Source organism: Rhinoderma darwinii, chromosome 2 (genome assembly GCF_050947455.1).
Source record: "Rhinoderma darwinii isolate aRhiDar2 chromosome 2, aRhiDar2.hap1, whole genome shotgun sequence".
In the NCBI taxonomy this organism is placed as follows: Eukaryota; Metazoa; Chordata; class Amphibia; order Anura; family Rhinodermatidae; genus Rhinoderma; species Rhinoderma darwinii.
The window spans coordinates 67302038-67374126 of record NC_134688.1 but is presented as its reverse complement, the minus strand read 5'-3'; the positions used below and the strand labels follow the sequence as shown (position 1 = coordinate 67374126).

Below are 72089 nucleotides of genomic sequence, written 5' to 3'. Positions count from 1 at the left end.
CAGTTTATACTTTTTGTTCCAGAATTTCTTGAGATCGGCTGCCTGCTGCCAGGGGGACTCTCTGAAGTAATATTTCATCTATATGCGGTATGTCCATCATTAGTTACTATATACAGTATCCACCAGTAGCTCTGTACATTGAAAAAGTAATGAGCGGGCAAAATGCCAAGAAAGGCGTAGCAGTGGGGAACCTTGGATAGTTGGTAGGAATAGGCATAATGTAAGTTAGGGGTATCTTTGTCCAAAATGCTGGCCACATGGCTCGGTTTGGGACTGAACGTAGGTGTAAGGTAATTGGGTGAGGGAGTGTATGGAGATTTTAGACAGCTTTGGTCTACCAAGAACATTTGCGATGTGTCAAGGCCTGGATGCAATAGACAAGGACTTAAGTGAGTTTCATTACACAGTCATAATCTGCAGGCATAGGTGATAATGGACACTGGCAGAATGTTTTTATATTTACAGCACTCAAGCGGAAAGCAATGGAAGGTGCCAGGATATTGCCACGTATAGAGCCCCCACAAGTCATGCAGCACAAGGACCTGGACTTGCGGTGTACTGGATTGTTTGGAGCAAATGGCATCAAGGAAGCAAGGCAGGTATCCTCAATGGTATCATTCTAGCAAAAATTTGAAGGAACATGGCACGATGATGGGCCAAGTGCCAGGATCCTTGCGCAGGGATCCAGGGTCGATGAAGGCAGCAATATCCCAGTAGGGCCTCATAATCTCAACATGGGAGAGGGACACCTTGGGGTTGCCAAAATGTTTAGAACACGGGTTACTGGCACAATGTTTGGAATTACAGGAGCAGCGCATCTGGATGTAAAGAGAAGCAGAAGAAGGCAACAGTAGCTGGTTGAGTCTGATTCTGATCTGTCAGATGATAATAAGTGGTCTGATGTTGGGGATAGATGGGCTAATGGGCAAGACGTTTAAGATGCTGAAAAAAATGTTTATGCAGGATAAAGTAAAAAGGTAAAAGCGAGGAGGCGTGATACCGAAAGCCAATCCTTTACTGGAAAGAGGGGGTAAATATTGGGGCCAGGAAACATGTTTGTTGATTTCTACCTACACACACTTGTCCCAGGAAATGTTGGGAAACATAAGGGAGGAAAGGCTTGTCTAGTTTTTGTGATGTCTATGGAAGATTTTGTTTAGTATTGCAGTGTTATGGTGGTGGAGCAGGACCCCCTTATTGATCAGGTGCCAATAAAAAGGGATGGTGCCTGTGAAGCAGGCTGGTAAGTATAAAAAAAATACATCTGTCGCATCTAAAAGAGGCATCAGTAAACGATGAAATAGACAAGGAGTTGAGTGAGTTGCATCATTAAAGCAGAATCTGCAGGCACGGATGGCAATGGATACTTGCAGAATGTTTTTTGTGCCTACAGGACTCAAGTGAGAAGCAGTGGAAAGGACACGGATATCGCCACGGATAGGGCGTCCACGAGTCATGCAGCACAAGGAACTGGACTTCTGATGTAATTGACTGTTTGGAGGAGATGGCGTACATTTGCGAAGAATGTAGTTGGCTTTCGAAGCGCGTAAGCAGTCTTGTATCATCACTTCAACATGCCGTGTGGTTTATAAAATGTTTTTCTAATAAAGTCATCACATTGTCATGAGGATTGCTGGACCGTATTTTCTTCTGTTTACTGTATATTTATTGGACAGTGCTAACGCCATACAGCCCTCCATGTAGAGAATGCCATACAGCCCTCCTGTAGAGAACACCATACAGTCCCCCTGCAGAGAACGCCATACAGCCCCCCTGTAGAGAACGCCATACAGCCCCGCCTGTAGAGAACGCCATACAGCCCCCCCCTGTAGGGAACGCCATACATCCCCCCCCTGTAGAGAACGCCATAGAGCCCCCCCCTGTAGGGAACGCCATACAGCCCCCCCCTGTAGGGAACGCCATACAGCCCCCCCCCTGTAGGGAACGCCATACAGCGCTCCCCCCCCCTGTAGGGAACGCCATACAGCGTCCCCCCTCCCAAAAAAATGTGACCTACAGTGTGTCCTACAAAATACATGTATCTCCTATCCACAGGATAGGGGATACATGTGTGATCGCTGGCAGCGAAAGCTGCTTCTATCCTCTCCTCAGGGTCCCCGGCAGTCACTGACAGCCGGAGACCCGACATTCAGCAGCCCGAAGGCGCGGGCAGTAAGTTAAAACTGGAGTCGTAAAAAGTCTATGGCTCGGGTTTTAAGGACCCTGACCGCTGGCCGTAAAAATACAGCCAGCGGTCGGGAACCAGTTAATGGAAGAGCGGGGAGATACCTCCCTGCTCTGCGGTAGTGTTCAGTGGCGTCCCGCTGTAGCAGCCATAGCGGCTGCCAGCGGAGCCTCCGGCCATGGTGGGGGCCCTGCTACGGCTGCTACGGCGGTAGTTACGCCACTGCTCAGTACATATATACAACACCAAAAAAAAATCTCAGTGTTATGACTGCGGACCTCTGTCGCTCACCCTGTGATGAACGGCCGCGACCGCAACTTCCTGGCCACCTCCGCAGAGACCACGGGTGGCGCGGCCTTTCCTTCCTGGAGTGTGCGAGGATTGTCTTAAAGGGCCAGCGTGCGCACTTCCTAAAAGTTTTCTATCCTACTCCAGTGCACCCTGGATTATAAAAAGGTCTCTGCCCTTCCACTCCTTGCTTGAGCGTTGTTTGTACTTTTCCCATGTTTGTATTGCAAAGGGTCCCTTAGTATTTTCCTGTTTGATCCCAGAGTTCCCGTTCCCTGCATCCTATTTCCTGTATCCCTAGAAGAGGCTGGACGCAGCCCGCAGGGCTTCAGAGGGAAGCCTCCATGACTGGACCTAGGAGGGAAAAGGTTAACTAGAAGGGGATGTAGGGGGAGGTAGATGAGAGGTAGGGAGGAGTTAGGGGACGTTACTAGGCTTCCCGCTGTTTTCGGCATTGAGCCGGAAGCAGCGGGAGAAGAAGCAAGTGTTACTCATTAGCTCCCACTGTTGTCCCGCTCCGTGCTGACCTGCCATGTCGGAGGTCGGCATACTTCAGCAGCTGCGTGCGGCAGCTGCATTCCACGGTCCCGGCTGGTTAGAGGAGACCGTGGCTGCACTTACAAGAATCCCGGGGGCCGACTCATCGCCACGTCAGGCCCGGCGCCCGAAGTCTGTTGCGCAGGGGGACAGGCTCCCCTCCCCCTCCCTAGTAATAGTCATGTGGCGGCGGGGGGGAGTTGGCAACACCCGCTCCTGCTCGAATGAGGCAGAGAGCGTCGTCAGGGGCGACGGTGGCTCAGGCCGGGTCTCTTCGTCGCTCCCGGCGGTCCCGCCCTCCAGAACGCCTCAGCCCTGAGGTGGTCCCGTGGACACGGCGTCGCAGGGGGAGCCCTACAAAGGACGCTGCAGGCCAGGCAGCTGGGAGGGCCGCCTCTTCCCAGGCCCTGCGTCCTGGCAGGAATCCCCAGCCGCGACGAGGTCCGGCGGTAAACAGGGAGTCGCAGGCCGGGCTCCCTGTCACCCCTCCCCCATCAGATGCAAGAATTTGAGAACAATCTACGGCCGCCCCGCATGGTGATGTTCCGGCCAGGGGGCAGGCTTCATCGAGACCGTCAAGAAGGATGCCTAGAGCTGCAGCGGCGATGAGACAACAGGTCCGGTCAGAAGTCTGGGCCCCCGCGGTCGGGCGGCAGGTTGCCGGCCTATCTGTCAGCGCGTCGTTGTCCCCGTGTAGGAGATGTCGGTGGGATGGCCAGTCGTCTGCGAGAGAGGATCTGGAAGAAGGCGAGCTGGACGATTTTCGGCGAGGTCAGGATGGTCCGGCTGACGGGAACACAGCGCCTGTGCAGCCCGGTGAGTGCATAACTCTGTCTTTGGCATATCCAGGGATTTTCATGTCGGGTGTTGGTGGGGGGGGGGCAGCAAGCGAAGCATCGGCTGCCGGTAGCGGCGCGGTCGAGCGCGACGGCGCGGGTTTAGCGGATTTAGTGGGTTGCTTGCTGGAGCTGGTCGGGCGTCTTGATAGGGCGGCGGCGCCAGTAGTTACGGCGGTGTCCCCGGCGGTAGTTTGGGAAGGCCCCCGGGAGGTGGGATCGTTACAGTCACGTCCCGGGATGGTGGCGGCGGCCAAGGAGGCGGTCGCGGTATCAGTACAGACCGAGGCCCAAAAAGATGCCGATAGGGTGCGTATTGACGATCGTGCTCGCGGGGAGGTGTATGTTTGCTTCGAATGTCCGTTGGGGGCGCATTTAAAGCAGGAGGTTCGTGAGCGGAACTGGAAGGACGAATATGTCGAGATTTTTTCTCTCCTGCCACTTGCTAAATTCAACTTGGATAAGAGCAAGCGGGACGAGAGTAAGAAGGAGGAGGAGGAACGTCGGCGGTATAGGCTTATCCCGCAGACGTTCGTCAATTGGTCGCAGGCGTTTGCCATATTAGCCAGCGTGATCGGAGAGAAGGCGCCGGAAAATTGTTCGGCATTGTTTTGCTATTTTGATGCCATTGTGGAGGCTCACAGGGCATACGGGGGGCAGGCGTGGTTAAGATACGACGAGCAATTCCGTCAGCGGAAAGCGGTTCGGCCGGCGATTCGGTGGGACCAGAAGGATATTGCGCTCTGGTTAAGGGTTACGGCTCCGGTAAAGCAGTCCTTTCCCGGGAGAGTCGGCCAAGGAGGTCAGTCCAGCCAGGCCGGTCAAGGTTCAGGGGCAAAACTGGGATTCTGCTGGCAATTTAACCCCTTAAGGACGCAGCCTAGTTTTGGCCTTAAGGCTCAGAGCCCATTTTTCAAATCTGACATATTTCACTTTATGTGGTAATAACGTCGGAATGCTTAAACCTACCAAAGCGATTCTGAGATTGTTTTCTCGTGACACATTGGGCTTCATGTTCGTGGTAAAATGTGGTCGATATATTCAGTGTTTATTGGTGAAAAATTGCAAAATTTAGAGAAAATTTTGAAAAAATTGCATTTTTCAGAATTTAAATGCATCTGCTTGTAAAACAGACGGTTATACCACCCAAAATAGTTACTAATTCACATTTCCCATATGTCTACTTTAGATTGGCATCGTTTTTTGAACATTCTTTTATTTTTCTTGGACGTTACAAGGCTTAGAACATAAACAGCAATTTCTCATATTTTTAAGAAAATTTCAAAAGCCTTTTTTTTAAGGTACCTCTTGAGTTCTGAAGTGGCTTTGTGGGGCCTATGTATTAGAAACCCTGATAAAACACCCTATTTTAAAAACTAGACCCCTCAAAGTATTCAAAACAGCAGTTATAAAGTTTTTTAACCCTTCAGGCATTTCACAGGAATTAAAGCAAAGTGGAAGGTGAAATTTGCAAATTTCATTTTTCTTGCTGAATTTCAATTTTATTCATTTTTTTTCTGTAACACAGAAGGTTTTACCAGAGAAACACTACTAAATATGTATTGTCCAGATTCTGCCGTTTTTAGAAATGTCCCACATGTGGCCCTACTGCGCTCGTGGACTAAAACACAAGCCCTAGAAGCAAAGAAGCACCTAGTGCATTTTGAGTCCTCTTTTTTATTAGAATATATTTTAGGCAGCATGCCAGGTTTGAAGAGGTGTTGAGGTGCCAAAACAGTATGAATCCCCCAATAGTGAACCCATTTTGGAAACTACACCCCTCAAGGAATTCATTTAGGGTTGTTGTTACAATTTTGACCGCACAGTTTTTTCACAGCACGTATTTGAATTGGGCTCTGAAATGAAAAAAATGTCATTTTTTCCAATAAAATGTCATTTGTGATCAAAATTTCTTATTTTCACAGGGAACAAAATACCCCATTTTGTTGCCCAATTTGTCCTTAGTGTGGCAATACCCCATTTGTGGTGATAAACTGCCGTTTGGGCCCATGGGAGGGCTCAGAAGGAAAGGAGCGCTATATGTTTGTTGGAGTCCAGATTTTGTTGGATTGGTTTTCGGGTGCCATGTCGCATTTGCAGAGCCTCAGAGATATCAAAGCAATGGAAACCCACCAAAAGTGACCCCATTTTGGAAACTACACCCCTCAAGAAATTCATTTATGGTTGTTGTTAGCATTTTGACCACACAGTTTTTTCCCAGCACCTATTTCAATTGGGCTGTGACATTAAAAAAATGAAATTTTTCCAATAAGATGTAATTTTTTACCAAAATTTCTTATTTTCACAGGGAACAAAATACTCAATTTTGTTGCCCAATTTCTCCTGAGTGCATCAATACCCCATTTGTGGCAATAAACTGCCGTTTGGGCCCATGGGAAGCCTCAGAAGGGAAGGAGCGCTGTGTGTTCTTTGGAGTACAGATTTTGCTGGTTTGGTTTTCGTGTGCCATGTCGCATTTGCAGAGCCCCAGAGGTATCAAAGCAATGGAAACCCACCAGAAGTGACCCCATTTTGGAAACTACATCCCTCAAGGAATTCATTTATGGGTAATGTGACCATTTAGACCCCATAGTTTCTTCACAGAACTTATTTGAATTGGGCTGGGAATTAAAAATATATATATTTTTTCCAATAATATGTCGTTTTAGCTCAAAAATTCTTATTTTCACAAGAAATAAAATACTCCATTTTGTTGCCCAATTTGTCCTTAGTGCAGAAATACCCCATTTGTGGTGATAAACTGCTGTTTGGGCCCATGGGAGGGCTCAGAAGGAAAGGAGCGCTGTGTGTTCTTTGGAGTACAGATTTTCCTGGATTGGTTTTCGGGTGCCATGTCGCATTTGCAGAGCCCCAGAGGTATCAAAGCAATAGAAACCCACCACAAATGACCCCATTTTGGAAACTACACCCCTCAAGGAATTCATTTATGGGTGTTGTGACCATTTTGACCCCATAGTTTTTTCACAGAACTTATTTGAATTGGGCTGGGAATGAAAAAAAAAATATTTTTGTCAAATAATATGTAGTTTTGGCTGAAAATTTCTTATTTTCACAAGAAACAAAATACCCCATTCTGTTGCGCAATTTGTTCTGAGTGCCGCAATACCCCATTTGTTGTGATAAACTGCCGTTTGGGCCCATGGGAGGGCTCAGAAGGAAAGGACCACCATTTGGCCTACTCAGGATTTTCTAGTGCGAAGTCATGTATGCAGAAGCCCCTGAGGTACCAGTACAGTTGAAACCCGCAAGAAGTGACCCCGTTTTAAAAACTACACCCTTAAGGCATTCATCTAGAGGTGTAGTGAGCATTTTGACCGGAGACCTACACCCCATAAACTGTAATGTGGGTTCTCCCGGGTATGGCAATACCCTACATGTGGCTGTTATCAGCTGCCTGGACACACAGCAGGGCTCAGAGGGGAAAGACGAGGGGGGATAAGCTGTGCGGAGTGCATCAGGGTAAGTAAAATTGGGGTAAATTATAAACCAAGGGATGTATGATAAATTTTAAAACACTTTCATACAGAGCTCTGGTTATTCGGGACACGTGTCACATTGATATATTGTGTCCTCCCTTATCCCCCTCTTATAGCAGACTTTGCACCTCTTTTGACTTTTTCCCTTCTTGCCAGTTTGGGGAACTTCTCCTGGAAAGTGTTGCCCTGGTATGATGCGTGTGGGCTCGCTTCCAGAAGTACTGGGTGCCCCCCCTTCTTGGTCCCTAAAGATTAGGTTCTTGATAATCACCTCTTGAAATTCCAGGAAAGTTCCCGTCTGGCCTGCACATCGACGTAGCATGTACGCATTGTACAATGGCATCTGTATGATGTGCCCAGCCAGCTTCTTATACCACACCGCATGGCGCTGTAGGGCTTCAGGGCTTGATCTTACAAGTCCATCCCTCCCATGTACCTATTGTAGTCCAGGATGCAGTCTGGTTTGGGGGTGGCCTTTCCTTCATATATCCTAAACCTGTAGGTATACCCTGATGCACTCTCACAGCTTATACATCTTCACGCCATACCTTGCCCTCTTACCCGGCAGGTACTCGCGGAATTGAACCCTCCCTTTAAAATGTACCAGGGACTCATAAATAGAAATACACTTCTCGGGGGTGTATGCTTGGGAAAACCGGGCACTGGAACGGTCTAATAGGGGTCTCCGTTTAAACAAACGGTCAAAACTGGGGTCATCTTGGGGTGGGCACGGCTCATTATCAGTATAATGTAAGAAGCGAAGTATTGCCTCATTTATTTATTTTTTTAGGTTCCAGTTCAGTTCTGAAGTTGCTTTGAGGGGCCCATATATTAGAAACCCCTATCAAATACCCCATTTTAGAAACTAGACCCCTCAAAGTATTCACAACAGCATGTAGAAAGTTTATGAACCCTTTAGGTGTTTCACAAAAATTTAGAGCAAAGTAGAGGTGAAATTTACATTTTTTTTTGGTCAGAAAATCCTCTTTATACCATTATTTTTATAACACAAAAGGATTTATCAGAGAAACGCAACTTAATACGTATTGCCCAGATTCTGCAGTTTAGAGAAATATCCCACATGTGGCCCTAGTGTGGTAATGGACTGAAGCACCGGCCTCCGAAGCAAAGGAGCACCTAGTGGATTTTGAGGCCTCTTTTTTATTAGGCACCATGTCCAGTTTGAAGAGGTCTTGTGGTGCCAAAACATTGGGAACCCCCCAAAAGTGACCCCAATTTGGAAACTAGACCCCTTGAGGAATCCATTGTAGTTTTCTTGGGGTGCATGCAGCTTTTTGATCAGTTTTTATTCTATTTTTAAGTGGCGCGGTGACTAAAAAACAGCAATTGTACTATTGTTTTTTTTTTCGTTTTTTTTACAGCGTTCACCGTGCGCTATAAATGACATATTCACTTTATTCTGCGGGGCGATAAGATTACGGCGATACCGGATGTTTATAGTTTTTTTTTTATGTCTTATGGCGTTTGCACAATAAAATACGTTTTGTAAACAATCATTCACTTTTTGTGTTACCTTATTCTAATCGCCAGAACTTTTTTATTTTTCAATCAATAAAGCCGTGCGAGGACTTATTTTTTGCGTAACGAACTGTAGTTTCGATCATTACCATTTTTAGGTACATGCGACTTTTTGATCTCTTTTTATTCCATTTTTTGGGAGGTGAAGTGACCAAACAATTGTGATTGTGGTACGGTTTATTATTATTTTATTTTACGGCGTTCACCGTGCAGGATAAATAATGAAATAATTTTGTAGTTCAGGCCGTTACAGACGCGGCGATACCAATTATGTATAGTTTATTTGTTTGTTTATATATTTTTATTAATAATAAAGGACTGATAAGGGAAAAGGGGGGATTTTTACTTTTATTACTTTTAAATATTTTATTTTCTTATTTTTACACATCTTTTTTTAACTTTTTTTTTACTTTATTACTTTGTCCCACTAGGGGACTTGAGGGCAGGAGGCCCTGATCGCTATTCTAATTCACTGCACTACATGCGTAGTGCAGTGTATTAGAACTGTCAGCTACTCACTGACAGCAAGCATAGTGGGTCCTGACGTTGTCAGGACCAACTAGGCTTCCGTCTATGGCATAGCCGGACGCCATTGTTTGGTGTCCGGTTGCCATAGTCACCATCGCCAGCCGCTATCGCGTAGCAGGCCGGCGATGGCAGCTTAACCCCTAAAAAGCCGCGATCTCTATAGAACGCGGTTTTTAAGGGGTTAATCAGCGGGGACACAGCGATCGGTCCCCGCTGTAGGAGCTGTGACAGCTGCTGAACAAGACAGCAGCGTCACAGCTCCTGTATGTGTCGGGAGGACGGCCGAAACGGCCGTTACTCCCGAGACGTACTATTACGGCATGGAGCGCGAACGATACAGCTGCCATGACGTAATAGTACGTCAAGGAGCGGGAAGGGGTTAACGATGGCCAGTGTAAGTTTGGGGCCACGTGTAAGTTCAAGCACGTGTGTTCAGAATGTAATGGTGCATCCCACGGGGCTGCAAAATGTATGCGGAAGAAGCGGTCAGGGAACCAGTCCTCCTCGGCTAGTCAAGGGGGTATCGCCGGTGAGGGTGGAAAGGATTGCCCCGTATCTAAATGAGTATCCGGATAGGGCTGCGGCTAAGTTAATTTACGAAGGGTTTTGTGTTGGTTTCACTATTCCTCCGCCTCCTTATGAGGTCCCGGTTACGCGGCGGAATCTTAAGTCGGCTTACTTGCACGCCGAGGTCGTGTCGGAAAAACTGTTTAAAGAGGTTTCGTTGGGTCGCATGCCGGGGCCTTTTGTTGATCCGCCAATAAAAGATTTTGTGGTGTCCCCATTGTGCATTGTGCCAAAGCGCGAGCCCCGGAAATTTCGTTTAATTCACCATTTATCGTTTCCCAAGGGCTCGTCGGTAAATGATGGGATTGATCATGAGTTATGCTCCGTAGTGTATACATCATTCGACAAGGCGGTGGGGCTAGTTCGTGCTGCGGGTCCCGGTGCGCTGTTAGCGAAAACCGACATTGAGGCGGCTTTCCGGTTGTTGCCAGTTCATCCAGAAAGCCAACGGTTGTTGGGTTGTTTTTGGAATGGGGCTTTTTACGTGGATAGGTATCTTCCGATGGGGTGTTCCCTTTCTTGCGCGTATTTCGAGGCGTTTAGTAGCTTCGTGGAATGGGTGAGTAGCCGGAGTCGACTCTTTGATACATTACTTGGATGATTTCTTGTGCGTCGGCCCGGGGGGTTCGCCGATTTGCGGTAATTTGCTTCATTCATTGCAGAAGGTTGCAAGGGACTTTGGGATCCCCTTGGGATCCCCTTGGCGCCAGAGAAGACGGAGGGCCCGGTATCGACTATTTGTTTTTTGGGAATTGAAATTGATTCGGTGGCGATGGAGTGTCGTCTTCCTGCGGATAAGCTAGGGTCATTAAGTCAGGAGGTACATCGGGCTTGTAGGTTAAAAAAAATTACGTTGCGCGATCTCCAGTCGTTGCTGGGGAAGTTGAATTTCGCTTGCCGGATTATGCCAATGGGGAGGGTTTTTAGTAGACGTTTGGCGACATCATTTTGTGCGGCTCAAGGAGGAGCATCGGGCTGATCTACAGGTCTGGGATGAATTTTTGGGTCAGTATAACGGTCGCTCGCTATGAATGGCTCCAGCGCAGGATACGAGTGACTTAAAAATGTTTACAGATGCGGCTGGTGCAGGCGGGTTTGGAGCGTACGGGGGTGGTCCGTGGTGTGCAGGTCACTGGCCGGCTAGCTGGGTGTCCAGCGGACTCACGCGGAATCTGGCCCTGCTCGAGCTGTTCCCTATCGTGGTTGCGGCGACCATTTGGGGGGACAGGCTCAGGGATAAGAACGTTTGTTTTTACTGCGACAACATGGGGGTGGTGCTGGCCATTAATAACATCACTGCATCCTCTCCTCCGGTAGTTCAGTTGTTGCGACATTTAGTCTTGGTGTGCTTGTCTTTGAACGCGTGGGTGGTGGCAGTGCATGTGCCGGGGGTACGGAATTGTATCGCTGATGCTCTTTCTCGCTCGCAGTGGGACCGATTTCGGCAATTGGCACCGGGAGCGGACCGTCTCGGTTTGGCTTGTCCGGAACATCTCTGGGATCTGGTCTCGGTCCCGTAGAGCGACTGGTGGAAAGGTCATTGGCGCGCACGACGTGGAGTGCTTATTCTGCTTGTTGGAAGCAGTGGGAGGAGTGGGTAAGAGAGTTGGGTAACGTCAGCACGGATCGAGACAGGTTGGTGGCACTTTTGTACTGGTTGGGGGACGCCTGGGAGGCGGGGTTCTCGTTGGCAAAGGTAAATCATTTTGTTTCTTCGTTGGCTTTTGGTTTTAAGATACGGGGCTTTCGGGATGTATCTAAAGAATTTTTAGTGGGGCAGGCTTTAAAGGGTCTGCGCCGAGGTAGGGTTGAAGCGGAAAGTAGAAGGCCCGTGTCATTTTCTCTTCTCATCTCTTTGGGCGTATCACTAGTATCTGTCTGTCGGTCTTCGTCCGAGGTGGAGTTGTTTCGGTTAGCATTTTCCTTAGCGTTCTTTGGGGCTCTTAGAATTGGCGAGCTGGTTTCACCTAGTACCAAGCGGGCAGGGGGGTTGAGACTGGGGGAGGTGAGTCTATATGTGGATCGGCTCGAGGTATGGTTGCGGCGGTCAAAAACTGATCAACTGGGAAAAGGAAAGCGGATAGTTTTGTTCGCCCTTCCGGGATCGGAGATGTGCCCGGTCACTTGCATGCGTGCTTTTAAGCCACAGGTGGGGTCTCCCGAGTTGCCGTTGCTATGTCATGATGATGGGTCATTCTTGTCCAGATTTCAATTTGGCGCCGTATTTAAGAAATGCTTGGCGGCGGTCGGTGCCATGGCGGGCCCTTACTCATCTCATTCCTTCAGCATTGGCGCAGCAACTGAAGCGGGGCGCTGGGGGCTGGATGATGAGGGGGTGCGGCGCATCGGTCGTTGGGAGTCCAACAGGTTTAGGTCCTACGTGCGCCCCCATTTGTTATGAGTCATGTTGTTAGCGGTTAAAAAACGTTTGTGTGCTTGTATCTAACTTTCTTTTCCGTTTCAGATCAGCTTCCGTGTCTTGTGTGGTTGTTGGGCCACTCTTACGTGCATTGGGGGGCTTTGAGGGCGGACGTCCGCCCTGACGGTCGCCAGTTGCGCATTCCGCGGCAGGACGCGGTTTTGCATTGGCTGGGATTTAGAGGTATGTTGTGGAGCAGGGTGTTGGCGGAATTCCAGACATACTCTCGGCTGGATAGGGTTCCAGAAGTCTTGGTGTTGCACGTGGGTGGGAATGATTTGGGGGTCCGCCCCTTTCGGGAGTTGGTGCGGGATATCAAACACGATATGTTGTGTTTGTGGGTTTTGTATCCCGGCTTAGTAATAGTGTGGTCGGACATTGTTCCAAGGAAGCATTGGCGGCTGGCTAGGTCTGTGGAGAGGGTCAATAAGGCTTGCATCAAAGTTAATTTGGGCGGTGTCCCGTTTTGTGGCCAAGAATGGGGGCATTTGTGTGCGGCACAGGGATTTGGAGTCAGGAGTGGGGAACTACTGGAGGAGTGATGGGGTTAATTTGACCGAGGTTGGGATTTATCTGTGGAGTCTGGCAATAGCAGAGGGAATTGAAAGGGCGATGGTGGTGTGGCGGAACTCACAGGCTTAAGGTGGTCAAGGCCTGTTTCGCTGTGGCGGGGGGAGTCCTTGAGGTCGGTCAGTACGAAATGGTGGGGGGGTCGCATCGGGGGTATGCGTCCCCCAAAAAAGGTACATGGTTGAAGACTTCATAGGGTGTTATCCCTTTGAAGTGGTCTTCTGGTGGTTGGGGCCATCTGCAGAGGTGAGCGGTGCCTCCGAGCTGGTTTACGGCTGGAGGTAATGTCTTGGTGGTGTTGCAGATGGCTAACTCGAGGTATAAAAGGAATATCTAAAAATGGCTTCAAGGACTTCCCCTGCTTGTATTAATGTTAACGTTAATTGTTATTTATGATTATGACCCATGTTGGGTCATGTTAATTATTAGGAGGAATTCTCTGGTTGGATTCCTAATTAGTTATCCGAATGTTTCGGATTTAAATTGCATTTTTACAAAACTGTGAAAGTTAATAAACGGCTGCTGTGGCCATTTCACATCCAAGCTCGGTGTCGCGTGTCTTTTCTCAAAGGTAGGGGTGGAGGGAAAAGAAGGGATAAGTGAAGGCTCATTAACACACGACTCTACTTAGGCAAGTCATGCTGTTTCCTAACTGTGCCTGCCTTTTATCAGAGTCGTGTGGTACCGCCGGCTGGATATGCCACGTCTGTGTGTCATCTACCATTCCTGGTGCCATCCGCTTCGTCTGGCGCAACCTGCCACACCTAGCCCTATCTGAGCCGGAGCCCACGGCCTAGTTGGTCCACATACGGATGTAGCCATCTTTAACTTGACTGATAACTTGTTGCAGCGTGATATCACACAAAAATAACCATTGAGAAGTCATTGAAAAGGTCAAGATAAGGGATCTTTCCACTGTGTATTTAATGCGTTATTAGTCAAGCTAAAGTCAGCTACATATGTTCCCTAGATTGTGACAGTACGCTCAGGCCATGGAACCCGCTGGCCAGCCTAAGACCACAGTTCAGGTCATACAGACGGATATGCGTGACCTATATGCACGTCAGCAATTACTAAGGTGTGGACCCCAATAGTATATATTGTATCTATATGCACGTCAGGATCAACTCCTCGTGGCTGTAAACTCCATCATCGCCCGACTGGATCAACTCCCTGTTCCTTCCCCAGAGACTGCTGCCGTTCCACTGCCTAATACTCCTACTGTCTGTTTTCCGGATCCACAGTTGCACTGCCTCTTTTTCCTCGCTATGACTGCGTGCTCACCATTTCTCCTCTGATGAGGCCAAGGTAGCGTTCATTATTTCCCCCTCGCTGGCAAGTCCCTCGCATGGGCGAACCCCATCCTGGAATGACAGGGGCACAAATTTTCGGACTTAGCCCTGTTCTTACAGACTTTTTGTGACGTGTTCAAGAAGCCGGGTCGAACATCCTTAGCAGCAGCCACTCTGCTAACCCTCAAGCAAGGGGGTCCACAGCAGGAGAGTATGCCATCTCCTTCCGTACCCTGGCAGCAGAGTTGGCATGGAACAATGAAGCATTGGTGGCGACCTATGGCATGGACTGTCCTCACACACCATGGACGAGCTGGCAGCCCGCGACCTCCCACCTACCTTGGATGCCCATATCCTGTTGGCTACACGGGTCAACATGAGGATCCAGGAACGCGATGAGGAGGTTCGGTGGAGAGACGTTTTCACAGATTAGCACCTTCGTTCCAGAGACCACTACTGCCCCCTCTTGTTGCTCTACCTGAGGAACCAATGCAGGTAGACAGAGTCAAGTTGTCCGAGCAGGAGAAACAGCGCTGATGCTCTTCAGGTCTGTGTTTGTATTGCGGCCTTAAAGGCCCTTTCGTGTCCACAAAAGCCGGGAAACTCCAGCTCCTAGAGAGGCAACTCTAGGTGGGATGATGCCAAACATCAAAACCTCTTCCAAATTATCTATTCCTGTGACCATCATCTCGGGAGAGACATCACACTTCTCCTCTGTCTATTTTGACTCCAGGGCAGCTGCAGATTTCATCCAGCAGGATTTAGTAGACCGACTACATCTACCCACAGTTCTTCTAGGACTGTGCGCATGCCACCATCCTGCAAAGGCCAGGGGGGGGGGGGGTTTACCTATAACCCTTAAATAATTAGACCGACACCAATTTCCTTTTAACGTGGGTTGACTCGAGGGTCGGCCACAGCTTTATTTATTATTTATTTATTATCCAATTTCCACATAACTTATTAACCGTTTCATACCCGTATGCCAGCCTGCCTAGGGCACGGCATGTAGGTCACTTCTTTTATAACAATATACCGCCACGAGGAGGATGCGCATACTCAACTGCGCACCCCTCCTCCTTCACGACCCCCGGTCAACCTGAACAAAGCCTCCTCCATGCCATCCTGGAGACCGGACAAAAAGATGTCCAGCCCAATATCCGTGAGGTGCACCCCATCCCGCAACAGTAAACACCTATTATCCCCTTCCAACTGCCTCTGCCGAATAACCACCCTTTCAATAGCGTTAAGATCACGTGCTCCCGCCCATTCCGCCCGCGGAACCACCTCAGACCATACTAAAACCAACTGGGAGAAGAACGACGTAAACCTTTCCAAATCGGACTGAATCAACGCTATCAGCTCGCCCAACCACACCGAACACAGGTCGTTCCCTCCAACATGTATCACCAACACAGTAGGAGCCGCCCGCTGCCTACTAATCGCTACCACTTCAGGTAAGACATCCAACCATCTTAGTCCACGAACTCCTCTCCAGTGCACATCAGCTCCCAGGATCCCCAACGAAAGACCTCCTGGCCGTATAGAAGCCCGCCGTTCAGCCCAAAAAACATAGGAATGGCCGATAATCCAAATAACCGGACGAGGACCTGCAATAAACATAATATTAATGTAAAATCAAATCCGGGTGAATATAACCAGCAAAACACTCAGAACGCCAGCGCCCTATGCGCCGAACCTCCCCATCTGGCAAACCCAATTCGCTGGCCATAGTAGCAGCACCTATTCGGAATGAGTGAGTACCAAAAGTCCTTGGGGGGAAACCCAGCCCTGGATAAGGCGGACCTGAACACCGCCGTGAACTGGAACCTGGTAAGAGGTTTGCCATCTGCATGGGCTAGGAACTGGGCCCCGGGCAACCTGGCCCGCGCGTATTGTGTAATGGCTTGTACTGGGCAAGCCGGCCTAGGTACCGGCCGCAGAGAAATCCAACAACCCTTCCCAAACGTATCTGTCTTGGACCTCCGTATGTGGAAACGGACGCCGGCACTAGCCAACACCACGTCGTCAGCCAGCAGGCCCCCCGGGCGGGTGGCCGCCATGGCTACCAATTCGGAAATGCGTAGGGCACCGAAAAAGGCCAATGCAAACGCCGCAGTGAGCAACTTAACTTCAAAGGGAGAAGAACAGACGACAGGCAACTCCTGTAACAGTTTTATTAGAATTGGGTAAGAGACCGGGCGCCTGACCGCGGACTTCTTCCATCCCTTTAACGCCTGTGTTATGAAAAAGGACTTGGTAACATCCGGCCACGCGCGCAATTTAAAAAAGAAGGCCAAACCTGAGAGTCGCCGCTGCGCTATCGCACCCGAAACCCCTTGCTGTAATAATTTAGCCAAGTATGAGCTAAGATTAGCCGCGTCCGGCCCCAAGGGACGCTCACCCACCACCTCCAGCCACTTGTTCCACGCCTAACCATATGCCGCCCAAGTGGATGGTGCGAGCAATGCTCTCACAAGGGGGGTCAACTGAAGTCCATCATCTTCCACAACGAGTCCGGGCAGCTGGCCCCTGCCAAGTCCGCCTGTGGGCAAAGTGAACGGAACGCCTGCCAATTAAAACGCGACAAAGCATCAGCAACTTTATTATAAATACCAGGAATATGCCTGGACCTGAAATTGATGTTGTGTTGGAGGCATCATAAAACTAGACGCCTGAGCAACACAACCACCGGGGGGGAAGAAGAGGTTAAGTGATTCACAGCATGAACAACACTAGCATTATCTGACCAGAATACCACTGATGAATTAGCCATTCTCTCTCCCCACAGCTCAACCGCAACTATGATAGGAAATATTTCGAGGAGCGTCAAATTTCTGCACCAGCCCCGATCACGCCACCCTGGAGGCCAGGGAGAAGCACACCAAGATGAACCGAGAATGGCGCCAAAACCAGCACAACCAGCGGCGTCAGTGAACAACTGAATCTCGTGGCTGGATACCGGGGGGCTACGCCAGCACGTTCCCCCATTATAATCAGCTATGAAATTGACCCACACCTGTAAGTCACTCCTCAGCCCTGCAGTAATGCGCACATGGTGTGTAGGGGAACGAGCCCCAACCGTGGCTAACGACAAACGACGCGAGAAAATACGGCCCATGGGCATGATCCTACTTGCAAACACCAACAAACCCAATAATGACTGAACCTGCCGTAGCTGCAACTTTTTGGGCGCTATGGCTGCGGACAGGTGAGACCTCAATTTTGAGACCTTGTCCGCCGGCAAACGGAACACCATCTGCACCGAATAAATCTCGATTCCCAGGAAAGACAAAACCGTAGTAGGACCCTCAGTCTTTTCCTCCGAAAGGGGAACGCCGAATCGCCCCGATATACTGCGAAACGAATCAAGCAACGATTGGCAACGTGTCAAACTGGCGGGGCCTACGAAAAGAAATTCGTCTAAGTAGTGTGTAGTGTACTTACAACCCATAACGTCTCTCAAAACCCACTCTAGGAAAGAACTAAAAACCTCGAAATAATAACAGGAAATGGAGCATCCCATAGGTAGGCACATATCATAAAACACTTGCCCTTGCAACTGGCAGCCGAGTAAGTGATAACAATCAGGGTGGACAGGCAGCAATCTGAACGCGGATTCCACGTCGGATTTTGCCATGAGAGCACCCTGGCCCGCCTGGCATACTAATTCAACTGCCCTATCAAAAGATACATAGGAGACAGCCGCTAGGTCCTTATCTATACCGTCGTTAACCGAACGCCCCTTGGGGTATGACAAGTGGTGTATTAAACGGAATTTCCCAGGCTCCTTCTTGGGAACTACGCCTAAAGGGGAAACCCGTAAGTTAGGGAATGGTAAGACCGAGAAGGGGCCAGCCATCCGGCCCAACTCCACCTCTTTGTCCACCTTGGCCCTGACGACCTCCGGGAACTCGGACGCCGATTTTAAATTTCCCGAAAAAAGGGGCGCCGGGTTGAAAACGAAAGGGATAAAGAAACCGAATGAAAAACCCGTCCTAAGCAGGGCGGCTTCCCCCATCTTGGGGTACCGGTCTAGCCATGGCAACATCTCTAACACGCGGATTGGGGTCCTCGATCCTACCCGTACTATTGGGACGTGGGCCTTGAGCGCTCCGCCGATTGCACCGCACAGCTGGGTGGGCGGCGCCGCAGGATGAGCATTCGTGCTTAAATTTGCAGGAAGCGTAAAATTTACAGTGTCCCTCATTGAAAAGCCAGCAGGACCCGTTGCGCTTACTGTTGAGGGCCCCGGCCCCCGAGGCTGCAAAATCTGGTGGGGAAGGGGCCCCGGGCTGAAAGGGGCATTGTGACATCATAAGTCTGAGCCACACATCCGTTGTCTTAGTGTCCCAACCCACCTCCGGTTTTTGTGACATGCGCCTGCGAAACTCCTCATCATACCACCACCAGGCCGTAACCCCATGAGACTTATAAGCACTAAAAACCGTATCTAAATACACGAAAAGCTGGAATGATTTTTCCGGGTTATTCTGGGAAGCTACGCATCCTAACACCGCAAACGCCTGTACCCAATTGTTAAAAGTTCTCGCTACTTTGGGCTTGGTCGGGACCCCTCTTTCAAAACGACGTTCCCTGTCGACGGTAGCCGAGTCCACAGACACCAGGGACCAAATATCCACGTACTCATTACGAGCTATTTTTTCCCGGGTATCATCAGATAAATGAGCTCCAAGGCGGGGGAATCCCGCAAAAATACGTATCCCTGAAGGCGGGTAAGGAAGGGCCTGTCATAGACGTAGACGCTTCCACTAGCGTTTTTGGTACCTCCAGCGGTGCCGGGGTGGGGAGGGCATTCGCCCCACCCACCAACAGGGATCGTAACACATTCACAATTTCAACATCAGATGTGGCCCCCGAACCCCAAGCCCGAAGGCAATCATACTCACTGCGTCCAGAAGCTGGCGCTGGAACCAGAGCCGTTGAAGGCGGCGGTTGGTGAGGGGCAGGTGCAGAGGATGCTACTGGCACCTCTCCCATCCTTGTGCTCGCGGACCTTTGGCGACCGGACGCCCGTTTTCTATGGCGACGCCCGTCATGGCTGCGGCGCCTGCCTTGATGGGACGACCCAGTGCAAGAGCTCGATGATCCAGAACTTGAGGATGAAGGAGTCCGTCTACGTCGCGATCCCCGCCTGCTGCGCCTGGAGGAGCGGCGTCTGGAAGACCGCCGTGAGCGGGATCGCCGAGTCCTGTTGGTGCCCCTTGAGCTGACTGACGACGCCCGCTCAATAACGTCCGTAGCCGCAAGACTAGGACCCCCGGCAGTAGGAACGACCAGTGCATCCACAGCAGTCGTGGGAAGAGGCGGCGGTAGTGGTGCCGGTTGCGTCACTCCTGGCGGATCCTGCCCGCAGTGAAAGAAGTCCTCCTCACTGTCACCTACTGAATCGCTGTCCGCCACATCCAATGGAGGGGGTGACGTTTCATGCCACCCTCCCGTAGCAGCGCTAGGTGGGATGTGCTGCGGGACTGACCCTCTGGTGCTGCTTCTAGTTCCCATCCCACGACCTGTTGGAAGGAGAGTCGCTGCCGGATTAGCCTGTGTACACCCCAGTGGCGGCCGTGCTGCTGCCCTAGGCCCAGCCCTTCCCAGTCCAGTGGAAGTAGCCGGGCCTGGAGACGGGGGGATCACGTCCTCCTGCCGGTCTTGCGATAGCTGCTGCGCGGGACCTAACTGTGCCTGCGCCACCCGACTAGGGGCCTCTGCCCGAACTCGCTGGGTACCGGAGGGAGACAACCGCACCGGCGGCCTAGAGCGACGGCCAGAACGCCTCGCGGGGAGCTGACTGCTTCCAGGAAGTTCGGGTGCCACGGTCTCGTCTAACAGAGACCGCAGCCATACCGAACCCTCATTATGCAGGCGATAGCGGATAAGTTCCTCTAACTCTTGCCGGTTCATGTTCCCGAGGTAAGTTTACTCACCACCGTGGACAAGCAAACGGCCAGAAGAGGAAGATGGCTGCCCTCCGCTGACTTAAGAACCCTTGCCATGAAGGGAGCGTCCCCCGACCGCAGCCCGCCTCCGGAACGCCCATAGGGGCGGGTCCTTATGTCCCCATTACGACTCCTTACACACGCTGCTCCCTGCTCTACCCGCCCTGGCCTGCCTATTAACCCTTTAACCCCCGCTGTGCCGCACAGTCATGAGCCCAGCGGCTAATACGCCTGAGGGCTTCCAGAGAGATCCCTTGCTGTTGCTTCTGTAAATGGACTACCATTGCCCGATCCTGTTGTGGCTATCATGAAACCACTTACGTTACAAATCGGAGTCCTTCACTCAGAACAGATCAACTTCCTCGTCCTGCCTAAAGCCATCAACCCGGTTCTGCTGGGTCTGCCTTGGCTTCGTCTACACGCCCAGGTCCTTCACTGGAGTTCTAGAGAGGTCCCCCAATGGGGGCCAAGATGCCTTAGTCGCTGCCTGCAACAGGTCCGCCCTGTTTTGCCTCCACTGCCTCAGTCACTCTCCGATCTACCATCTCATTAAGCCAGTTTTGAGGACATCTTCAGTAAGAGCAGGTAGATAAAAACAGTGGGAACCAGGTGGGATCCACTGTAAAAAAGAGACACCATACAGGCGCAATACTTTTTTGAGAAAAAAAATATATATAATTAATTGTCTAAAACAATAGATCATAATAAAACATACATAAAAAAGAGAGATAGAGGGTCTCTTGAGGTACAACGCGTTTAGTGGAAACAGAACCACTTTATCAAGTAAATATGAGACCATAAAGTTTTTTTCCAGAGAACCCCTTTAATGACCACCGTGAAAAGGCGTATTGTCATTAAGGGGTTAAATTCGCAGTGTTGGACGGTCATCTCCAGTTTACTGTTGTATCATTATTATACCGAAATTTATATTATATTATATAATATAATAATAATATATATAATATATATATTATTATATTATACCTGTTAGGAGATGATGTCACCCCCAGATGAAGGCTGTGCCGAAACGTGCGTCGTGGTTGGCGCCATCCCGGTTGTGTCATATAGATGGGTATATATTGAGGCATGTTATTTCATATGCTGTACTCTTTTGAACATGTGTTGCACCTATCCTAGGACCATCATTACTTGTATTTAGCTTCTTGTCCATGTCCTTGTCCATCCTGCAGTATTGTAAAGACAATTTATATTATATATGGTATATATATATCCTTATTTCATATATATTGCTTAGCACTATACACTTTATAAATAAGATGTATCCGTATTGTTATGGGCATGTGTTCACCCTGTGTATTTCACTCTGGAGATGTTGCTATATCTATTGTGTGACACTTTTTATTCATTTGTCCTCTATATTTAATAAAGTTTTTTGATACTTTTCAAAAGCATCACTATTGGTGCTTGGTGCCATTATTGTTTAGGTCACGTTTGCCCCCTGCCGCAAGGGGCTGTGGGGTAACACAGCAGGAGGCGTGTGCAGATGCCTGAGGGACTCAGTGGTGTGCCTGCTGAACATGGTGGGCGGTTCCCTGGTGAAGGGTGCGGGTCCATCCCAGGTTTTCGCGTGGGCGGTCCTGTAAAACATTTTCCCTTGTTAACCCTCTTCCGGTGAGTTATGAGGCGGTTGCGGTCTCAGTCCAGACTGAGACACCTAATTAGGTAAACAGGGATAACTTGGCTGTGTATGTCTGCTTCGAGGGATCGGCGCCCATCTTAAGCAGGAGGTCAGGAAACAAATAGGGAAGGATGAGTATGTGGAGATGTTCTCCCTCCTCCCCTTGGAGAAGTTCTATCTGGATCAGGGGAAGAGGGGCTAGAGCATAAAAGAAGGAGGAGGAGAAAAGGCGTTATCTCCTGATTCCGCAAATGTTTACCAATTGGTTAATATGGTGAACGTTTTCATTTGCGATTCTAGCTAGAGTGATTTGCGAAAAGACCCCGGAGCACTGTTCGGCCCTTTTATGTTTTATGGATTCTATTGGGGAAGCATATAGGGTGTATAAGGGCCTGGTATGGCTCCGTTATGATAAAGAAGTCACAGTACAGCTGACACTAAGCTTTATGCAGAACATAGTGGAATGTCAAAAACAGCAAAAAAAATCAAGAGAATCAAAAGAAATGTAATAAAACAACACCAGTCCCAAGTGAATATAATTCGTAATGTTGTAGGGGGGTAAGGGAATGATAATGCTGGGAACTCTCTCTGTTATACTTTACCCTATACACACACCCTATACACACACCCTATACACACACAAGAAACAGAGTATAGAGCCAAGTATATATGAAAAGAATAACAAATTTTATTAAATACATATAAAAACATACATGTTAAAAAGGTACATGAGTGGAGAGACTCTATATGATATGAACACAGGTAAGTAGGATAACCAAGTGTATGGTGTGTTTAAAGTCCTTCTATTAAGGACTTATGAATAGGGCAGTGTGCTATCGTATATAACGTTAGTTGTTTGAGTGTGAGCTGTTTTGTTAAGGACAGAAGTGTCCAAAGGGTGTTTTCTAGAGTAAAATACTCCCAACATTAATAACTCAGATAGCCTTACCCATAATAGTAGTCCTGGTAGCCTGGATACCTGTGTGTAGAACAATAAGATGTCATTTTTTATAAAAATTTCTTATTTTCACAGGAAACAAAATATCCCATTTTGTTGCCCAATTTGTCCTTGGTGCGGCAATACCCCATTTGTGGTGATAAACTGCCGTTTGGGCCCATGGGAGGGCTCAGAAGGAAAGGACCACCATTTGGCCTACTGGAGTTTTTCTGGTGCTAAGTCATGTATGCAGAAGCCCCTGAGGTACCAGTACAGTTGAAACCCCTGAGAAGTGACCCCATTTTAAAAACTATACCCCTTAAGACATTCATCTAGAGGTGTAGTGAGCCTTTTGACCCCACAGGTACTGTGTAAAAGATAATGCGCAGCAGATGGGGCAGAGTGAGATTTGCAATTTTCTATATATATATGGCATGTCCGTGCCCGATATAGTGTGCCCAGCATGTGCCACTGGAGATATACACACCATAAGATGTAATGTGGGTTCTCCCGGGTACGGCAGTACCCTACATGTGGCTGTTATTAGCTGCCTGGGCACACGGCAGGGCTCAGAAGGGAAAGATGAGGGGCATAAGCTGTGCAGAGTGTATCAGGGTAAATTAAAAATTAAGGGATGTATGATAAATTCGAAAACAATCTTTCATACAGAGCCCTGGTTTTTCGGGACACGTGTCGCATTCGTATATTGTTTACCTCCTTATACCCCTCTTTGAGCAGACTCTGCACCTCTTTTGACTTTTTCCCTTCTTGCCAGTTTGGGGAACTTCTCCTGGAAAATATTGCCCTGGTACGATGCGTGTGGCCTCACTTCCGGAAGTACTGGATGCTCCCTATTCTTGGTCCTAAAGATTAGGTTCTTGATAATCACCTCTTGAAATTCCAGGAAAGTTCCCCTCTGGCCTGCACATCGACGTAGCACATACGCATTGTACAATGCCATCTGTATGATGTGCACGGCCAGCTTCTTATACCACACCCTCGATTTCCGCATGGCGCTGTAGGGCTTCAGGACTTGATCTGACAAGTCAACCCCTCCCATGTACCTATTGTAGTCCAGGATGCAGTCTGGTTTGGGGGTCTCTATACTGGTACCTCGTACAGGTACATGGGTACTGGTGTGGCCATGTATTGTTGTTAATACAAGGACATCTCTCTTGTACTTGTACTTGACACACAATATGTTGCTGCTAGATTGTGCCCTGCTCTCACCCCTTCTGAGTGTTTGCCCAAGCAGAATCTTAGGGAGGCCTCTCAGATTTTTTCTAGCAGTGCCGCATGCCGCAGGACTTCTGGAAGCGAGGCACTTGAAGAGTGGGACGCTGGTATAAAAATTATCCAAGTAGAGGTGGTAACCCTGGTCCAGCAGTGGGTGCACCAAATCCCACACAATTTTTGCATTAATTCCCAGTAAGGGGGGGCATTCTGGGGGCTGAATACTGCTGTCCTTCCCTTCATACATCCTAAATTTGTAGGTATACCCTGATGCACTCTCGCACAGCTTATACATCTTTACGCCATACCTTGCCCTCTTACTCGGCAGGTACTGGCGGAATTGAAGCCTCCCTTTAAAATGTACCAGGGACTCATCAATAGAAATACACTTCTCGGGGGTGTATGCTTGGGCAAACCGAGCACTGAAATGGTCTAATAGGGGTCTCAGTTTGTACAAACGGTCAAAACTGGGGTCATCTCGGGGTGGGCACTGCTCATTATCCTTATAATTTAAGAAGCAAAATATTGCCTCATAATGCATCCTGGACATGGCCATACGGTACATTGGGGGTATGGTATAAGATGTCCATGCTCCAGTAGGTCCTAATGGATGGCTTTTTCAGAAGCCCCATGTTCAAGTGAAGTTCCCAGAACTTGCCCAACTCTGTACATCTACAGGCGTCCACCTGTAGGATTGGGCATAAAATTATGTAGGGCATATTTGGGCATAAAATGATGTAGGGTTCTTAGTAATATACTGTTGGACATATAAATTTGTCTGGGAGACCATAAGATCTATAAAGTCATCAGTGAAGAAGAACTTGAAAAAGCCCATTTCACTGAGCCCTGCCGTATTAAATTTTAACTCTGGTATTTTGGGCTCATAAATGTCTGGTGTGGGGGTCCAAATGGGGGTTGAACTGCGGCGGGGTCATTTCGCTCGGGGGCTTCAACTGCACTGGTGGTCAAGGGGCATCTCCTAGGAGGTTCCTCTTCTTCATCACTGGATGAGGAGGTGGATAAATAAAACAGAGTCTCACCATCCGACGACTCTGTGTCAGAGGCAAGAAATGAATATGCCTCTTCGGCACTAAATGTCCGTTGGGACATGTGTGATTGCTTTCCTAACTAGGAGCAATAGGCTGCTACCTAAACTAGCTAAAAAAATTGGTGTTTTTATAGAACGAGTGGGCTTCCCTGAGACTAAACATAACAAGGGCGAGGGTTCCTAACACTAAACCTAACTAGATTTTATTTGAACTTCCCTAAGACTAAATCTAACTACGGCGACTATTCTCTGACACTAAACCTAACTAGATTATTCTGAGCTTCCCTAACACTAAACCTAACTACGGTGACGGGTGCCTGACACTAAACCTATCTAGATTATTCCGAGCTTCCCTGACGCTAAACCTAACTACTGTGATGGACCCCTAACGCTAGATCTAACTATGGTGATGGATTCCTGACGCTATACCTAACTATGCTTTTTGACGGTTCCCTGACACTAACTAACACTAATACTAAACTAACTAGATAAATTGTCTAAATTAACAGGTTTTTTTTTCTTTTTTTTTTTTTTTAATATATTTTTTTATTTTATATGTTTTATAAAGAAAAAAATAATCCCCAGGGACCAAGAAATTGGTCCTGAAGACTAAGAAGTGGTCAGTGATAGGAGATCACTGACCAAAAATGTGGGGGGAACACAAGGAGGAAGGGTAAAGGACTGGGTAGTGGATTGGGGAGGTGGGAAGCAGAAAAAAGTTGTCTTTTTTTCACTCTTTTTCTTCTCTCCCTCTACTCACAACCGCTCTGAACGCCTCGCTTTCTCCATCTCAGGGCGAGTGCGGCAGGATGTGATGTCAGGGAGTGGAAGTGAAGAGACCGATCGCCACTATTGGACAGTTACTCACTGACTGACCAATAGTGGCGATTGTGGAGGCGGGACCATCGCAATAGGTCCCGGCGTATTGAGCTGTGATAGCCTGCTGTCGGAAACAGCAGCTGTCACAGCTCGTGCACGCGCCGGTGGAAAATGGCGATGCATTTTCCCTGCGACATAATATTCCGTCGCTGAGCGCGAACGAGGCGGTCAGCGCGACGGAATATTACATTGCTGAGCTCAAATGGGTTAAATACATTGAATACACAGTGTCAAGAAACTTTAATTTCACTTTTTCAATGGTTTTCAGTGACTTAAGTGATAAATTATCACGCTGCAGCAAGTTATCAGAGTCAGGATAAGGATTGATATATCTGTACATGACTCCAAACAAAGAAACAAGAAGTTCATCTGCTCACCAGGCCGTCCATGTGTCCAATAAACTCTCGGTGGGCGGATTATTGTCCGGTAACTTTATCCATTAAAATGGAGACGATCCAGAACTTAGGCCTTATTCACACGACAGTGAAAAAAAATGTCCATTTAAAACTGATCAACTGTCAGTTTTTCATGGCCATTTTGCATCAGTTTGTCTCTAAATTTTCATCCATTTCAAGTCCATCTGTCCGTTTTTAATGGCCGTTTGACATCCATTTTGCATCAGTTTTTCATGGCCGTTAAAAAAACTGATGAATTTCATTGGTCAGGCTCTTTTTGTCCCAACCCCCTGAAAACAACCAAAGGAAGGTCACATGTTCACCTAGACACTATTTACAGCCTCCCTGTATATGATGCCACGCGCCTCCCTGTATATGATACCACGCGCCTCCCTGTATATGATGCCACACGCCTCCCTGTATATGATGCCACACGCCTCCCTGTATATGATGCCACACAGCCTCCCTGTATATGATGTCACGCACCTCCCTGTATATGATGCCACACGCCTCCCTGTATATGATGCCACACGCCTCCCTGTATGTGATGCGACACACCTCCCTGTATATGATGCCACACCAGCCTCCCTGTATATGATGCCACACACCTCCCCTGTATATGATGCCACATGCCTCCCTGTATATGATGCCACACGCCTCCCTGTATATGATGCCACACCAGCCTCCCTGTATATGATGCCACACACCTCCCTGTATATGATGCCACACACCTCCCTGTATATGATGCCACACCAGCCTCCCTGTATATGATGCCAGACGCCTCCCTGTATATGATGCCACACCAGCCTCCCTGTATATGATGCCACACACCTCCCCTGTATATGATGCCACACGCCTCCCTGTATATGATGCCACACGCCTCCCTGTATATGATGCCACACCAGCCTCCCTGTATATGATGCCACACACCTCCCTGTATATGATGCCACACACCTCCCTGTATATGATGCCACACCAGCCTCCCTGTATATGATGCCAGACGCCCTGTAGATGCCACACGCCCCTTGTAGATGATGCCACACCAGCCTCCCTGTATATGATGCCACACGCCTCCCTGTAGATGCCACACGCCCCCTGTAGATGATGCCACACGCCTCCCTGTAGATGATGCCACACGCCTCCCTGTAGATGCCACACACCCCCTGTAGATGATGCCACACGCCTCCCTGTAGATGCCACACGCCTCCCTGTAGATGATGCCACACGCCTCCCTGTAGATGATGCCACACGCCTCCCTGTAGATGATGCCACACGCCTCCATGTAGATGATGCCACACGCCTCCCTGTAGATGATGCCACACCAGCCTCCCTGTAGATCGTGCCACACCAGCCTCCCTGTAGATGCTACACCAGCCTCCTTGTAGATGCCACACCAGCCTCCCTGTAGATGCCACACCAGCCTCCTTGTAGATGCCACACCAGCCTCCCTGTAGATGCCACACCAGCCTCCCTGTAGATGCCACACCAGCCTCCCTGTGAATGCCACACCAGCCTCCCTGTACATGATGCCGCACCAGCCTCCCTGTAGATGCCACACCAGCCTGCCTGTAGATGCCACACCAGCCTCCCTGTAGATGCCACACCAGCCTGCCTATAGATCGTGCTACATGCTCACGAGAGCAGCGCCGTCTCTCCTCTTCTTCACTTGTGGTCACTCGTCTGCACGGGATCTGGCAAGGCAGTGCGACGGGGCGGTGACGTCATCGAGGCGCCTTCAAACCCGAGTGACCACAGACGAGTGACCACACCTGAAGAAGCGCCGCAAACGTGAGTATGCCAACGATAGCCAGCAAGGGAACTAGTAGTTCCCTTGCCAGTCCCCATGTAACAGATCCGTTTTTAACGGTTGTTACATGTATTGACAGCCGTTAAAAACGGATCCATTGACTTCTATGGGGGCCGTCAGGCCGTTAAAACGGCCAAAAATAGGACATGTCCTATTTTTTGACGGCCATTATTCACGGGCCGTTAAAAAAACGGCCGTGTGAATGCACCCATAGAACATCATTGTTCTGAAAACGGCCATGTGAAAGCCGTTAAAAGGACGGCCATCACATGGCCGTTTTTCACTGTCGTGTGAAAGAGGCCTTAGGCTACATTCACACGACAGTGAAAAAAAATGGCCATTAAAAACTGATCAACTGTCAGTTTTTCATGGCCGTTTTGCATCATTGTGTCTGCAAATTTTTATACACTTCCAGTCCGTCTGTCCGTTTTTAATGGCCGTTTGACATCCATTTTGCATCCGTTTTTCATGGCCGTTAAAAAAACTGATGAATTTCATTTGTCTGGCTTCTTTTGTCCCAACCCCCTGAAAACACCCAAACAAAGGTCATTGTCATGATTGTTTCACAGCCCCCCTGTAGATGATGCCACACAGCCCCCCTGTAGATGATGGCACACGGACCCCCTGTATATGATGCCACACAGACCCCCTGTAGATGATGAAACACAGACCCCCTGTAGATCATGGCACACAGACCCCCTGTACAGGGGCGTAGCTAAAGGCTCATGGGCCCCGATGCAAAAATTCTTACTGGGCCCCCCCCCCGCAAACTTCTAATGGCTGACGGTCCGCAGCTTTCAGCTGCATCGCTGGGTCTCCTAAGTGACCCAACAATGCAGCACTAGCAGCCGGGGGCGTCACTAAAGCTGGGTTCACACACCCTATTTACGGACGTAATTCGGGCGTTTTAGTATTCAATTACGTCCAAAAATGCGACTCAAAAGCGTTGGCAAACATCTGCCCATTCATTTGAATGGGTCTTACGATGTTCTGTGCCGACGGTCATTTTTTTTTACGCGCCGCTGTCAAAAGGCGGCACGTAAAAAAGATGCCCGCGTCAAAGAAGTGCCTGTCACTTCTTCAGACATAAATGGAGCCGTTTTCCATGGACTCCATGGAAAAACAGCTCCAAGTACGTCCGTAATGGACGCAGCGAAAGACGCCTGTACATGCCATTACGGCTGAAATTACGGTGCTGTTTTCTCCTGAAAACAGCACAGTAATTTCAGCCGTAACAGACGCTGCCGTGTGAACATACCCTCAGGTCTTAAAATGTCAGGGGAAATAGCCCCAATACATATGTGTCCGCCCAAAAAAAAGTGTGTATATGAGACAGCATAGCATATCTATAGCACTACGACCCTATAAACTATGGATAGGATTAGATACAGTGGCTCAGAAGGCAGTATCACACATGATAGGATTAGATACAGTGGCCCAGCAGACAGTATCACACATGATAGGATTAGATGCAGTGGCTCAGCAGACAGTTACACACATGATAGGATTAGATACAGTGGCTCAGAAGGCAGTATCACACATGATAGGATTAGATACAGTGGCTCAGCAGACAGTATCACACATGATCGGATTAGATATAGGGCCCAGCAGACAGTATCAGACATGATAGGATTAGATACAGGGCCCAGCAGACAATATCACACATGATAGGATCAGATACACAGCTCAGCAGACAGTATCACACATGATAGGATTAGATACACAGCTCAGCAGACAGGTTCACACATGATAGGATTAGATACACTGCTCAGCAGACAGTATCACACATGATAGGATTAGATACACAGCTCAGCAGACAGTATCACACATGATTGGATTAGATACACAGCTCAGCAGACAGTATCACACATGATTGGATTAGATACAGGGCCCATCTCGCTGACATTGCGGCTCCAGCGCTGGACCCAGGATAGGTAAGAATAATAATTTTGCTTCTTTATGTGTTACTGATTATTTTTGTGTGTTTGTGTTTTTTTTACAGGTTCGGTTGTTGGACTTCGGATACGAGGACTTCAATGACGGCGTTTTTTTTATTCTCAATAAAATGGTTAATGAGGGTTGTATTTTTCTATTTCAATAAAATATTTTTTCTATGTGCTTGTATCTTTTTAAAGTTTATTATCACCGCCTTAGTAATGGCCGCTGGCTGATTGACAACCTCCATTACTAAGGTGCGGCTTAAAGAGGCTCTGTCACCAGATTTTGCAACCCCTATCTCCTATTGCAGCAGATCGGCGCTGCATTGTAGATAAGAGTAACGGTTTTAAAAAAAAAAAAAAATAGCATTTTTGGCCAAGTTATGACCATTTTTATATTTATGCAAATGAGGCTTTCTAAAGTACAACTGGACGTGTTTTAAGTAAAAGTATAACTGGGCGTGTATTATGTGTGTACATCTGGGCGTGTATTATGTGTGTACATCTGGTTGTTTTTACTTCTTTTACTAGCTGGGCGTTGTGAATAGAAGTGTATGATGCTGACGAATCAGCATCATCCACTTCTCTTCGTTAACACCCAGTTTCTGGCAGTGCACAGACACAGCGTGTTCTCGAGAGATCACGCTGTGACGTCACTCACTTCCTGCCCCAGGTCCTGCATCGTGTCGGACGAGCGAGGACACATCGGCACCAGAGGCTACATTTGATTCTGCAGCAGCATCAGCGTTTGCAGGTAAGTAGCTACATCGACTTACCTGCAAACGCTGTTGCTGCTGCAGAATCAAATGTAGCCTCTGGTCCGATGTGTCCTCGCTGGTCCGACATGATGCAGGACCTGGGGCAGGAAGTGAGTGACGTCACAGCGTGATCTCTCGAGAACACGCTGTGTGTCTGTGCACTGCCAGAAGCTGGGCGTTAACGAAGAGAAGTGGATGATGCTGATTCGTCAGCATCATACACTCCCATTCACAACGCCCAGCTAGTAAAAGAAGTAAAAACGCCCAGATGTACACACACAATACACACCCAGTTGGACTTTTACTTTAAACACGCCCAGTTGTACTTTAGAAAGCCTCATTTGCATAAATATACAAATTGTCATAACTTGGCCAAAAATGTTTGTTTTTAAAAAAAAACGTTACTGTTATCTACATTGCAGCGCCGATCTGCTGCAATAGGAGATAGGGGTTGCAAAATCTGGTGACAGAGCCTCTTTAATGTTAGCCGGTGCAGAGGCTACACTAACCCACCATTATTACCCCGGTACCCACCGCCACCAGGAGTACTGGGAAGAGCCGGGTACGAACCAGTACCCGACCATCTGTAGTGACGGGCAGGCACCGGGGTGGCCACAGGCTGGCAGTATTAGGCTGGGGAAGGCCAAAACCAGTGGCCCTTCCCACCCTTGTAATGCTGCCTGCTGCTGCTGTGTTGCATCTGGCTGGTTATGAAAATTGGGGGGGACCCCACATCGTTCTTTCCAATTATTTTTTATTTTTTTTTAAATGACGCGGGGTCCCCCCCATTTTTCATAACCAGCCAGATACAATAAAGCAGCAGCAGCCTAGCATCACCAGGGTAGGAAGGGCCACTGTTTTTGGCCTTTCCCCTCCTGATAATACCAGCCTGCGGCCACCCCAGTGACCGACCATCACTACAGATGGTCAGGTACTGGATCGTACCCGGCTCTTCCCAGCACCCCTGGTGGCGGTGTATACCGGGGTAATAAAGGGGTTAGCATTCGCCTCTGCACCGGCTAACACTAAGCCCCGCCTTAGCAATGGACGCTGTCAATCAGCCGGCGGCCATTACTAAGGCGGTAGTAATATAGTTTAAAAAAAACACAAAGACATACAAAAAATATTTTATTGAAATAAAAAAAAAAACACACAGCCCTCGTTAACCATTTTATTGATAATAAAAAAAAAAGCTGTCATCGAAGTAGTCCTGGAATCCGCCGTAGTCCAACGACCGAACCTGTAAGAAAACACACAAAAAACGATTAATAACACATGTGTTAGGCTTAGATACAGGGCCCATGTGTGATACTGTCTGTGGGATCCTGTATCTAAGCCTACCACAACGTAGGCTTAGATACAGGGTCCAGCAGACAGTAATCTTATACAGTATAAGATTACTGTGTGCTGGGGCCCTGTATCTAAACCTACAGTGTGGTAGATACAGGGCCCAGCAGACAGGATCACGAATGGGCCATGTATCTAAGCCTACAGTGTGGTAGGCTTATATACAGGGCCCAGCAGACAGGATCACACATGGGCCATGTATCTAAGCCTACCATGTGATTGGCTTAGATACAGGGCCCAGCAGACAGCATCACACAATCTGTGATCCTGTCTCATGGGCCCCCTAAGCCTGATACATCGTAGGCTTAGGGGTTGAGCAGTCCCTAAACATTGATGGCCTATCCTCAGGATAGGCCATCAATAGCTGATGTGTCGCCCGGGACCCGCAAATCAGCTGTTTTGAAGGGGCCGCAGCACTCGTACGAGTGCTGCTTCCCCTTCATTTCACTACTCGCTCACACTGTGAATCGGCGACACCGATTCACAGTGTGACCGGAATGAAGTGACAGGAATAAATGGAAGCAGCTCTCGTACGAGTGCTGCGGCCCCTTCAAAACAGCTGATTGGCGGGTCCCAGGAGTCGGACCCCGCCAGTAAGGGCTAACCTTACCTTCCTCTTCGGCCGCGGCGGGAGCTCTGTCGTCTCGATGTTGTGCGCGGCGCATAGCGCTGTGACGTCATGCGCTGCGCATAGCGCTTGACGTCAGGACCTCCGCTGCGATCCGGAACCAGGAAGGTAAGTAAAGTATGTTACTATAGTAACAGGGGCCCGCGGCCCGAGTTACTATAGTAACTTTTTATTGATGTGATGCGGGGGGCCGTGGGCCCCCCTCGCTTCGGGGCCCGGTCGCAATTGCGACCGCTGCGACCCCTATAGCTACGCAAGTGCCCCTGTAGATGATGGCACACAGACCCCCTGTAGATGATGGCTCACAGCCTCCCTGTAGATGATGTCACACAGCCCCCCTGTAGATGATGGCACACAGCCCCCCTGTAGATGATGGCACACAGCCCCCCTGTAGATGATGGCACACCGCCCCATGTAGATGATGGCACACAGCCCCCTTGTAGACGATGGCACACAGCCCCCTGTAGACGATGGCACACAGCCTCCCTGTAGATGATGACACAGACACCTCTCCGGAGAAAGCACCACACCCCCCCTCCCTGTGGTAATCTTCCGAGACTCTCTCTGTAAATTCAGGACCGAGCCGAAAAATTTGCTACAGTAGACAACAATATCCCCTGTACTAGCGCCATGCTACCATAGTAGTGAGCGCAACAATATCCGTAATTTTTGTCCGCCTGAAAGCCCTACATACTCACCGATCACCGATGCATGACCGTCTACGTCACGAGTGATCTCTAGTCTCACTGGTTCTGCGAAGGCGACGCGAGGACGTCATCTCGTCACCTTCGCAGAACCCATGAGACTAGAAACCACACCTGTAGAGGACGGCGCTGCATCGGTGAGTATGTGTCATTGCGCCGCCGATTACCAGCAAGGGAGCCAATAGTTCCCTTGGCTCTTGAATCCCCAAATCACAGAACCGTTTTTAACGGCTGTTACATGTATTGACGGCCGTTAAAAATTGATCCATTGACTTCTATGGGGGCCGTCTGGCCGTGAAAGCGGCCAAAAATAGGACATGTTCTATTTTTTGACGGCCAATATTCACGGGTGGTTAAAAAAAGGCCCTGTGAATATACCCATAGAACATGATTGTTCTGAAAGCTGACGTTTTTTACTGTTGTGTGAATGTAGCCTAAAACAAAATTCAATAAAATGTATCCTTTATTAGTTCAGATGTTGCCGTCTTTACCTTGACTTTTAACGCAATAAATAAACAATCCCTTATCTTGACTTTTTCAATGGCTTTTGTTGTGTGATATCACGCTGCAACAAATTATATTTTATTTCACATATAGCGAAAAGTAGTAATCAAAAAATAGGTTTTTAACGTTTCGGTCTATACATTCAACCTTCTTTAGACACGGATATGCGGCGCTTGTGACCTCGGTCGCTGTTGGGTAATGGCGCCATTATTTTTGGATTACTACTTTTCGCTATATGTGAAATCAAATATCACTTATTGCATAATACCTTGGAGTGCTGAGTTCCCATTTTTTACACATTGGCGTGGAAGCCTACTCACGCACACTTGAAACACGGAGTGCTGCGGGATCAAGAAAGTATCACGCTGCAACAAGTTATCAGAGTCAAGTTAAAGATGGCTACATCTGTATTACAGTATAAAATCCATCTAGTAACAGATTACACGTTTCATACATTACATGTTCTTAGTCGTAGCCCCTATAACCACACATGTATCTTTCTTCCATGTTTATAAACAGCAGTCCCATGTAACGCCTATATCCAGTGTATGCACAGACAGTCTATCCAGGCAGTAGGAGATAATTAGATGATGTAACAGATACTGCAGCCGCTTATGATGTCACTGATGATGTCATAGAGAGTACTAGCCGTTAGGTTCTATGCGCAGCTGGATTACATATTTTTTACAATTTCTGCCAATGACGTCTGGACCGGGACTGTGATTGACTGTGTGATTGACAGGTAAGATGCAGCATTTTATCATTAATTCTACATGTTACTGGACACATGAAATATATACGCTCTAGAATTCTCATATAAGGCCAGATTCACACTGGACATTACTGCAGCAATTTCTAACCACACCAACACCTCACCACAACTATATGATTGTAGAAGGATTTTTTTCTGGTGATTGTCGGGGGTTGTTTTTTTTTTTTAGACAAACAGTTCAAGTTCCAGTAAAATGTTTCTATTAATGCAAGTAACAACTGAACATTTTACATTCAGATTTCAAGGTTTCATATTTTCTCATTAAAGTTACAACTCAGAGTATGTTCACATGGCCTATTTTCATGGCCATAAACGCCCCGAAAAACATCTAAAACTACAGAGGCTGAACGCCTCCAAACATCTGCGCTTTGATTTCAATGGGAAAAACGGGGATTTGTTCCGATAAGGCGTTTTTTACGTGGCCGTTTAAAAAAAACTGTAGAAGGATTTTTTTCTGGTGATTGTCAGGAGTTGGGGTTGTTTTTTTTTAGACAAACAGTTCAAGTTCCAGTAAAATGTTTCTATTAATGCAAATAACAACTGAACATTTTACATTCAGATTTCAAGGTTTCATATGTTCTCATTAAAGTTACAACTCAGTACAACAGAATATGTTCACACAGCCTATTTTCAGCCGTTTTCCTGGCCGTAAGCACCCCGAAAAACAGCCGAAAATACGGAGGCTGGACGCCTCCAAACATCTGCCCATTGATTTCAATGGGAAAAAAAGTTTTATTTTCCGATGGTGCATTTTACGTGGGCGTTTGATAAAGCGGTACATAAAAAACACCCTGTAAAAAGAAGTGCATTTCACTCCTTCGGCCATTTTTGGAGCCGTTTTTCATTGTCTCAATAGAAAAACAGCTCCAAGAACGTTGGTAAAAACGCCTCAAAAAATGTTTGTGGTTTCAAAAATGGCTGAAAATCAGAGGCTGTTTTCCCTTGAAAAGAGCTCTGTATTTTAGAGACATTTTTTAGTTAAGTGTGTGAACATACCCTTACCATTGTCTGAGAATTGCAGCTGTCAGTAATGTGGAATGTGACTTCTCAGTCGTTTTCAATATGATGTCTAATTTAATTTAATTAAATAGTCTTAAAAAGCTACCGTATATTATCCTAATAAGGCTCAGCAGTAGCCAGGGCCGGCCTTAGGGGTGTGCGACCTGTGCCATTACATAGGGCGCATCCCTCCAGCAGGTGGAACAGGGCGCTGCGCTGGCTCCCTTCCACTGCTTGTGTTTTAGAAGCGGCCGGGCAACTCAGCAGCTGCCTTTCCGCCTGGGTGCTTCTCTCACTGACATCGCGTTTCTAGCAGCGAAAATCGGGATTCCTCTAGGAGATGGGGGCATTGGGGATTGGCATTTGTAAATTGCCCACATTGTGACCCCCCCTAATGTCAGTCATGGACACCTGGGCCTGGGTGTGACTGCAATCTCTTCACCCCTATAGTTATGTTCCCTGGGTTTACACTAACATTACAAAATGTTTTCAATGTCTGACTCGTCCTGTGATAGAAAATGAAAGGTGTGAAAGTAAATATATTATTATTCATTCTAAATATGGGGTTATTTTATGTTTATTCCATTATGTATTTTACAGATATTTATGACATCTGAATATGTGGCACCAGTGACAGCCGACATGCTAGGACATACACTGTATATATGTAAGTATTATAGCAAATGACAACCTATAGAAATTCTATAATCTGATGTCATCCAGAATGTTCCTATAGAGCACATGACAAGACTGTGGGAACAAATTCCCCAATGTTGTTCATCCAGGGCCTGTCTTAGGGGTGTGAGACCTGTGTGGTTACACTGGGTGCATCACCTGTCACTAATAAATGGGGCGCCACTGGTCTTGATGTCTGGGGCACCCATTGCTTGAACAGTCAATCCCACTTTTCATGTAAAAAAAGTAAAGGGCACTGCTCAGGATGCAGATACAATTCCTTGATAATGGATTACATTACAGTGTGGCAGACAATACTTGTCTGGCGGTGTTATTTGGGCACTGCATGATTGCAGTATTTGAGTACTATATTCTACGCCATAAAGCTGAATTCAGACGCTGCAGATTTGCTGCGCGGCAAAATTCACAAGTGTTACAGGTGAATAGTTACAGTCTCAAAAACTCATCCACATGTGGCAAAAGTAAACGCTGGGAATTTTGCTGCAGCTTTATATTATTATTATTATCATAGAAATGCTCCATAAAGAAGATATTATGGTATTAGTAATATATAAGGGACTTGTTATTTATGTAATTTCCTAATACACATTTGGCTTATGGGGGAGCACACAGCGCACACAGAGTGTCTACATTACCAGTACTGCAGTCTGTGCGCCACCATACAGGTCCGTCCTCATGAAGTTGCTGTGTACATGAGCCCTAATGTACATTTCCTTCATTGTTGGGTGGTCTATACTGAGCACACGTCTGTCTGGAGAAATCAAACTACACAATTATTGTTTTTTCCAGAACACCTTAAGATCGGCTGCCTGCTGCCAGGGGGACTCTCTGAAGCAATATTTCATCTATGCAAGGTGCGTCTCTTATTAGTTACTATATGCAGTATCCACCAATACCCTCCACAGTTAGAATGACACTTTTTGTATGTCCTGGGTCAGAATGCCCCTTTTGTATGGCCCCACAGTAATGAAGCCACCTTTTCTAAGCCCCGACTCAGTCCTTTTATCCCCCATATTAATAGTGCCCCCTTTGCTCCTATAAAATAAAAAATTATAATCACCTAATAGACGACCAACCGGGTCAGACATTTCGCTTCCTCCCTGCGCCGTTATTGTTTGTCCAATTTCAGGGGCGTATGGAGCCCCAGAGCTGTGGGCCACCCCAAATCCCTGGACCCCAGCCGGTCATCCTATTTACCCCTTTGGTAATTTTACACTGGTTGGGGACTGGACTCTGTTCTAGATAGAAATGTTGCCATTGATTGAGATTTGTCCTAATACATTGTCTTTCTTTCTCCTAGAATTAATTCCTCATAAGAGTTAATGATAACCACACGTCCCAGGAGGGCAGATCAAAGATTAAGCAGAGCCCTCCACCTCACATCACATAACGTTCTACATTCAGTCGGATGTATTCAGTAGGAGAGTCCAAGGTCAGTGTATTTTATTAACTGCATCTCTAAATGATCACATAGTGTGTATTACTGGTCAATACTGAAGAGGGCACTACCACCATAGATGGCCTGGGCACCCTCAACTTACACTGCCGATCCGGCATTTAGGGCCCAAACCTATAATATAAAAAAAACAGAAAGATACAATCCCTAGTTTATTGACTGGGTGATGTTATTTGGGCACTGTATGATTAAATTATTTGGACACTACATGGTGCATCATAAGGGGGAGGACGTCACAGATACTGCACATGTCACCAATAAACCTAAGGCCGGCCCTGGATGTGACACAATAGCTGCCACGTGACATGCCATCCACACGGACATGACCGCTGTGGCCTAGCAACTAAAGACAACAGAACCACCAGCGCAGGAGCCACAGGGAATTAAAAAAATGAGTAGGGACAATTTGTTATTTTTAGCCATATGCGGCTTAGACTAAGGTTTATGAAACTGTCAGAAAACCCCTTTAATAATTATTTTGTCTGTTGAATCCAGAAATCCAATTTACCATTTCCTACTCTCTCTGCTCCAGTCCAAAAGACTCCACAAAAGACAAATTAGAAGTTTTCCATTAAGGATAAGATTATATAGAAGAATAACAATAAGCTCCTGGTCCCTGATACGAAATCTATACCAGGGTCCTCCAACTATTATGTGCCATTATACTGCTGGTGTTATTTGTGTGGCAGAGGGGCATTGGACTCGCCCTGTGATAGAAAATGAAATGTGTGAAAGTAAATATATTATTATTCATGATAGATATGGGGTTATTTTATGTATGTGCATTAAACCCATTATGTATTTTACAGACATTTATAACATCTGAATATGTGGCACCAGTGACAGCCGACATGCTAGGAGAACCACTGTATATATGTAAGTATTATATCAAATAACAACCTATAGAAATTCTATAATGTGATGTCATCCAGAATGTTCCTATAGACACATGACAAGACTGTGGGAACAATCTCCCTGATGTTTTCAATAGGCTGAACATATATTTGTTGATATGATGAACCATACTAAGCGCACGTCATAATATCTTCACAGTTTATACTTTTTGTTCCAGAATTTCTTGAGATCGGCTGCCTGCTGCCAGGGGGACTCTCTGAAGTAATATTTCATCTATATGCGGTATGTCCATCATTAGTTACTATATACAGTATCCACCAGTAGCTCTGTACATTGAAAAAGTAATGAGCGGGCAAAATGCCAAGAAAGGCGTAGCAGTGGGGAACCTTGGATAGTTGGTAGGAATAGGCATAATGTAAGTTAGGGGTATCTTTGTCCAAAATGCTGGCCACATGGCTCGGTTTGGGACTGAACGTAGGTGTAAGGTAATTGGGTGAGGGAGTGTAGGGGGATTTTAGACAGCTTTGGTCTACCAAGAACATTTGCGATGTGTCAAGGCCTGGATGCAATAGACAAGGACTTAAGTGAGTTTCATTACACAGTCATAATCTGCAGGCATAGGTGATAATGGACACTGGCAGAATGTTTTTATATTTACAGCACTCAAGCGGAAAGCAATGGAAGGTGCCAGGATATTGCCACGTATAGAGCCCCCACAAGTCATGCAGCACAAGGACCTGGACTTGCGGTGTACTGGATTGTTTGGAGCAAATGGCATCAAGGAAGCAAGGCAGGTATCCTCAATGGTATCATTCTAGCAAAAATTTGAAGGAACATGGCACGATGATGGGCCAAGTGCCAGGATCCTTGCGCAGGGATCCAGGGTCGATGAAGGCAGCAATATCCCAGTAGGGCCTCATAATCTCAACATGGGAGAGGGACACCTTGGGGTTGCCAAAATGTTTAGAACACGGGGTACTGGCACAATGTTTGGAATTACAGGAGCAGCGCATCTGGATGTAAAGAGAAGCAGAAGAAGGCAACAGTAGCTGGTTGAGTCTGATTCTGATCTGTCAGATGATAATAAGTGGTCTGATGTTGGGGATAGATGGGCTAATGGGCAAGACGTTTAAGATGCTGAAAAAAATGTTTATGCAGGATAAAGTAAAAAGGTAAAAGCGAGGAGGCGTGATACCGAAAGCCAATCCTTTACTGGAAAGAGGGGGTAAATATTGGGGCCAGGAAACATGTTTGTTGATTTCTACCTACACACACTTGTCCCAGGAAATGTTGGGAAACATAAGGGAGGAAAGGCTTGTCTAGTTTTTGTGATGTCTATGGAAGATTTTGTTTAGTATTGCAGTGTTATGGTGGTGGAGCAGGACCCCCTTATTGATCAGGTGCCAATAAAAAGGGATGGTGCCTGTGAAGCAGGCTGGTAAGTATAAAAAAAATACATCTGTCGCATCTAAAAGAGGCATCAGTAAACGATGAAATAGACAAGGAGTTGAGTGAGTTGCATCATTAAAGCAGAATCTGCAGGCACGGATGGCAATGGATACTTGCAGAATGTTTTTTGTGCCTACAGGACTCAAGTGAGAAGCAGTGGAAAGGACACGGATATCGCCACGGATAGGGCGTCCACGAGTCATGCAGCACAAGGAACTGGACTTCTGATGTAATTGACTGTTTGGAGGAGATGGCGTACATTTGCGAAGAATGTAGTTGGCTTTCGAAGCGCGTAAGCAGTCTTGTATCATCACTTCAACATGCCGTGTGGTTTATAAAATGTTTTTCTAATAAAGTCATCACATTGTCATGAGGATTGCTGGACCGTATTTTCTTCTGTTTACTGTATATTTATTGGACAGTGCTAACGCCATACAGCCCTCCCTGTAGAGAATGCCATACAGCCCTCCTGTAGAGAACGCCATACAGTCCCCCTGCAGAGAACGGCATACAGCCCCCCCTGTAGAGAACGCCATACAGCCCCGCCTGTAGAGAACGCCATACAGCCCCCCCCCTGTAGGGAACGCCATACATCCCCCCCCTGTAGAGAACGCCATAGAGCCCCCCCCCTGTAGGGAACGCCATACAGCCCCCCCCCCTGTAGGGAACGCCATACAGCCCCCCCCTGTAGGGAACGCCATACAGCGCTCCCCCCCCTGTAGGGAACGCCATACAGCGTCCCCCCTCCCAAAAAAATGTGACCTACAGTGTGTCCTACAAAATACATGTATCTCCTATCCACAGGATAGGGGATACATGTGTGATCGCTGGCAGCGAAAGCTTCTTCTATCCTCTCCTCAGGGTCCCCGGCAGTCACTGACAGCCGGAGACCCGACATTCAGCAGCCCGAAGGCGCGGGCAGTAAGTTAAAACTGGAGTCGTAAAAAGTCTATGGCTCGGGTTTTAAGGACCCTGACCGCTGGCCGTAAAAATACAGCCAGCGGTCGGGAACCAGTTAATGGAAGAGCGGGGAGATACCTCCCTGCTCTGCGGTAGTGTTCAGTGGCGTCCCGCTGTAGCAGCCATAGCGGCTGCCAGCGGAGCCTCCGGCCATGGTGGGGGCCCTGCTACGGCTGCTACGGCGGTAGTTACGCCACTGCTCAGTACATATATACAACACCAAAAAAAAATCTCAGTGTTATGACTGCGGACCTCTGTCGCTCACCCTGTGATGAACGGCCGCGACCGCAACTTCCTGGCCACCTCCGCAGAGACCACGGCTGGCGCGGCCTTTCCTTCCTGGAGTGTGCGAGGATTGTCTTAAAGGGCCAGCGTGCGCACTTCCTAAAAGTTTTCTATCCTACTCCAGTGCACCCTGGATTATAAAAAGGTCTCTGCCCTTCCACTCCTTGCTTGAGCGTTGTTTGTACTTTTCCCATGTTTGTATTGCAAAGGGTCCCTTAGTATTTTCCTGCTTGATCCCAGAGTTCCCGTTCCCTGCATCCTATTTCCTGTATCCCTAGAAGAGGCTGGACGCAGCCCGCAGGGCTTCAGAGGGAAGCCTCCATGACAGGACCTAGGAGGGAAAAGGTTAACTAGAAGGGGATGTAGGGGGAGGTAGATGAGAGGTAGGGAGGAGTTAGGGGACGTTACTAGGCTTCCCGCTGTTTTCGGCATTGAGCCGGAAGCAGCGGGAGAAGAAGCAAGTGTTACTCATTAGCTCCCACTGTTGTCCCGCTCCGTGCTGACCTGCCATGTCGGAGGTCGGCATACTTCAGCAGCTGCGTGCGGCAGCTGCATTCCACGGTCCCGGCTGGTTAGAGGAGACCGTGGCTGCACTTACAAGAATCCCGGGGGCCGACTCATCGCCACGTCAGGCCCGGCGCCCGAAGTCTGTTGCGCAGGGGGACAGGCTCCCCTCCCCCTCCCTAGTAATAGTCATGTGGCGGCGGGGGGGAGTTGGCAACACCCGCTCCTGCTCGAATGAGGCAGAGAGCGTCGTCAGGGGCGACGGTGGCTCAGGCCGGGTCTCCCCGTCGCTCCCGGCGGTCCCGCCCTCCAGAACGCCTCAGCCCTGAGGTGGTCCCGTGGACACGGCGTCGCAGGGGGAGCCCTACAAAGGACGCTGCAGGCCAGGCAGCTGGGAGGGCCGCCTCTTCCCAGGCCCTGCGTCCTGGCAGGAATCCCCAGCCGCGACGAGGTCCGGCGGTAAACAGGGAGTCGCAGGCCGGGCTCCCTGTCACCCCTCCCCCATCAGATGCAAGAATTGGAGAACAATCTACGGCCGCCCCGCATGGTGATGTTCCGGCCAGGGGGCAGGCTTCATCGAGACCGTCAAGAAGGATGCCTAGAGCTGCAGCGGCGATGAGACAACAGGTCCGGTCAGAAGTCTGGGCCCCCGCGGTCGGGCGGCAGGTTGCCGGCCTATCTGTCAGCGCGTCGTTGTCCCCGTGTAGGAGATGTCGGTGGGATGGCCAGTCGTCTGCGAGAGAGGATCTGGAAGAAGGCGAGCTGGACGATTTTCGGCAAGGTCAGGATGGTCCGGCTGACGGGAACACAGCGCCTGTGCAGCCCGGTGAGTGCATAACTCTGTCTTTGGCATATCCAGGGATTTTCATGTCGGGTGTCGGTGGGGGGGAGCAGCAAGCGAAGCATCGGCTGCTGGTAGCGGCGCGGTCGAGCGCGACGCCGCGGGTTTAGCGGATTTAGTGGGTTGCTTGCGGGAGCTGGTCGGGCGTCTTGATAGGGCGGCGGCGCCAGTAGTTACGGCGGTGTCCCCGGCGGTAGTTTGGGAAGGCCCCCGGGAGGTGGGATCGTTACAGTCACGTCCCGGGATGGTGGCGGCGGCCAAGGAGGCGGTCGCGGTATCAGTACAGACCGAGGCCCAAAAAGATGGCGATAGGGTGCGTATTGACGATCGTGCTCGCGGGGAGGTGTATGTTTGCTTCGAAGGTCCGTTGGGGGCGCATTTAAAGCAGGAGGTTCGTGAGCGAAACTGGAAGGACGAATATGTCGAGATTTTTTCTCTCCTGCCACTTGCTAAATTCAACTTGGATAAGAGCAAGCGGGACGAGAGTAAGAAGGAGGAGGAGGAACGTCGGCGGTATAGGCTTATCCCGCAGACGTTCGTCAATTGGTCGCAGGCGTTTGCCATATTAGCCAGCGTGATCGGAGAGAAGGCGCCGGAAAATTGTTCGGCGTTGTTTTGCTATTTTGATGCCATTGGGGAGGCTCACAGGGCATACGGGGGGCAGGCGTGGTTAAGATACGACGAGCAATTCCGTCAGCGGAAAGCGGTTCGGCCGGCGATTCGGTGGGACCAGAAGGATATTGCGCTCTGGTTAAGGGTTACGGCTCCGGTAAAGCAGTCCTTTCCCGGGAGAGTCGGCCAAGGAGGTCAGTCCAGCCAGGCCGGTCAAGGTTCAGGGGCAAAACTGGGATTCTGCTGGCAATTTAACCCCTTAAGGACGCAGCCTAGTTTTGGCCTTAAGGCTCAGAGCCCATTTTTCAAATCTGACATATTTCACTTTATGTGGTAATAACGTCGGAATGCTTAAACCTACCAAAGCGATTCTGAGATTGTTTTCTCGTGACACATTGGGCTTCATGTTCGTGGTAAAATTTGGTCGATATATTCAGTGTTTATTGGTGAAAAATTGCAAAATTTAGAGAAAATTTTGAAAAAATTGCATTTTTCAGAATTTAAATGCATCTGCTTGTAAAACAGACGGTTATACCACCCAAAATAGTTACTAATTCACATTTCCCATATGTCTACTTTAGATTGGCATCGTTTTTTGAACATTCTTTTATTTTTCTTGGACGTTACAAGGCTTAGAACATAAACAGCAATTTCTCATATTTTTAAGAAAATTTCAAAAGCCTTTTTTTTAAGGTACCTCTTGAGTTCTGAAGTGGCTTTGTGGGGCCTATGTATTAGAAACCCTGATAAAACACCCTATTTTAAAAACTAGACCCCTCAAAGTATTCAAAACAGCAGTTATAAAGTTTTTTAACCCTTCAGGCATTTCACAGGAATTAAAGCAAAGTGGAAGGTGAAATTTGCAAATTTCATTTTTCTTGCTGAATTTCAATTTTATTCATTTTTTTTCTGTAACACAGAAGGTTTTACCAGAGAAACACTACTAAATATGTATTGTCCAGATTCTGCCGTTTTTAGAAATGTCCCACATGTGGCCCTACTGCGCTCGTGGACTAAAACACAAGCCCTAGAAGCAAAGAAGCACCTAGTGCATTTTGAGTCCTCTTTTTTATTAGAATATATTTTAGGCAGCATGCCAGGTTTGAAGAGGTGTTGAGGTGCCAAAACAGTATGAATCCCCCAATAGTGAACCCATTTTGGAAACTACACCCCTCAAGGAATTCATTTAGGGTTGTTGTTACCATTTTGACCGCACAGTTTTTTCACAGCACGTATTTGAATTGGGCTCTGAAATGAAAAAAATGTCATTTTTTCCAATAAAATGTCATTTGTGATCAAAATTTCTTATTTTCACAGGGAACAAAATACCCCATTTTGTTGCCCAATTTGTCCTTAGTGTGGCAATACCCCATTTGTGGTGATAAACTGCCGTTTGGGCCCATGGGAGGGCTCAGAAGGAAAGGAGCGCTATATGTTTGTTGGAGTCCAGATTTTGTTGGATTGGTTTTCGGGTGCCATGTCGCATTTGCAGAGCCTCAGAGATATCAAAGCAATGGAAACCCACCAAAAGTGACCCCATTTTGGAAACTACACCCCTCAAGAAATTCATTTATGGTTGTTGTTAGCATTTTGACCACACAGTTTTTTCCCAGCACCTATTTCAATTGGGCTGTGACATTAAAAAAATGAAATTTTTCCAATAAGATGTAATTTTTTACCAAAATTTCTTATTTTCACAGGGAACAAAATACTCAATTTTGTTGCCCAATTTCTCCTGAGTGCATCAATACCCCATTTGTGGCAATAAACTGCCGTTTGGGCCCATGGGAAGCCTCAGAAGGGAAGGAGCGCTGTGTGTTCTTTGGAGTACAGATTTTGCTGGTTTGGTTTTCGTGTGCCATGTCGCATTTGCAGAGCCCCAGAGGTATCAAAGCAATGGAAACCCACCAGAAGTGACCCCATTTTGGAAACTACATCCCTCAAGGAATTCATTTATGGGTAATGTGACCATTTAGACCCCATAGTTTCTTCACAGAACTTATTTGAATTGGGCTGGGAATTAAAAATATATATATTTTTTCCAATAATATGTCGTTTTAGCTCAAAAATTCTTATTTTCACAAGAAATAAAATACTCCATTTTGTTGCCCAATTTGTCCTTAGTGCAGAAATACCCCATTTGTGGTGATAAACTGCTGTTTGGGCCCATGGGAGGGCTCAGAAGGAAAGGAGCGCTGTGTGTTCTTTGGAGTACAGATTTTCCTGGATTGGTTTTCGGGTGCCATGTCGCATTTGCAGAGCCCCAGAGGTATCAAAGCAATAGAAACCCACCACAAATGACCCCATTTTGGAAACTACACCCCTCAAGGAATTCATTTATGGGTGTTGTGACCATTTTGACCCCATAGTTTTTTCACAGAACTTATTTGAATTGGGCTGGGAATGAAAAAAAATATATTTGTGTCAAATAATATGTAGTTTTGGCTGAAAATTTCTTATTTTCACAAGAAACAAAATACCCCATTCTGTTGCGCAATTTGTTCTGAGTGCCGCAATACCCCATTTGTTGTGATAAACTGCCGTTTGGGCCCATGGGAGGGCTCAGAAGGAAAGGACCACCATTTGGCCTACTCAGGATTTTCTAGTGCGAAGTCATGTATGCAGAAGCCCCTGAGGTACCAGTACAGTTGAAACCCGCAAGAAGTGACCCCGTTTTAAAAACTACACCCTTAAGGCATTCATCTAGAGGTGTAGTGAGCATTTTGACCGGAGACCTACACCCCATAAACTGTAATGTGGGTTCTCCCGGGTATGGCAATACCCTACATGTGGCTGTTATCAGCTGCCTGGACACACAGCAGGGCTCAGAGGGGAAAGACGAGGGGGGATAAGCTGTGCGGAGTGCATCAGGGTAAGTAAAATTGGGGTAAATTATAAACCAAGGGATGTATGATAAATTTTAAAACACTTTCATACAGAGCTCTGGTTATTCGGGACACGTGTCACATTGATATATTGTGTCCTCCCTTATCCCCCTCTTATAGCAGACTTTGCACCTCTTTTGACTTTTTCCCTTCTTGCCAGTTTGGGGAACTTCTCCTGGAAAGTGTTGCCCTGGTATGATGCGTGTGGGCTCGCTTCCAGAAGTACTGGGTGCCCCCCCTTCTTGGTCCCTAAAGATTAGGTTCTTGATAATCACCTCTTGAAATTCCAGGAAAGTTCCCGTCTGGCCTGCACATCGACGTAGCATGTACGCATTGTACAATGGCATCTGTATGATGTGCCCAGCCAGCTTCTTATACCACACCGCATGGCGCTGTAGGGCTTCAGGGCTTGATCTTACAAGTCCATCCCTCCCATGTACCTATTGTAGTCCAGGATGCAGTCTGGTTTGGGGGTGGCCTTTCCTTCATATATCCTAAACCTGTAGGTATACCCTGATGCACTCTCACAGCTTATACATCTTCACGCCATACCTTGCCCTCTTACCCGGCAGGTACTCGCGGAATTGAACCCTCCCTTTAAAATGTACCAGGGACTCATAAATAGAAATACACTTCTCGGGGGTGTATGCTTGGGAAAACCGGGCACTGGAACGGTCTAATAGGGGTCTCCGTTTAAACAAACGGTCAAAACTGGGGTCATCTTGGGGTGGGCACGGCTCATTATCAGTATAATGTAAGAAGCGAAGTATTGCCTCATTTATTTATTTTTTTAGGTTCCAGTTCAGTTCTGAAGTTGCTTTGAGGGGCCCATATATTAGAAACCCCTATCAAATACCCCATTTTAGAAACTAGACCCCTCAAAGTATTCACAACAGCATGTAGAAAGTTTATGAACCCTTTAGGTGTTTCACAAAAATTTAGAGCAAAGTAGAAGTGAAATTTACATTTTTTTTTGGTCAGAAAATCCTCTTTATACCATTATTTTTATAACACAAAAGGATTTATCAGAGAAACGCAACTTAATACGTATTGCCCAGATTCTGCAGTTTAGAGAAATATCCCACATGTGGCCCTAGTGTGGTAATGGACTGAAGCACCGGCCTCCGAAGCAAAGGAGCACCTAGTGGATTTTGAGGCCTCTTTTTTATTAGGCACCATGTCCAGTTTGAAGAGGTCTTGTGGTGCCAAAACATTGGGAACCCCCCAAAAGTGACCCCAATTTGGAAACTAGACCCCTTGAGGAATCCATTGTAGTTTTCTTGGGGTGCATGCGGCTTTTTGATCAGTTTTTATTCTATTTTTAAGTGGCGCGGTGACTAAAAAACAGCAATTGTACTATTGTTTTTTTTCTCGTTTTTTTTACAGCGTTCACCGTGCGCTATAAATGACATATTCACTTTATTCTGCGGGGCGATAAGATTACGGCGATACCAGATGTTTATAGTTTTTTTTTTATGTCTTATGGCGTTTGCACAATAAAATACGTTTTGTAAACAATCATTCACTTTTTGTGTTACCTTATTCTAATCGCCAGAACTTTTTTATTTTTCAATCAATAAAGCCGTGCGAGGACTTATTTTTTGCGTAACGAACTGTAGTTTCGATCATTACCATTTTTAGGTACATGCGACTTTTTGATCTCTTTTTATTCCATTTTTTGGGAGGTGAAGTGACCAAACAATTGTGATTGTGGTACGGTTTATTATTATTTTATTTTACGGCGTTCACCGTGCGGGATAAATAATGAAATAATTTTGTAGTTCAGGCCGTTACAGACGCGGCGATACCAATTATGTATAGTTTATTTGTTTGTTTATATATTTTTATTAATAATAAAGGACTGATAAGGGAAAAGGGGGGATTTTTACTTTTATTACTTTTAAATATTTTATTTTCTTATTTTTACACATCTTTTTTTAACTTTTTTTTTACTTTATTACTTTGTCCCACTAGGGGACTTGAGGGCAGGAGGCCCTGATCGCTATTCTAATTCACTGCACTACATGCGTAGTGCAGTGTATTAGAACTGTCAGCTACTCACTGACAGCAAGCATAGTGGGTCCTGACGTTGTCAGGACCAACTAGGCTTCCGTCTATGGCATAGCCGGACGCCATTGTTTGGTGTCCGGTTGCCATAGTCACCATCGCCAGCCGCTATCGCGTAGCAGGCCGGCGATGGCAGCTTAACCCCTAAAAAGCAGCGATCTCTATAGAACGCAGCTTTTAAGGGGTTAATCAGCGGGGACACAGCGATCGGTCCCCGCTGTAGGAGCTGTGACAGCTGCTGAACAAGACAGCAGCGTCACAGCTCCTGTATGTGTCGGGAGGACGGCCGAAACGGCCGTTACTCCCGAGACGTACTATTACGGCATGGAGCGCGAACGATACAGCTGCCATGACGTAATAGTACGTCAAGGAGCGGGAAGGGGTTAACGATGGCCAGTGTAAGTTTGGGGCCACGTGTAAGTTCAAGCACGTGTGTTCAGAATGTAATGGTGCATCCCACGGGGCTGCAAAATGTATGCGGAAGAAGCGGTCAGGGAACCAGTCCTCCTCGGCTAGTCAAGGGGGTATCGCCGGTGAGGGTGGAAAGGATGGCCCCGTATCTAAATGAGTATCCGGATAGGGCTGCGGCTAAGTTAATTTACGAAGGGTTTTGTGTTGGTTTCACTATTCCTCCGCCTCCTTATGAGGTCCCGGTTACGCGGCGGAATCTTAAGTCGGCTTACTTGCACGCCGAGGTCGTGTCGGAAAAACTGTTTAAAGAGGTTTCGTTGGGTCGCATGCCGGGGCCTTTTGTTGATCCGCCAATAAAAGATTTTGTGGTGTCCCCATTGGGCATTGTGCCAAAGCGCGAGCCCCGGAAATTTCGTTTAATTCACCATTTATCGTTTCCCAAGGGCTCGTCGGTAAATGATGGGATTGATCATGAGTTATGCTCCGTAGTGTATACATCATTCGACAAGGCGGTGGGGCTAGTTCGTGCTGCGGGTCCCGGTGCGCTGTTAGCGAAAACCGACATTGAGGCGGCTTTCCGGTTGTTGCCAGTTCATCCAGAAAGCCAACGGTTGTTGGGTTGTTTTTGGAATGGGGCTTTTTACGTGGATAGGTATCTTCCGATGGGGTGTTCCCTTTCTTGCGCGTATTTCGAGGCGTTTAGTAGCTTCGTGGAATGGGTGAGTAGCCGGAGTCGACTCTTTGATACATTACTTGGATGATTTCTTGTGCGTCGGCCCGGGGGGTTCGCCGATTTGCGGTAATTTGCTTCATTCATTGCAGAAGGTTGCAAGGGACTTTGGGATCCCCTTGGGATCCCCTTGGCGCCAGAGAAGACGGAGGGCCCGGTATCGACTATTTGTTTTTTGGGAATTGAAATTGATTCGGTGGCGATGGAGTGTCGTCTTCCTGCGGATAAGCTAGGGTCATTAAGTCAGGAGGTACGTCGGGCTTGTAGGTTAAAAAAAATTACGTTGCGCGATCTCCAGTCGTTGCTGGGGAAGTTGAATTTCGCTTGCCGGATTATGCCAATGGGGAGGGTTTTTAGTAGACGTTTGGCGACATCATTTTGTGCGGCTCAAGGAGGAGCATCGGGCTGATCTACAGGTCTGGGATGAATTTTTGGGTCAGTATAACGGTCGCTCGCTATGGATGGCTCCAGCGCAGGATACGAGTGACTTAAAAATGTTTACAGATGCGGCTGGTGCAGGCGGGTTTGGAGCGTACGGGGGTGGTCCGTGGTGTGCAGGTCACTGGCCGGCTAGCTGGGTGTCCAGCGGACTCACGCGGAATCTGGCCCTGCTCGAGCTGTACCCTATCGTGGTTGCGGCGACCATTTGGGGGGACAGGCTCAGGGATAAGAACGTTTGTTTTTACTGCGACAACATGGGGGTGGTGCTGGCCATTAATAACATCACTGCATCCTCTCCTCCGGTAGTTCAGTTGTTGCGACATTTAGTCTTGGTGTGCTTGTCTTTGAACGCGTGGGTGGTGGCAGTGCATGTGCCGGGGGTACGGAATTGTATCGCTGATGCTCTTTCTCGCTCGCAGTGGGACCGATTTCGGCAATTGGCACCGGGAGCGGACCGTCTCGGTTTGGCTTGTCCGGAACATCTCTGGGATCTGGTCTCGGTCCCGTAGAGCGACTGGTGGAAAGGTCATTGGCGCGCACGACGTGGAGTGCTTATTCTGCTTGTTGGAAGCAGTGGGAGGAGTGGGTAAGAGAGTTGGGTAACGTCAGCACGGATCGAGACAGGTTGGTGGCACTTTTGTACTGGTTGGGGGACGCCTGGGAGGCGGGGTTCTCGTTGGCAAAGGTGAATCATTTCGTTTCTGCGTTGGCTTTTGGTTTTAAGTTACGGGGCTTTCGGGATGTATCTAAAGAATTTTTAGTGGGGCAGGCTTTAAAGGGTCTGCGCCGAGGTAGGGTTGAAGCGGAAAGTAGAAGGCCCGTGTCATTTTCTCTTCTCATCTCTTTGGGCGTATCACTAGTATCTGTCTGTCGGTCTTCGTCCGAGGTGGAGTTGTTTCGGTTAGCATTTTCCTTAGCGTTCTTTGGGGCTCTTAGAATTGGCGAGCTGGTTTCACCTAGTACCAAGCGGGCAGGGGGGTTGAGACTGGGGGAGGTGAGTCTATATGTGGATCGGCTCGAGGTATGGTTGCGGCGGTCAAAAACTGATCAACTGGGAAAAGGAAAGCGGATAGTTTTGTTCGCCCTTCCGGGATCGGAGATGTGCCCGGTCACTTGCATGCGTGCTTTTAAGCCACAGGTGGGGTCTCCCGAGTTGCCGTTGCTATGTCATGATGATGGGTCATTCTTGTCCAGATTTCAATTTGGCGCCGTATTTAAGAAATGCTTGGCGGCGGTCGGTGCCGTGGCGGGCCCTTACTCATCTCATTCCTTCAGGATTGGCGCAGCAACTGAAGCGGGGCGCTGGGGGCTGGATGATGAGGGGGTGCGGCGCATCGGTCGTTGGGAGTCCAACAGGTTTAGGTCCTACGTGCGCCCCCATTTGTTATGAGTCATGTTGTTAGCGGTTAAAAAACGTTTGTGTGCTTGTATCTAACTTTCTTTTCCGTTTCAGATCAGCTTCCGTGTCTTGTGTGGTTGTTGGGCCACTCTTACGTGCATTGGGGGGCTTTGAGGGCGGACGTCCGCCCTGACGGTCGCCAGTTGCGCATTCCGCGGCAGGACGCGGTTTTGCATTGGCTGGGATTTAGAGGTATGTTGTGGAGCAGGGTGTTGGCGGAATTCCAGACATACTCTCGGCTGGATAGGGTTCCAGAAGTCTTGGTGTTGCACGTGGGTGGGAATGATTTGGGGGTCCGCCCCTTTCGGGAGTTGGTGCGGGATATCAAACACGATATGTTGTGTTTGTGGGTTTTGTATCCCGGCTTAGTAATAGTGTGGTCGGACATTGTTCCAAGGAAGCATTGGCGGCTGGCTAGGTCTGTGGAGAGGGTCAATAAGGCTTGCATCAAAGTTAATTTGGGCGGTGTCCCGTTTTGTGGCCAAGAATGGGGGCATTTGTGTGCGGCACAGGGATTTGGAGTCAGGAGTGGGGAACTACTGGAGGAGTGATGGGGTTAATTTGACCGAGGTTGGGATTTATCTGTGGAGTCTGGCAATAGCAGAGGGAATTGAAAGGGCGATGGTGGTGTGGCGGAACTCACAGGCTTAAGGTGGTCAAGGCCTGTTTCGCTGTGGCGGGGGGAGTCCTTGAGGTCGGTCAGTACGAAATGGTGGGGGGGTCGCATCGGGGGTATGCGTCCCCCAAAAAAGGTACATGGTTGAAGACTTCATAGGGTGTTATCCCTTTGAAGTGGTCTTCTGGTGGTTGGGGCCATCTGCAGAGGTGAGCGGTGCCTCCGAGCTGGTTTACGGCTGGAGGTAATGTCTTGGTGGTGTTGCAGATGGCTAACTCGAGGTATAAAAGGAATATCTAAAAATGGCTTCAAGGACTTCCCCTGCTTGTATTAATGTTAACGTTAATTGTTATTTATGATTATGACCCATGTTGGGTCATGTTAATTATTAGGAGGAATTCTCTGGTTGGATTCCTAATTAGTTATCCGAATGTTTCGGATTTAAATTGCATTTTTACAAAACTGTGAAAGTTAATAAACGGCTGCTGTGGCCATTTCACATCCAACCTCGGTGTCGCGTGTCTTTTCTCAAAGGTAGGGGTGGAGGGAAAAGAAGGGATAAGTGAAGGCTCATTAACACACGACTCTACTTAGGCAAGTCATGCTGTTTCCTAACTGTGCCTGCCTTTTATCAGAGTCGTGTGGTACCGCCGGCTGGATATGCCACGTCTGTGTGTCATCTACCATTCCTGGTGCCATCCGCTTCGTCTGGCGCAACCTGCCACACCTAGCCCTATCTGAGCCGGAGCCCACGGCCTAGTTGGTCCACATACGGATGTAGCCATCTTTAACTTGACTGATAACTTGTTGCAGCGTGATATCACACAAAAATAACCATTGAGAAGTCATTGAAAAGGTCAAGATAAGGGATCTTTCCACTGTGTATTTAATGCGTTATTAGTCAAGCTAAAGTCAGCTACATATGTTCCCTAGATTGTGACAGTACGCTCAGGCCATGGAACCCGCTGGCCAGCCTAAGACCACAGTTCAGGTCATACAGACGGATATGCGTGACCTATATGCACGTCAGCAATTACTAAGGTGTGGACCCCAATAGTATATATTGTATCTATATGCACGTCAGGATCAACTCCTCGTGGCTGTAAACTCCATCATCGCCCGACTGGATCAACTCCCTGTTCCTTCCCCAGAGACTGCTGCCGTTCCACTGCCTAATACTCCTACTGTCTGTTTTCCGGATCCACAGTTGCACTGCCTCTTTTTCCTCGCTATGACTGCGTGCTCACCATTTCTCCTCTGATGAGGCCAAGGTAGCGTTCATTATTTCCCCCTCGCTGGCAAGTCCCTCGCATGGGCGAACCCCATCCTGGAATGACAGGGGCACAAATTTTCGGACTTAGCCCTGTTCTTACAGACTTTTTGTGACGTGTTCAAGAAGCCGGGTCGAACATCCTTAGCAGCAGCCACTCTGCTAACCCTCAAGCAAGGGGGTCCACAGCAGGAGAGTATGCCATCTCCTTCCGTACCCTGGCAGCAGAGTTGGCATGGAACAATGAAGCATTGGTGGCGACCTATGGCATGGACTGTCCTCACACACCATGGACGAGCTGGCAGCCCGCGACCTCCCACCTACCTTGGATGCCCATATCCTGTTGGCTACCCGGGTCAACATGAGGATCCAGGAACGCGATGAGGAGGTTCGGTGGAGAGACGTTTTCACAGATTAGCACCTTCGTTCCAGAGACCACTACTGCCCCCTCTTGTTGCTCTACCTGAGGAACCAATGCAGGTAGACAGAGTCAAGTTGTCCGAGCAGGAGAAACAGCGCTGATGCTCTTCAGGTCTGTGTTTGTATTGCGGCCTTAAAGGCCCTTTCGTGTCCACAAAAGCCGGGAAACTCCAGCTCCTAGAGAGGCAACTCTAGGTGGGATGATGCCAAACATCAAAACCTCTTCCAAATTATCTATTCCTGTGACCATCATCTCGGGAGAGACATCACACTTCTCCTCTGTCTATTTTGACTCCAGGGCAGCTGCAGATTTCATCCAGCAGGATTTAGTAGACCGACTACATCTACCCACAGTTCTTCTAGGACTGTGCGCATGCCACCATCCTGCAAAGGCCAGGGGGGGGGGGGTTTACCTATAACCCTTAAATAATTAGACCGACACCAATTTCCTTTTAACGTGGGTTGACTCGAGGGTCGGCCACAGCTTTATTTATTATTTATTTATTATCCAATTTCCACATAACTTATTAACCGTTTCATACCCGTATGCCAGCCTGCCTAGGGCACGGCATGTAGGTCACTTCTTTTATAACAATATACCGCCACGAGGAGGATGCGCATACTCAACTGCGCACCCCTCCTCCTTCACGACCCCCGGTCAACCTGAACAAAGCCTCCTCCATGCCATCCTGGAGACCGGACAAAAAGATGTCCAGCCCAATATCCGTGAGGTGCACCCCATCCAGCAACAGTAAACACCTATTATCCCCTTCCAACTGCCTCTGCCGAATAACCACCCTTTCAATAGCGTTAAGATCACGTGCTCCCGCCCATTCCGCCCGCGGAATCACCTCAGACCATACTAAAACCAACTGGGAGAAGAACGACGTAAACCTTTCCAAATCGGACTAAATCAACGCTATCAGCTCGCCCAACCGCACCGAACACAGGTCGTTCCCTCCAACATGTATCACCAACACAGTAGGAGCCGCCCGCTGCCTACTAATCGCTACCACTTCAGGTAAGACATCCAACCATCTTAGTCCACGAACTCCTCTCCAGTGCACATCAGCTCCCAGGATCCCCAACGAAAGACCTCCTGGCCGTATAGAAGCCCGCCGTTCAGCCCAAAAAACATAGGAATGGCCGATAATCCAAATAACCGGACGAGGACCTGCAATAAACATAATATTAATGTAAAATCAAATCCGGGTGAATATAACCAGCAAAACACTCAGAACGCCAGCGCCCTATGCGCCGAACCTCCCCATCTGGCAAACCCAATTCGCTGGCCATAGTAGCAGCACCTATTCGGAATGAGTGAGTACCAAAAGTCCTTGGGGGGAAACCCAGCCCTGGATAAGGCGGACCTGAACACCGCCGTGAACTGGAACCTGGTAAGAGGTTTGCCATCTGCATGGGCTAGGAACTGGGCCCCGGGCAACCTGGCCCGCGCGTATTGTGTAATGGCTTGTACTGGGCAAGCCGGCCTAGGTACCGGCCGCAGAGAAATCCAACAACCCTTCCCAAACGTATCTGTCTTGGACCTCCGTATGTGGAAACGGACGCCGGCACTAGCCAACACCACGTCGTCAGCCAGCAGGCCCCCCGGGCGGGTGGCCGCCATGGCTACCAATTCGGAAATGCGTAGGGCACCGAAAAAGGCCAATGCAAACGCCGCAGTGAGCAACTTAACTTCAAAGGGAGAAGAACAGACGACAGGCAACTCCTGTAACAGTTTTATTAGAATTGGGTAAGAGACCGGGCGCCTGACCGCGGACTTCTTCCATCCCTTTAACGCCTGTGTTATGAAAAAGGACTTGGTAACATCCGGCCACGCGCGCAATTTAAAAAAGAAGGCCAAACCTGAGAGTCGCCGCTGCGCTATCGCACCCGAAACCCCTTGCTGTAATAATTTAGCCAAGTATGAGCTAAGATTAGCCGCGTCCGGCCCCAAGGGACGCTCACCCACCACCTCCAGCCACTTGTTCCACGCCTAACCATATGCCGCCCAAGTGGATGGTGCGAGCAATGCTCTCACAAGGGGGGTCAACTGAAGTCCATCATCTTCCACAACGAGTCCGGGCAGCTGGCCCCTGCCAAGTCCGCCTGTGGGCAAAGTGAACGGAACGCCTGCCAATTAAAACGCGACAAAGCATCAGCAACTTTATTATAAATACCAGGAATATGCCTGGACCTGAAATTGATGTTGTGTTGGAGGCATCATAAAACTAGACGCCTGAGCAACACAACCACCGGGGGGGAAGAAGAGGTTAAGTGATTCACAGCATGAACAACACTAGCATTATCTGACCAGAATACCACTGATGAATTAGCCATTCTCTCTCCCAACAGCTCAACCGCAACTATGATAGGAAATATTTCGAGGAGCGTCAAATTTCTGCACCAGCCCCGATCACGCCACCCTGGAGGCCAGGGAGAAGCACACCAAGATGAACCGAGAATGGCGCCAAAACCAGCACAACCAGCGGCGTCAGTGAACAACTGAATCTCGTGGCTGGATACCGGGGGGCTACGCCAGCACGTTCCCCCATTATAATCAGCTATGAAATTGACCCACACCTGTAAGTCACTCCTCAGCCCTGCAGTAATGCGCACATGGTGTGTAGGGGAACGAGCCCCAACCATGGCTAACGACAAACGACGCGAGAAAATACGGCCCATGGGCATGATCCTACTTGCAAACACCAACAAACCCAATAATGACTGAACCTGCCGTAGCTGCAACTTTTTGGGCGCTATGGCTGCGGACAGGTGAGACCTCAATTTTGAGACCTTGTCCGCCGGCAAACGGAACACCATCTGCACCGAATAAATCTCGATTCCCAGGAAAGACAAAACCGTAGTAGGACCCTCAGTCTTTTCCTCCGAAAGGGGAACGCCGAATCGCCCCGATATACTGCGAAACGAATCAAGCAACGATTGGCAACGTGTCGAACTGGCGGGGCCTACGAAAAGAAATTAGTCTAAGTAGTGTGTAGTGTACTTACAACCCATAACGTCTCTCAAAACCCACTCTAGGAAAGAACTAAAAACCTCGAAATAATAACAGGAAATGGAGCATCCCATAGGTAGGCACATATCATAAAACACTTGCCCTTGCAACTGGCAGCCGAGTAAGTGATAACAATCAGGGTGGACAGGCAGCAATCTGAACGCGGATTCCACGTCGGATTTTGCCATGAGAGCACCCTGGCCCGCCTGGCATACTAATTCAACTGCCCTATCAAAAGATACATAGGAGACAGCCGCTAGGTCCTTATCTATACCGTCGTTAACCGAACGCCCCTTGGGGTATGACAAGTGGTGTATTAAACGGAATTTCCCAGGCTCCTTCTTGGGAACTACGCCTAAAGGGGAAACCCGTAAGTTAGGGAATGGTAAGACCGAGAAGGGGCCAGCCATCCGGCCCAACTCCACCTCTTTGTCCACCTTGGCCCTGACGACCTCCGGGAACTCGGACGCCGATTTTAAATTTCCCGAAAAAAGGGGCGCCGGGTTGAAAACGAAAGGGATAAAGAAACCGAATGAAAAACCCGTCCTAAGCAGGGCGGCTTCCCCCATCTTGGGGTACCGGTCTAGCCATGGCAACATCTCTAACACGCGGATTGGGGTCCTCGATCCTACCCGTACTATTGGGACGTGGGCCTTGAGCGCTCCGCCGATTGCACCGCACAGCTGGGTGGGCGGCGCCGCAGGATGAGCATTCGTGCTTAAATTTGCAGGAAGCGTAAAATTTACAGTGTCCCTCATTGAAAAGCCAGCAGGACCCGTTGCGCTTACTGTTGAGGGCCCCGGCCCCCGCGGCTGCAAAATCTGGTGGGGAAGGGGCCCCGGGCTGAAAGGGGCGTTGTGACATCATAAGTCTGAGCCACACATCCGTTGTCTTAGTGTCCCAACCCACCTCCGGTTTTTGTGACATGCGCCTGCGAAACTCCTCATCATACCGCCACCAGGCCGTAACCCCATGAGACTTATAAGCACTAAAAACCGTATCTAAATACACGAAAAGCTGGAATGATTTTTCCGGGTTATTCTGGGAAGCTACGCATCCTAACACCGCAAACGCCTGTACCCAATTGTTAAAAGTTCTCGCTACTTTGGGCTTGGTCGGGACCCCTCTTTCAAAACGACGTTCCCTGTCGACGGTAGCCGAGTCCACAGACACCAGGGACCAAATATCCACGTACTCATTACGAGCTATTTTTTCCCGGGTATCATCAGATAAATGAGCTCCAAGGCGGGGGAATCCCGCAAAAATACGTATCCCTGAAGGCGGGTAAGGAAGGGCCTGTCATAGACGTAGACGCTTCCACTAGCGTTTTTGGTACCTCCAGCGGTGCCGGGGTGGGGAGGGCATTCGCCCCACCCACCAACAGGGATCGTAACACATTCACAATTTCAACATCAGATGTGGCCCCCGAACCCCAAGCCCGAAGGCAATCATACTCACTGCGTCCAGAAGCTGGCGCTGGAACCAGAGCCGTTGAAGGCGGCGGTTGGTGAGGGGCAGGTGCAGAGGATGCTACTGGCACCTCTCCCATCCTTGTGCTCGCGGACCTTTGGCGACCGGACGCCCGTTTTCTATGGCGACGCCCGTCATGGCTGCGGCGCCTGCCTTGATGGGACGACCCAGTGCATGAGCTCGATGATCCAGAACTTGCGGATGAAGGAGTCCGTCTACGTCGCGATCCCCGCCTGCTGCGCCTGGAGGAGCGGCGTCTGGAAGACCGCCGTGAGCGGGATCGCCGAGTCCTGTTGGTGCCCCTTGAGCTGACTGACGACGCCCGCTCAATAACGTCCGTAGCCGCAAGACTAGGACCCCCGGCAGTAGGAACGACCAGTGCATCCACAGCAGTCGTGGGAAGAGGCGGCGGTAGTGGTGCCGGTTGCGTCACTCCTGGCGGATCCTGCCCGCAGTGAAAGAAGTCCTCCTCACTGTCACCTACTGAATCGCTGTCCGCCACATCCAATGGAGGGGGTGACGTTTCATGCCACCCTCCCGTAGCAGCGCTAGGTGGGATGTGCTGCGGGACTGACCCTCTGGTGCTGCTTCTAGTTCCCATCCCACGACCTGTTGGAAGGAGAGTCGCTGCCGGATTAGCCTGTGTACACCCCAGTGGCGGCCGTGCTGCTGCCCTAGGCCCAGCCCTTCCCAGTCCAGTGGAAGTAGCCGGGCCTGGAGACGGGGGGATCACGTCCTCCTGCCGGTCTTGCGATAGCTGCTGCGCGGGACCTAACTGTGCCTGCGCCACCCGACTAGGGGCCTCTGCCCGAACTAGCTGGGTACCGGAGGGAGACAACCGCACCGGCGGCCTAGAGCGACGCCCAGAACGCCTCGCGGGGAGCTGACTGCTTCCAGGAAGTTCGGGTGCCACGGTCTCGTCTAACAGAGACCGCAGCCATACCGAACCCTCATTATGCAGGCGATAGCGGATAAGTTCCTCTAACTCTTGCCGGTTCATGTTCCCGAGGTAAGTTTACTCACCACCGTGGACAAGCAAACAGCCAGAAGAGGAAGATGGCCGCCCTCCGCTGAATTAAGAACCCTTGCCATGAAGGGAGCGTCCCCCGACCGCAGCCCGCCTCCGGAACGCCCATAGGGGCGGGTCCTTATGTCCCCATTACGACTCCTTACACACGCTGCTCCCTGCTCTACCCGCCCTGGCCTGCCTATTAACCCTTTAACCCCCGCTGTGCCGCACAGTCATGAGCCCAGCGGCTAATACGCCTGAGGGCTTCCAGAGAGATCCCTTGCTGTTGCTTCTGTAAATGGACTACCATTGCCCGATCCTGTTGTGGCTATCATGAAACCACTTACGTTACAAATCGGAGTCCTTCACTCAGAACAGATCAACTTCCTCGTCCTGCCTAAAGCCATCAACCCGGTTCTGCTGGGTCTGCCTTGGCTTCGTCTACACGCCCAGGTCCTTCACTGGAGTTCTAGAGAGGTCCCCCAATGGGGGCCAAGATGCCTTAGCCGCTGCCTGCAACAGGTCCGCCCTGTTTTGCCTCCACTGCCTCAGTCACTCTCCGATCTACCATCTCATTAAGCCAGTTTTGAGGACATCTTCAGTAAGAGCAGGTAGATAAAAACAGTGGGAACCAGGTGGGATCCACTGTAAAAAAGAGACACCATACAGGCGCAATACTTTTTTGAGAAAAAAAATATATATAATTAATTGTCTAAAACAATAGATAATAAAACATACATAAAAAAGAGAGATAGAGGGTCTCTTGAGGTACAACGCGTTTAGTGGAAACAGAACCACTTTATCAAGTAAACATGAGACCATAAAGTTTTTTTCCAGAGAACCCCTTTAATGACCACCGTGAAAAGGCGTATTGTCATTAAGGGGTTAAATTCGCAGTGTTGGACGGTCATCTCCAGTTTACTGTTGTATCATTATTATACCGAAATTTATATTATATTATATAATATAATAATATATTATATAATATATATATTATTATATTATACCTGTTAGGAGATGATGTCACCCCCAGATGAAGGCTGTGCCGAAACGTGCGTCGTGGTTGGCGCCATCCCGGTTGTGTCATATAGATGGGTATATATTGAGGCATGTTATTTCATATGCTGTACTCTTTTGAACATGTGTTGCACCTATCCTAGGACCATCATTACTTGTATTTAGCTTCTTGTCCATGTCCTTGTCCATCCTGCAGTATTGTAAAGACAATTTATATTATATATGGTATATATATATCCTTATTTCATATATATTGCTTAGCACTATACACTTTATAAATAAGATGTATCCGTATTGTTATGGGCATGTGTTCACCCTGTGTATTTCACTCTGGAGATGTTGCTATATCTATTGTGTGACACTTTTTATTCATTTGTCCTCTATATTTAATAAAGTTTTTTGATACTTTTCAAAAGCATCACTATTGGTGCTTGGTGCCATTATTGTTTAGGTCACGTTTGCCCCCTGCCGCAAGGGGCTGTGGGGTAACACAGCAGGAGGCGTGTGCAGATGCCTGAGGGACTCAGTGGTGTGCCTGCTGAACATGGTGGGCGGTTCCCTGGTGAAGGGTGCGGGTCCATCCCAGGTTTTCGCGTGGGCGGTCCTGTAAAACATTTTCCCTTGTTAACCCTCTTCCGGTGAGTTATGAGGCGGTTGCGGTCTCAGTCCAGACTGAGACACCTAATTAGGTAAACAGGGATAACTTGGCTGTGTATGTCTGCTTCGAGGGATCGGTGCCCATCTTAAGCAGGAGGTCAGGAAACAAATAGGGAAGGATGAGTATGTGGAGATGTTCTCCCTCCTCCCCTTGGAGAAGTTCTATCTGGATCAGGGGAAGAGGGGCTAGAGCATAAAAGAAGGAGGAGGAGAAAAGGCGTTATCTCCTGATTCCGCAAATGTTTACCAATTGGTTAATATGGTGAACGTTTTCATTTGCGATTCTAGCTAGAGTGATTTGCGAAAAGACCCCGGAGCACTGTTCGGCCCTTTTATGTTTTATGGATTCTATTGGGGAAGCATATAGGGTGTATAAGGGCCTGGTATGGCTCCGTTATGATAAAGAAGTCACAGTACAGCTGACACTAAGCTTTATGCAGAACATAGTGGAATGTCAAAAACAGCAAAAAAAATCAAGAGAATCAAAAGAAATGTAATAAAACAACACCAGTCCCAAGTGAATATAATTCGTAATGTTGTAGGGGGGTAAGGGAATGATAATGCTGGGAACTCTCTCTGTTATACTTTACCCTATACACACACCCTATACACACACAAGAAACAGAGTATAGAGCCAAGTATATATGAAAAGAATAACAAATTTTATTAAATACATATAAAAACATACATGTTAAAAAGGTACATGAGTGGAGAGACTCTATATGATATGAACACAGGTAAGTAGGATAACCAAGTGTATGGTGTGTTTAAAGTCCTTCTATTAAGGACTTATGAATAGGGCAGTGTGCTATCGTATATAACGTTAGTTGTTTGAGTGTGAGCTGTTTTGTTAAGGACAGAAGTGTCCAAAGGGTGTTTTCTAGAGTAAAATACTCCCAACATTAATAACTCAGATAGCCTTACCCATAATAGTAGTCCTGGTAGCCTGGATACCTGTGTGTAGAACAATAAGATGTCATTTTTTATCAAAATTTCTTATTTTCACAGGAAACAAAATATCCCATTTTGTTGCCCAATTTGTCCTTGGTGCGGCAATACCCCATTTGTGGTGATAAACTGCCGTTTGGGCCCATGGGAGGGCTCAGAAGGAAAGGACCACCATTTGGCCTACTGGAGTTTTTCTGGTGCTAAGTCATGTATGCAGAAGCCCCTGAGGTACCAGTACAGTTGAAACCCCTGAGAAGTGACCCCATTTTAAAAACTATACCCCTTAAGACATTCATCTAGAGGTGTAGTGAGCCTTTTGACCCCACAGGTACTGTGTAAAAGATAATGCGCAGCAGATGGGGCAGAGTGAGATTTGCAATTTTCTATATATATATGGCATGTCCGTGCCCGATATAGTGTGCCCAGCATGTGCCACTGGAGATATACACACCATAAGATGTAATGTGGGTTCTCCCGGGTACGGCAGTACCCTACATGTGGCTGTTATTAGCTGCCTGGGCACACGGCAGGGCTCAGAAGGGAAAGATGAGGGGCATAAGCTGTGCGGAGTGTATCAGGGTAAATTAAAAATTAAGGGATGTATGATAAATTCGAAAACAATCTTTCATACAGAGCCCTGGTTTTTCGGGACACGTGTCGCATTCGTATATTGTTTACCTCCTTATACCCCTCTTTGAGCAGACTCTGCACCTCTTTTGACTTTTTCCCTTCTTGCCAGTTTGGGGAACTTCTCCTGGAAAGTATTGCCCTGGTACGATGCGTGTGGCCTCACTTCCGGAAGTACTGGATGCTCCCTATTCTTGGTCCTAAAGATTAGGTTCTTGATAATCACCTCTTGAAATTCCAGGAAAGTTCCCCTCTGGCCTGCACATCGACGTAGCACATACGCATTGTACAATGCCATCTGTATGATGTGCATGGCCAGCTTCTTATACCACACCCTCGATTTCCGCATGGCGCTGTAGGGCTTCAGGACTTGATCTGACAAGTCAACCCCTCCCATGTACCTATTGTAGTCCAGGATGCAGTCTGGTTTGGGGGTCTCTATACTGGTACCTCGTACAGGTACATGGGTACTGGTGTGGCCATGTATTGTTGTTAATACAAGGACATCTCTCTTGTACTTGTACTTGACACACAATATGTTGCTGCTAGATTGTGCCCTGCTCTCACCCCTTCTGAGTGTTTGCCCAAGCAGAATCTTAGGGAGGCCTCTCAGATTTTTTCTAGCAGTGCCGCATGCCGCAGGACTTCTGGAAGCGAGGCACTTGAAGAGTGGGACGCTGGTATAAAAATTATCCAAGTAGAGGTGGTAACCCTGGTCCAGCAGTGGGTGCACCAAATCCCACACAATTTTTGCATTAATTCCCAGTAAGGGGGGGCATTCTGGGGGCTGAATACTGCTGTCCTTCCCTTCATACATCCTAAATTTGTAGGTATACCCTGATGCACTCTCGCACAGCTTATACATCTTTACGCCATACCTTGCCCTCTTACTCGGCAGGTACTGGCGGAATTGAAGCCTCCCTTTAACCCCTTCCCTCTTTAGCCACTTTTGACCTTCCTGACAGAGCCTCATTTTTCAAATCTGACATGTGTCACTTTATGTGGTAATAACTCCGGAATGCTTTCACCTATCCAAGCGATTCTGAGATTGTTTTCTCGTGACACATTGGACTTTATGTTACTGGCAAAATTTGCTCGATATGTTCAGTATTTAATTGTGAAAAACACCAAAATTTAGCGAAAAATTGCAAAAATTAGCATTTTTCTCAATTTAAATGTATCTGCTTGTAAGACAGGCAGTTATAATACACAAAATTGTTGCTAATTAACATCCCCCATATGTCTACTTTAGATTGGCATCGTTTTTTGAACATCCTTTTATTTTTCTATGACCTCACAAGGCTTAGAACTTTAGCAGCAATTTCTCACATTTTCAAGAAAATTTCAAAAGGCTATTTTTACAGGGGCCAGTTCAGTTGTGAAGTGGTTTTGAGGGCCTTATATATTAGAAACCCCAAAAAAGTCACCCCATTTTAAAAACTTCACCCCTCAAAGTATTCAAAACAGCATTTAGAAAATGTCTTAACCCTTTAAACATTTCACAGGAATTAAAGCAAAGTAGAGGTGAAATTTACAAATTTCATATTTTTCTGCAGAAATACATTTTTAATACAATTTTTTTTATAACACAGAAGGTTTTACCAGAGAAATGCAACTCAATATTTGTTGCCCAGTTTTTGCAGTTTTAGGAAATATCCCACATGTGGCCGTAGCGTGCTACTGGACTGAAACACCGGCCTCAGAAGCAAAGGAGCACCTAGTGGATTTTGGGGCCTTATTTTTGTTAGAATATATTTTAGGCACCATGTCAGGTTTGAAGGGCTCTTGCGGTGCCAAAACAGTCAAAATCCCCCAAAAGTGACCCCATCTGGGAAACTAGACACCTCAAGGAAATTATCTAGGGGTGTAGTGAGCATTTTCACCGCACAGGTTTTTTACAGAAATTATTGGAAGTAGGCCGTGAAAATTAAAATCAACATTTCTTCAAAGAAAATGTAGGTTTAGCGATTTTTTTTCTCATTTCCACAAGGACTAAAGGAGAAAAAGCACCGCAAAATTTGTAAAGCAATTTCTCCCGAGTAAAACAATACCTCACATGTGGTAATAAACGGTTGTTTGGAGACACGGCGTGGCTGAGAAGGGAAAGAGCGCCATTTGGCTTTTGGAGTTCACATTTAGCAGGAATGGTTTGCGGAGGCCATGTCACATTTACAAAGCCCCTGAGGGGACAAAACAGTGAAAACCCCAAACAAGTGACCCCATTTTGGAAACTATACCCCTTGAGGAAATTATCTAGGGGTATAGTGAGCATTTTGACCCCACAGGTTTTTTGCAGAAATTTTTGCAAGTAGGCTGTGAAAATGAAAATCTACATTTTTTCAAATAAAATGTAGGTTTAGCTAATTTTTTTTCATTTCCACAAGGACTAAAGGAGAAAAATCACCATAAAATTTGTAAAGAAATTTCTCCCGAGTAAAACAGTACCCCACATGTGGTAATAAACGGCTGTTTGGACACACGGCGAGGCTGAGAAGGGAAAGAGCGCCATTTGGCTTTTGGAACTCAAATTTAGCAGGAATGGTTTGCGGAGGCCATGTTACATTTACAAAGCCCCTGAGGGGACAAAACAGTGGAAACCCCCCACAAGTGACCCCATTTTGGAAACAACACCCATTGAGGAAATTATCTAGGGGTATAGTGAGCGATTTGACACCACAGTTTTTTTGCAGAAATTATTGGAAGTAGGCCCTGAAAATAATAATCTACATTTTTTCAAAGAAAATGTAGGTTTAGCTAATTTTTTCTCATTTCCAGAAGGACTAAAGGAGAAAAAGCACCACAAAATTTGTAAAGCAATTTCTCCCGAGTAAAACAATACCCCACATGTGGTAATAAACGGCTGTTTGGACACACGGCAGGGCTTAGAAGGGAAAGAGCACTATTTGACTTTTTGAGATCACATTTAGCAGGAATGATTTGCGGAGGCCAGGTCACATTTGCAAAGCCCCTGAGGGGACAAAACAATGAAAACGCCCAAAAAGGGACTCCATTTAGGAAACTACACCTATTGAAGAATGCATCTAGGGGTGTAGTGAGCATTTTGACCCCACAGATGTTTCATAGAATTTATTAGAATTAGGCAGTGAAAATAAAAACAGTCCTTTTTCTTCAATAAGACGTAGCTTTAGCGCAAATTTTTTCATTTTCTCAACAAATAAAGGAAAAAAAGAACCCAACATTTGTAAAGCTATTTCTCCCGAGTACGGCAATACCCCATATGTGGTCATAAACTGCTGTTTGGGCAAACGGCAGGGCTCAGAAGGGAAGGACCGCCATTTGGAGTGCAGATGTTGCTGGATTGGTTTCTGGGCACCTGTGGGCCCAAAACAGTGGAAACCCCCCAGAAGTGACCCCATTTTGTAAACTACACCCCTCATTGCATTTACCAAGGGGTGTAGTAAGCATTTTAACCCTGCAGGTGTTTTGTAGAAATTAGTGTGCGCTCAATGTTGCAGAGTGAAAATGGGATTTTTTTCCATAGATATGCCAATATGTGGTGCCCGGCTTGTGCCACCATAACAAGACAGCCCTCTAATTATTATGCGGTGTTTCCCGGTTTTAGAAACACCCTACATGTGGCCCTAATCTTTTGTCTGGACATATGACAGGGCTCAGAAGTGAAGAGTACCATGCGGAGTGGAGGCCTAATTTGGCGATTTACAAAGTATTGGTTCACAACTGCAGAGGCTCAGATGTGAAATAATAAAAAGAAACCCCTGATAAGTGACCCCATTATGGAACTGCACCCCTCAAGGCATTTATTAAGGGGTGTAGTGAGCATTTTCACCCCACAGGTCTTTTCCATAAATGAATGCGCTGCGGATGGTGCAAATTAAAAATTTATATTTTTCCCTAGATATGCCATTCAGTGGCAAATATGTCATGCCCAGCTTATGACGCTGGAGACACACACCACAAAAATTGTTAAAAGGGTTCTCACGGGTATGACGGTGCCATATATGTTGAAGGAAACTGCTGTTTGGGCACGCTGTAGGGTTCAGGGCCGAGGGAGCACCATTTGGCTTTTGGAGAGCGGATTTTGCTTGGTACTATATTTGTTTGAGTATTGCTGGTGTTTTATAATGTGGGGGTACATGTAAGCGGGGCGGAGTATATAAGGGGCATAGTCAGGTGGTATAAAAAAATAAAAATAATCCATAGATGTGTGTTACGCTGTGAAGCAATCCTTTCTGCACAGGCCGGTGTCGCACTGATAAATGGTGTAATTTCTTATCCCCCTTTTGGTCCACACTCCGCGCCTTTGTAGTTTGGGGAATTTTGCTGGGAAAGTATTATCCTGGTATAATACGGGCACCGTCGCTTCCATCGGATATGATTGGGCCCTCCCTTCCTGGTTCCCTAATTTTAGGTCCTTGATAAATCGCCTCTTGAAACAGAAGAAATGTTCTCCTCGGGCACAACTGCATATTTTTTTATTTCCTGACTTATTGGAGCCATAACTAATTTTATTTTTCATAGACGTAGCGGTATGAGGGCTGGTTTGTTGCGGGACGAGCTGTAGTTATTATTGGTACCATTTTGGGGTACATGTGACTTTTTGATCACCTTTTATCCTATTTTTTGGGATGCCAGGTAAACCAAAAAACGCAATTCTGGCACAGCTTTTTTTGGTTTTTTTTTATACAGAGTTCACCACGCATTATAAACTACATGTTACCTTTATTCTGCGGGTCAGTACGATTCCGGCGATACCTCATTTATAGAACTTTTTTATGTTTTACAACTTTTTGCACAATAAAATTACTTTTGTAAAAAGAATGTATTTTTTCTGTCGCCAAGTTGTGAGAACCATAACGTTTTAATTTTTTTGTCGACGGAGTTGTATGAGGGCTTGTTTTTTGCGGGACGAGCTATAGTTTTTATAGGTACCATTTTTGGATACGTGCGACTTTTTGATCACTTTTTATTGTAATATTTGTAGGGCAAAGTGACCAAAAAACAGAAACTCTGGTAACGTTTTTTACGGGTTTTTTTTACGCTGTTCACCGCGTGCAATAAATAATATAATATTTTGATACCTCCGGTCGTTACGGTCGTGGCGATACCAAATACATATGGTTTATTATTATTTTTCAATAATAAAGGACTTGATAAGAGTAAAAGGGGGATTGTGTGTTATTTGATTACTTGAAACTTTTATTGTTTTCAAACTTTTATTTTTTGCACTTTTTTTTACACTTTTTTATACTTTTTTTACACTTTTTCTCAAGTCCCACTAGGGGACTTGAAGGTCCAACGGTCAGATTTTTTTTTTTCTAATACATTGCACTACCTATGTAGTGCAATGTATTAGATCTGTCAGTCATTCACTGACAGCAAGCCGTTTAGGCTTCGCCTCCCGGCGGGGCCTAAATCGGCTTCCGTAATGGCAGAGCAGGAGACCATTGTGTCTCCTGTTGCCATAACAGCAGTCGCCAGTCCCGATTGCCTGTCAGGGCTGGCGATCTGCTTGTAACCGCTACGATGCAGCAATCGCTTTCGATTGCTGCATCGAAGGGGTTAATGGCAGGGATCGGAGCTAGCTCCGGTTCCTGCCGTTACAGGTGGATGTCAGCTGTACAGTACAGCTGACTTCCACCGCTGATGACGCCGGATCAGCTCCTGACCCGGCGCCATCTTGCCGGCAGCTACGGAAGCCGATCAGGCTCCGCCGCCGGGCGGATCTTGACCGGCTTCGGTGCTAGGCAGACCGGGAGGCCAGTATTAGGCCTCCGGTTGCCATTGCAGCCACCGGAACCCCGGCAATTTCATTACTGGGGTTCCGATGAGCTGCAAACACCTTAAGTGCAGCGATCGCGTTTGAGCGCTGCACTTAAGGGGTTAATGGCGGGGATCGAAGCTAATTTCGGTCCCCGCCGTTACAGTCGGATGTCAGCTGTAAGATACAGCTGAGATCCGGTGATGATGGGACCGGCTCAGCTTCTGAGCCGGTGCCAAACGTTTGACGTACATGTACGGCAAGATGCGGGAAGTCAGTACTTTCCATGACGTACATGTACGTCAAATGTCGGGAAGGGGTTAAAATGTACCAGGGACTCATCAATAGAAATACACTTCTCGGGGGTGTATGCTTGGGCAAACCGAGCACTGAAATGGTCTAATAGGGGTCTCAGTTTGTACAAACGGTCAAAACTGGGGTCATCTCGGGGTGGGCACTGCTCATTATCCTTATAATTTAAGAAGCAAAATATTGCCTCATAATGCATCCTGGACATGGCCATACGGTACATTGGGGGTATGGTATAAGATGTCCATGCTCCAGTAGGTCCTAATGGATGGCTTTTTCAGAAGCCCCATGTTCAAGTGAAGTTCCCAGAACTTGCCCAACTCTGTACATCTACAGGGGTCCACCTGTAGGATTGGGCATAAAATTATGTAGGGCATATTTGGGCATAAAATGATGTAGGGTTCTTAGTAATATACTGTTGGACATATAAATTTGTCTGGGAGACCATAAGATCTATAAAGTCATCAGTGAAGAAGAACTTGAAAAAGCCCATTTCACTGAGCCCTGCCGTATTAAATTTTAACTCTGGGATTTTGGGCTCATAAATGTCTGGTGTGGGGGTCCAAATGGGGGTTGAACTGCGGCGGGGTCATTTCGCTCGGGGGCTTCAACTGCACTGGTGGTCAAGGGGCATCTCCTAGGAGGTTCCTCTTCTTCATCACTGGATGAGGAGGTGGATAAATAAAACAGAGTCTCACCATCCGACGACTCTGTGTCAGAGGCAAGAAATGAATATGCCTCTTCGGCACTAAATGTCCGTTGGGACATGTGTGATTGCTTTCCTAACTAGGAGCAATAGGCTGCTACCTAAACTAGCTAAAAAAATTGGTGTTTTTATAGAACGAGTGGGCTTCCCTGAGACTAAACATAACAAGGGCGAGGGTTCCTAACACTAAACCTAACTAGATTTTATTTGAACTTCCCTGAGACTAAATCTAACTACGGCGACTATTCTCTGACACTAAACCTAACTAGATTATTCTGAGCTTCCCTAACACTAAACCTAACTACGGTGACGGGTGCCTGACACTAAACCTATCTAGATTATTCCGAGCTTCCCTGACGCTAAACCTAACTACTGTGATGGACCCCTAACGCTAGATCTAACTATGGTGATGGATTCCTGACGCTATACCTAACTATGCTTTTTGACGGTTCCCTGACACTAACTAACACTAATACTAAACTAACTAGATAAATTGTCTAAATTAACAGGTTTTTTTTTCTTTTTTTTTTTTTTAAATATATTTTTTTATTTTATATGTTTTATAAAGAAAAAAATAATCCCCAGGGACCAAGAAATTGGTCCTGAAGACTAAGAAGTGGTCAGTGATAGGAGATCACTGACCAAAAATGTGGGGGGAACACAAGGAGGAAGGGTAAAGGACTGGGTAGTGGATTGGGGAGGTGGGAAGCAGAAAAAAGTTGTCTTTTTTTCACTCTTTTTCTTCTCTCCCTCTACTCACAACCGCTCTGAACGCCTCGCTTTCTCCATCTCATGGCGGGTGCGGCAGGATGTGATGTCAGGGAGTGGAAGTGAAGAGACCGATCGCCACTATTGGACAGTTACTCACTGACTGACCAATAGTGACGATTGTGGAGGCGGGACCATCGCAATAGGTCCCGGCGTATTGAGCTGTGATAGCCTGCTGTCGGAAACAGCAGCTGTCACAGCTCGTGCACGCGCCGGTGGAAAATGGCGATGCATTTTCCCTGCGACATAATATTCCGTCGCTGAGTGCGAACGAGGCGGTCAGCGCGACGGAATATTACATTGCTGAGCTCAAAGGGGTTAAATACATTGAATACACAGTGTCAAGAAACTTTAATTTCACTTTTTCAATGGTTTTCAGTGACTTAAGTGATAAATTATCACGCTGCAGCAAGTTATCAGAGTCAGGATAAGGATTGCTATATCTGTACATGACTCCAAACAAAGAAACAAGAAGTTCATCTGCTCACCAGGCCGTCCATGTGTCCAATAAACTCTCGGTGGGCGGATAATTGTCCGGTAACTTTATCCATTAAAATGGAGACGATCCAGAACTTAGGCTACATTCACACGACAGTGAAAAAAAATGGCCATTAAAAACTGATCAACTGTCAGTTTTTCATGGCCGTTTTGCATCATTGTGTCTGCAAATTTTTATACACTTCCAGTCCGTCTGTCCGTTTTTAATGGCCGTTTGACATCCATTTTGCATCCGTTTTTCATGGCCGTTAAAAAAACTGATGAATTTCATTTGTCTGGCTTCTTTTGTCCCAACCCCCTGAAAACACCCAAACAAAGGTCATTGTCATGATTGTTTCACAGCCCCCCTGTAGATGATGCCACACAGCCCCCCTGTAGATGATGGCACACGGACCCCCTGTATATGATGCCACACAGACCCCCTGTAGATGATGAAACACAGACCCCCTGTAGATCATGGCACACAGACCCCCTGTACAGGGGCATAGCTAAAGGCTCATGGGCCCCGATGCAAAAATTCTTACTGGGCCCCCCCCGCAAACTTCTAATGGCCGACGGTCCGCAGCTTTCAGCTGCATCGCTGGGTCTCCTAAGTGACCCAACAATGCAGCACTAGCAGCCGGGGGCGTCACTAAAGCTGGGTTCACACACCCTATTTACGGACGTAATTCGGGCGTTTTAGTATTCAATTACGTCCAAAAATGCGACTCAAAAGCGTTGGCAAACATCTGCCCATTCATTTGAATGGGTCTTACGATGTTCTGTGCCGACGGTCATTTTTTTTTACGCGCCGCTGTCAAAAGGCGGCACGTAAAAAAGATGCCCGCGTCAAAGAAGTGCCGGTCACTTCTTCAGACATAAATGGAGCAGTTTTCCATGGACTCCATGGAAAAACAGCTCCAAGTACGTCCGTAATGGACGCAGCGAAAGACGCCTGTACATGCCATTACGGCTGAAATTACGGTGCTGTTTTCTCCTGAAAACAGCACAGTAATTTCAGCCGTAACAGACGCTGCCGTGTGAACATACCCTCAGGTCTTAAAATGTCAGGGGAAATAGCCCCAATACATATGTGTCCGCCCAAAAAAAAGTGTGTATATGAGACAGCATAGCATATCTATAGCACTACGACCCTATAAACTATGGATAGGATTAGATACAGTGGCTCAGAAGGCAGTATCACACATGATAGGATTAGATACAGTGGCCCAGCAGACAGTATCACACATTATAGGATTAGATACAGTGGCTCAGCAGACAGTTACACACATGATAGGATTAGATACAGTGGCTCAGAAGGCAGTATCACACATGATAGGATTAGATACAGTGGCTCAGCAGACAGTATCACACATGATCGGATTAGATATAGGGCCCAGCAGACAGTATCAGACATGATAGGATTAGATACAGGGCCCAGCAGACAATATCACACATGATAGGATTAGATACACAGCTCAGCAGACAGGTTCACACATGATAGGATTAGATACACTGCTCAGCAGACAGTATCACACATGATAGGATTAGATACACAGCTCAGCAGACAGTATCACACATGATTGGATTAGATACACAGCTCAGCAGACAGTATCACACATGATTGGATTAGATACAGGGCCCAT

The 72089-nt window shown here is 47.7% G+C and overlaps 1 protein-coding gene and 2 long non-coding RNA genes across 3 annotated transcripts in view; all 3 read left to right on the top strand.

Annotated features, from left to right (window-relative positions):
* Positions 1–1605, top strand: part of LOC142740603 (uncharacterized) — a 2807-nt gene extending 1202 nt beyond the window's left edge. Inside the window, exon 3 of the long non-coding RNA XR_012880811.1 lies at positions 23–1605. This is a non-coding gene — a long non-coding RNA (uncharacterized LOC142740603). The remainder of the gene's footprint in view (positions 1–22) is intronic.
* A 34791-nt stretch (positions 1606–36396) lies between these two features.
* On the top strand, positions 36397–40609 carry LOC142740602 (uncharacterized). The gene is made up of 5 exons (XR_012880810.1): positions 36397–36469; positions 37288–37352; positions 37799–37930; positions 38764–38830; positions 39027–40609. It is a non-coding gene; the product is annotated as an uncharacterized LOC142740602 (long non-coding RNA).
* Positions 40610–49755: 9146 nt separating this feature from the next.
* On the top strand, positions 49756–51384 carry LOC142741711 (uncharacterized). Its single transcript, XM_075851053.1, has 2 exons — positions 49756–49803; positions 50569–51384. Exons 1-2 carry the CDS (start codon positions 49756–49758, stop codon positions 51382–51384), a joined length of 864 nt encoding a protein of 287 aa, XP_075707168.1.
* Positions 51385–72089: the final 20705 nt, after the last annotated feature.

Bases quoted from the DNA above. Each gene is read 5' to 3' on its own strand.
- LOC142741711 (XM_075851053.1), top strand. From the start codon at position 49,756: ATGGAGTGTCGTCTTCCTGCGGATAAGCTAGGGTCATTAAGTCAGGAG. The intron at 49,804-50,568 runs GTACGTCGGGCT...TGTTGGAAGCAG, and splicing joins TAGGGTCATTAAGTCAGGAG to TGGGAGGAGTGGGTAAGAGA.